We start from the raw sequence: 72,089 nt of genomic DNA on the forward strand, positions 1-72,089 counted from the left end.
TGTTTCACTGAACCCCGCTGCTTTATAGGTGGTGGTGTCAAGGAAATCAACAGAGGTGTAGCTGGTGGTGGATTTCAGCGTGATTGACTTGTTGTGAGTGTTGAGAGTGTCTAGGAAAGATTTGAAATCCTCCTCCGAGTGGGACCAGACACCCCAGATATCATCCAGATACCTGAGGTAGTGGAGGGGTTTCTTTTCACAGGAGGCCAGGGCTGATGTCTCCCACTCAGCCATGAAGATGTTGGCATACGCTGGGGCAGATTTCTTTCCCATGGCTGTGCCTTTAATTTGGAGGAAGAAGTCTGAATTGAAAACAAAATCGTTCAAACTCAGTCAAATTGATTTCTAATAATTGAATTAGTTCCTTATCTGGTCTGTTTTTGTCCCTAAATTTATAAAATGTGTTTTTGACAGCCTGTATGCCCTCCTGTGTGTCAATGTTTGTGTACAGCCTGTCAATGTCTATGGTGAACAGCATGGCATCTTGTGGGATGTGGAGGCTCCTAATAATTTCCACGAAATGATGTCTTTGATGTAGCTGAAGAAATCAATATATTCAGCCGTGTTATAGGTGTCACTGCTGCTGTCTGACACAATAGGTCTGCCTGGAGGGATCTCATGCGGCCTACTCCATTTTGCAGGATCCTTATGTATCACATGTATCCTATGTGTATTTTAGGGAGCATGTAGAAGATCCTGGGCCTGGGTTCAGGTGTGCCCAGCAGGTAACTCTTTTGCTTAAAATTAATAATTTTTTTAATGTACAAATTGTCTATAATTTTTTGTATTAATTTAATTGTGTCCGGATAAATTGTTCTGTCTAATTTAGAATAATATTTCTGATCATTGGGCTGTCTATATCCCTCCCACAGGTACTGTTCCCTGTCCATGATCCCCACTACACTGCCCTTATCAGCTGGTTTGATCACAATGTCTGTATTGTTTTTCAGCTCCTCCAGTGCAGCAAACTCCTCAGGGCTGAGGTTTGGCTCGTTGTGGCTGAGCCTGAAGTGCTGATCAAAGTGAGTGATATCAGCTGTGATGAGGGCAGTGAGCTCTGGTGGTAGTGTGCCAGCAGGGGGAGTCCACGTGGAAGGTGGGGTAAATTAGGGGCTCTGTGTCTCGTTTATTTTGGAAATGTGAAGCCAATTTAAATCGTCTGTGATATAGTTGTATGTCCCATCTGCTTTGCTCCCTGAGGTTTTTATTGCTGCCCTTTTGTGGGGATGAAAGTTAGTCCCCTGTTAAATATAAACTGACATTTTAATGCATTTGCACTTCATGAAATTGTGAAAAATTAACATTGTGTAAGGAGGAGGTCTGGGGGGAGGGAAGTCTGGGTGTCTCTGCTTAGACTGCTGCCCCCGTGACCCGGCCCCGGATAAACAGCAGAAAATGGATGGATGGTTGTCTCTTGCAGAGGATGACTCAGGTGAGTTGTCCTTGTGTTTGAGCTTGTGCCTTGTGACAGATACTTGTCACATCAGCTCAGACTTATTGAATAAGACACTCACACACTGAGCTTTAATCCTTCAAGTGTCCCTCTGTTCCCCACAGATATTACAGGAGTATTAATGATGTTAACGCTCCCCCAGCCTGACAGACAGAGAGAGACAACAGGAGCACACATACATACGGGCAGTGCAGACGTGTGGATCCACCATAGACAGAGAGGTGAGGAGGGAAACCTTCTGTGTTTCTTCTTCTGGATGTTGAACCTTCTTCTCCTCTGCTGATGGACATCTCATGTCTGCACTGTCCACATGTTAGCTTGTTGTGTGAGCTGCTCTGTTAGTGTCTCTGTGTGTGGGCCGTGTAACGGCTCGTCTGATTGGATATACTTCATTAGGACCGGCTGTGACCCCAACGACCCACAGATGACTGGGGGAGGTGATGACTCGAGGCGTAAGTAGGTCAACGACTCAGCTAACGACTCTGATGGGAGTCATCCTTGATCATTGGTATGCTAATGATCCACAGAGGCTTATATTTCTAGCTCCGTCCGTCTATAGAGTTCAACTGTAAAATCAGGTCACATAAGGCCTGCTGCCTTTGAAGAACAAACCCAACAGAAAGTGTTAGCTCTATAGAGTTCAACTGTAAAATCAGGTCACATGAGGCCTGCTGCCTTTGAAGAACAAACCCAACAGAAAACATCTATTTGGCTAACGTATGAAGTACGTGGACTATTTTCAAGCTGCTAATTTATCTCAGACTAGATTTGTTTTCACTTAAATTTCGAACAGTTTAATGTGATGTGTGCTGATGCAGTAGTTAATATTGTGAATAGCAAAGGACATTTAGTGCTGTTACTTACCCTAAAGATGCTGTTAGTTTCTCCTCCCATCTCTTGCTGGTGACACCTCGTGGCAGCAGTGTGTCAAACAAGTCCCATCAAATTCAGGCACCACGTTACTTTGGAAAAGTCGTTCAGTTGAAACTAACTAGACAGACAAGTAGGGTAACTTAGTATTTCTCCAGTTTTTGGACAACGTAGAAATATTTATTAAAAACTGACACATTATTAAGTGAACAACTTGCTCTTAATATTAAGTTGGATCCACTTCTTAAAATAAGTTGTGAACAAACAAAAGCATGTTCATTAGACAAACTGATTTTATGAAGCTAAAACAAGTGTATGTTTTTAAGCTTGAATTACAAACCCCCTGAATCATTTTATAGACAGGTCTACACTCCATCAACCAATGAAAACATCTGATCCAATGTTACAAAATCACCTGTTTGTTCTCCTCAACATGTCATTAAAGAAATCTGACTCCTTCATTTAGTTACCTTGATTTTCCACGTGCTCGTTGTTGAGCAGATAGGGATGACAGGAAGACGTTTCAGGTCTCAGGTTAACAGAGTTTATGAACCCGATGAATCAAGAATACAAGTTACAGAGTCTCTGGGTTCAACACTACGTGTCCCTGACCACAGACAGATACCTGGTCAGTTCATGAAGTCTGAGCCCCGACTATCTTTCCCTGAACCCTTTTATACACTAGACAGAGAATATCTAACCAAATAATGCATTCAAGAATGTGCAGTTTCCTTCCTCTGATTGGGCAGCTTTCCAAATTATGTGTCTCCTAATGTTTGGTTCCCCTTCTCTCATTGGTGCATCAAACTCCTGAATCCTTTCTCCAATCTGTAGAGGAAGACACTTCCTGAAAGACACTTCTTGAAGGGCCACATCAAACACATGTTGGAATGTGTAATCAAGTATTTAAAATAAAAAATAATAAAATGTTGTTGTTGCTAAGTGAATTATAGAATCACCATCTCTCACCTATCTACAATGCTGTTTTGAATTCTCTCCCAAAACAACTGAAGCCCAGTCCCACCTTGGAACATGTGACCCCAACGACCCACAGATGACTGGGGGAGGTGATGACTCGAGGCGTAAGTAGGTCAACGACTCAGCTAACGACTCTGATGGGAGTCATCCTTGTTCATTAGTATGCTAATGATCCACAGAGGCTTATATTTCTAGCTCCGTCCTCCAGATAGTTTAGAAGTGAAGAAGCCTTCTGGAGGAGAAGTGAACTTCATCTTCAACCAGTCCAGTTGTCTTTGGATCAAGCTGTGACTTTTCCTACTGGGAGTCTTGGATGTGGGGTCAGATGTCTGGGTTTCAGGATCTTAAAGAGCTCTTCAGACGGCGGCTGCTCGCTGCGGTTATCACAGATATATCAGAACAAACGACAACAAGTGGATACGAAGAGGAGCTCCACCGACAAAGAAAACTGCTGCAGGTGATGTTAACACCTGAAATCAAGCTGCACAGAGCAGGTAGGTTTTCTTCCCACTGCTGGAAACGTGTTTCAGGGAGCAGAGCCTTTAGCTAACATCCATAGACGACCACAGAGTCACAGTGTTAGCTGCAGCTAGCTCCTGCTAACAACATCATTGACTTTACTGGACTTAAACTCTCTTTAGTCTGGACTTACTGGACCTCAACACTCTTTAGTGTCCTTTACTGCTCGTCTCAGTCTGTAAGACACCACTTTGTAATCCTCCTTTCTTTAAATGTAAAATCAGTGAATTCCAAACATGATTAAAATGTGATCAATTCATATTAACTTTTGATTTTAAGTCATTAAAAACAAAATCAAGCCTTATTAATATTCAAACATCAGTCTAAGTGTGGTTAATGTTTGTTTCCTGTGTCCTACAGATGTCCAGCAACTGTTGGTGAGTAAGGAAGAGTTTCCACCTGAGCAGGAGTGGAGCCACATTCTGGACCAGGAGGATGCTAAGCCCCAACACTTTAAAGAAGAACATGAGGAAGTGTGGATCAGTCAGCTTCAAGGACTGGAGGAGGCTGATACCACCAAGTTCTCCTTCACTCCTAAGAATGAGGTCAAGACTGAAGACTCTGATGAACCTCAGATTGTTGAGAGTTATGATTGGCATGAGACAAGAGAAAATCTGACAGACCTAAATTTAAAAAATAAGAAAATAAAGACTGAAAGGAGACCATATATGTGTTCTGAGTGTGGTAAAACTTTTACCCAGAGAGGAAATCTCAGTCGACACAAGTTGGTTCACACTGGAAAGAAACCCTTTAGCTGCTCTGAGTGTGGTAAAAGTTTTACCCAAAGAGGAAATCTGACACAACACATGTTGGTTCACAGTGGAGAGAAACCCTTCAGCTGCTCTGAGTGTGGTAAAAGGTTTAGATTTAAGAGAAAGCTGACCCAACACATGTTGGTTCACACTGGAAAGAAACCCTTCAGCTGCTCTGAGTGTGGTAAAAGTTTTACCCAAAGAGGAAATCTGACACAACACATGATGAATCACAATGGAGAGAGACCCTTCAGCTGCTCCGAGTGTGGTACAAGTTTTACCCAAAGAGGAGGTCTGACCCAACACATGTTGGTTCACACTGGAGAGAAACCCTTCAACTGCTCTGAGTGTGGTAAAAGTTTTACCCAAAGAGGAAATCTGACCCAACACATGTTGGTTCACACTGGAGAGAAACCCTTCAACTGCTCTGAGTGTGGTAAAAGTTTTACCCAAAGAGGAAATCTGACCAGACACATGTTAGTGCACACTGGAGAGAAACGCCTTCTGCTGCTTTGAGTGTGGGAAAATGTTTAGTTCTAAGGTACATCTGACCCAGCACGTTAGTTCACACTGAAGAGAAACCGTTCAGCTGCTCTGAGTGTGGTAAAAGGTTTAAATTTAAGGGACGTCTCACCAGACACATGATCACTGATGGGTTGAATAATATAACTGTCCCTAAAGCTGAATCTATCAACAGACTGAATAATATTAATGCAGCATAATCACGGCCGTGGTTCTACTCTGACAGACACACTGAGACTCTGTGCAGGCTGAAAGGTAGACAACTTTATTAGTCGTTGCAGAGCCCTTATATACAGCACAACAGATGTCACAAATTCCTTCCCACTTTAGATACTTCTGTACATGGTATGAAGAAACACATCTCCTTGACTCGAAACCAAACCTCTATTTGAGGAACACTTCAACATTGTACTGTCAACTGAGGCCGTACATTATACTTTTGTGGTGCCTCATATATCGTGTGTCTCTTCCCATATGGTCATAGCTTCTCCAAATAGATCGTAGTCTGCTAACAGCAAAGTCTTCTCTACAAGATGTATCCAAACTGAACGTACTAACAGAAATTCGTACTATCAATCACTCACACTGAAGAGAAATGCTAATCCTGATGTGTATTCATCAGTATGTATTGACTAACAGATGTGTAACAGCTGTTATAAAGGGATATAAGATAGTTCTATTAACAGAAATCTGTCTCTACTTTGTTGACATTGATGTGTTGTTGCTGACATATGAAGCAGTAAGTTGGGAGCAGCTATGATGTTTGAATGTAAAGGCTTTATATGAAACAGTTACAGTGTAAGGATCCTTCTTCTCTCCTGATATCTTCTCTTCTTTCTGTCACTCTGTTTCCTTGGAGGCTGCTGTGTTGGGTAGCTCAAGTTCTTCACACAGCTCATGTGTAACCTTGTAATAAATAAACGGATGGAGAGTGAGAAAGATTTTCATCTACTTGTGTTATTTTGTGTCAACAGTCTAAAGTCTCTTTGGTAAAGAAGATCAGCAGATCCTGATGCAGAGTGACCACAGTCAGATCAGGTCCAGGTTGAGTTCACTGAAGACCTTTAACCCTCAATAAGAATCCTGCAGTCAGAATACAAAATCAATAAAATCTCAATGACAGCTGAACATGTTTGAGAAACAAACCCTTCAATTGTGTGAATATTTGTTCTGGTATCATTTCTGTCTTTGGCTTCCTTTTTGCTGCTTCACTGTGTTAGAAAGGCCAGCTCCACTTGGACTGTTCTAAACCTCCCTCCAACAGTGGTAGGTTCAGACTCTGTAGTGTCTGGCAGTGTTTGAATGAGAGAGACCGGAGAGTTAAGAGTTCATTTTTTTAAGAGTGACAACGTTAGAGAAAAGGGTGCTACTTAGTTTGAGTTTATGTTTTGTGTGTGTCCATTGAATTATAAGTACATTTAAAAGTTAGTCAGTGATAAATCATCATTTTAAGAGTTAATTGCTTAGTGTTTGATGTTAATATGGACCTTTAAGACCTTGTGGGTTGATGCAGCGATGGTCTCAAGGTCATGATGAGCCTCTGCTTGATTTGAATGTCTAGTGCACCTTTCTAACATTATTTCTATTGCTAAGCATGTTTTGTTGGACTATATTATTTAGTTTCATGTTCTATAAAGAATTTATGAGTTTAACTCTTTGTATAAGTTTTCTCTTCTTTATTCCTTTCAGAAACCACACACACAGATTTCTTTACACATTCCTTTAAATGTGTGTGTACACCCTTTCAAGGATTTGTCATTAAACCAATATCAGTGGAACCTGCGACTCCTGCATGATTTGAACAGTCACATCAGTGCTAGTTGGATTTTTCTCTGAAGTGTTGAGAGAAGCCTCAGTCAGCTGATCTTTTACACTGCTTTTTACACATTTTCTGCTAAGAGGAGAATGACTCTTCCATTCGTCTAGAGGTCAGAGGTCACCGGCCCAATCAGCCCTGTGGTTAATCTGTGGAAGCACCTCAATACAGTTATGTTACTGTATCAGAGAAAATACCAAGTTATACAGAAGTGAACACCAGAGCTACACACACTGTCAAAGTGTCATTCACTTCTTTTGAATAGTTTGAAGGAAACTATTATAGTAAAAAGAAAAAACATCTGGTTTAGTTCCAGTGTGAACAGTACAGAGTCAGCAAACCTCTAATCCCAGTCAAGTCTCCAGTCCCAAGAACTCAAGTCCCAGTCAGTGAAGATGAATCCAAGTCCAGTCCCCTGTTAATATCAGTTCATATCAACCCTCAGGTTTCTGGCTGAGGGCTTCACGTATACTGGACTAGTTCTCCCAGGTGTGCAGTAATTAACTGTCTTTGTGATGGGGGACTGATGACTAGTACTTCAGATTTTGTGTGGTGAGTTGTAAAAAGTTGTGTGACATCCATGAGTTTCTTTCTGAAAGGCCCCTTTAGACACACATCTGTGTTGCTTTACAGTGAGCCATTCATTTCAAAGCTAAATGTGGTGTGTGAGTGGAGGGTCCATGGAGTCACTGTCTCTGTAACTGTGACACTCATTGATGTTCCTCCACTCATTTGCACCATTGAGTTAGGATTGGCCAGCTTAGACTGCACTGTGTCGACCTCCTGGAAAGAGCATTTAAGACAGCAACTTCAACTTGAAAGCATGTACTGTTGGTGACAGCTTTATCCCATTCAGGTCCAGGAAAAGTTCCTGAAGCAGCTCAAAGGTGTAGCACAGAGCCTGATGCTCTGGTGGCTGTGTTAGAATGATGGTGTCAGATGAGCTAACTGAGGAACTGTCATCCAGGAAAGACAGAGTCATGGAGTCGGGAGTGGAGAATGCAGCAGGTTCATTGATGGGGCTCAATGTGAGAAGAACAGAAGGTTCACTTTGAACCACTTTGACTGTGTCTTTGTCCTGAATAATATCAGTTGATGTTAGAGTGAAGAATTGGTGATCAAAGTCTTTGTCCAGGTCCATAACAGTAAAACTCTGTGATAGATTAAAGCCAAAAGTTCTTCTACTGTAAAAGGAATCCCAGCTGGTAGGGTTCACTTATGAGTTTGAGTCACTTTGATTATAACTACAAGAGACACTTTTAGAAAATCATGCTCCTGCTTCTAATGCCATCTTGCTGCTGTAATAATAGATCTTAGTCTTGTTGATTGTATAATATGTCATGTGTATCTACCTCTGATGGTTTTGTGAGGGTGCTGTGGGTTTATGGGCGGGATATGTCAGCGAGAGCCTTTATGTGTGTACATTGTATGTAACTGTATTCAATTGTACTGATTGTGTTTTTGTATTCTTGAAAACGAGATGGATCATCTCAAGGGGATATCCAACAAATAAACAGAATGTGTATGATTATAAGTCGTAGCTGGGCAGGGCCTGACATCCTCAAAGCCTTGGTCAAGCAGAACTGAAAAAAAAAAGATAAAGAACAAGGATTCAATTCAACGAGACGACAGGGAAAGAGACTGTGACATGTAACAGCAAGCATTTAAAAAAACAGTTCAAATGTGGAATAATTCAACAAATAAGTCAAGAGGAGACGGTTCATAACAATAAGGCACAAACTGGTTTGAAGGGATACTTGACCTACTTTGATAAACAGATATGGTGTTTAAGAGAAACCATTCCTCCAGCGTATAGGCAGCCAGTGGGAACTGATCAGTGAGCTGTGACTGCTCAATGACTTTAACTATGCTTGTTGTATCTAAGCTGAAACATCTAAAATGCTCCTAGTACACCTTTATTTTTACATTCATTCAACATGTTTAGTTTGATCACTTTTTATTCATGTTTCCATCAGCTTCTCTTTCTTCAATGGTCAAATCCATAATGAGACTTCCTCCTTCCACACACTCATTTTCAACACATGAATACATTGTGTACCTGTAATCTGAGCTGACACAATCTAGTTCTGACTACAGTTTTGACTACAGCACCACGTTGATGGAATCAGTGTAATGAGTCCAGTTTGTGTCTTTTTGTAATGTAGTGTATTTTACATGCGACATGATGTAATGTAAATAAGTATTTGAAGTGTAAGAAGTGTTAGTATTGAAATGAGAACAGACATTTAGGCTACATTGGGGGAGATAAGAAGTCACCTCATGGTGACCTATGGTAACCTTTGAAGCCATATGTCCTGAGGAACCACAGGGGGTGCAGGACTGTAGGAGCCTGAATGATCAAAGCCTAAATGAAGTCGTAAATGTACTGATGTTGTTGGAGTGTAGAAACCTCCATATGATTTCAAACCGGTTGCGGGACGTGACCTTGTTGAAGTAGGGCGTGGCCAAAATGTCATCTGTAGACCAGTACATTTCAAGGTCAGGCTTAGGAATGATATGATCAAGAGCAGCAGCATCATTTAGAGGTCCAGGATTCTCAGTGAGCTGCCAGTTCATTTCTTTCCACATCAGATTACCTGGACCAGGACCTGCACCTGGCTGGTTTACAGACCCTCTTGCTTGGTCACCAGGTACTTGACCTCCACCACGCCCATGAGATCCACAGGTCCGACCTCTGCCTCTTTGCTGTGTTCGACCTGTAAATAATTAGAATGACGACTTTTTTATTCAACAGTGTGATGTGCACAAAGAGAGTTAACTCTTCATATCATATCTTACCTCTTTCACCTTGGGTAGTTCTGTATAAAGGACACCTGGGCCTTGAATCCCTGGACTCTGTGTGTGTAAAATGTCATACAAATATTCATTTGGTAAATAGTTTGTGTACTGTAGTTTCTTCAGTCCTCCTCCTTTGATGATGATGTGTAGATGATGAAGAAATATCCGCTGACACTGACTTGCTTGTAATATAAGACATTTATTTACAAAGTCAAGAAACAGCATCAGTCCAGGTTAGTCATGTTACCTGGGAGAGTCACCAGCCAAATGTGATCCTCTCGAACAAAGAGAAAACCTTCTTATTTATACAGTATTGGTCGACAACATCAAGACCTTTACGACTTCATTTAAGCTTTGATCATTCAGGCTCCTACAGTCCTGCACCCCCTGTGGTTCCTCAGGACATATGGCCTCAAAGGTTACCATAGGTCACCATAAGGTGACTTCTTATCTCCCCCAATGTAGCCTAAATGTCTGTTCTCAGTCTTAAGGAATACCCTCATAAATAAACCCCTACATTGTCTTTGATGTTAAATCAACCTCTAACTTTAAGAACACCATTTGTCCCACAAAAGGCTCACATGCTTCAGCAGCACATTTACACTTCATATACTTATTTATATTACATCATGTCGCATGTAAAATACACTTCATATTCCCCCCTTCGAGACTTTAGTCTCGAAAAAGAATAACACACAAAATACTTATGACATAACCCTCTGACCATGACTAACCTTAAAATTTGTAGAGTGTGAGAGCGAAAAACCTATCGAGCAGACATCTTTCAAAGTGCAGTGCTAACCCTAACCCTAACCCAGTGCTCAGTAAAGTGACTATCAATATGCATTAAAGTGTCCAACTGGGGGCTGACTCTGAGGTCAGCAGTGCAGGTGAGGAGTGAGAAAAAAGTGAAAAAAGAGTCCAGGGATCACCGTGCGCTTCTTCCCTGCCGTGACAGTGAAGTGTTATACAGTCTTATTGCCTATAGGGGGACAAAAGAGTTCTTGAGTCTGTCCGTGGAGCACGACTGTGACAGCAGTCTGTCACTGAACATGCTCCTCTGCCCGGTGAAGGTGCTGTGCAGAGGGTGGTGTGTGTTGTCCATGATGGAGAGCATTTTGTCCAGAGACCTCCTCTCTACCACTGTCACCAGTGAGTCCAGCTCTGTACCCACCACAGAGCCGGCCCTCCTCACCAGTCTGTCCAGGCGTGCTGCGTCCCTCTTCTTGCAGCTTCCTCCCCAGCACACCACTGCGTAGAAGAGGACGCTGGACACCACAGACTGGTAGAACATCTGCAGCAGCTTTTTGCAGATGTTGAAGGACCCCAGCCTTCTCAGGAAGTACAGATGGCTCTGTCCCTTCCTGCAGGTAGTGTCCATGTTAGGCGACCAGTCCAGCTTGTCATCCAGCTGCAGCCCCAGGTACCCGTAGGTCCTGACCACCTCCACGTCGACCCCCCCGATGGAAACAGGTTCTAGATGTGGTTTCTTCCTTCGGAAGTCCACCACCATCTCCTTGGTCTTGGAGGTGTTTAGCTGCAGATGGTTGGCACTGCACCACGTCACGAAGTCCTCGATCAGGCTCCTGTACTCCTCCTCTTGTCCGTCCCTGACACAAGCAACTATCGCAGTGTCGTCCGAGTATTTCTGCATGTGGCAGAGCTCAGAGTTATACTGGAAGTCCGAGGTGTACAGGGTGAACAGGACAGGGGAGAGCACAGTCCCCTGTGGTGCTCCGGTGCTGCTGACCACAGTGTCAGATGTGCAGTCCTTCAGTCTGACGTACTGGGGTCTCTCTGTGAGGTAGTCCGTGATCCACCTCACCAGGTGCGAGTCCACCCTCATCTCGGTCAGCTTGTCTCTCAGTAGGAGGGGATGGATGGTGTCGAAAGCGCTTGAGAAATCAAAGAACATGATTCTCATCACGCTGCTCCCTTTGTCCAGATGAGAGTAAGCCCTGTGTAGCAGATAGAGGATGGCATCGTCCACGCCCACCTTTGCCTGGTATGCAAACTGCAGGGGATCCTGTGCGTATTGTACCTGGGGTCTGAGGTGTTGGAGCAGCAGCCGTTCGAAGGTCTTCATAACGTGGGATGTCAGAGCGATTGGTCTGAAGTCGCCTGGCTCACTGGGGTTCTTCTTCTTGGGGACAGGGGTGAGGCACGAGGTCTTCCAGAGCACAGGAACCTTCCCGAGCCGCAGGCTCATGTTGAAGATGTGCTGAAGTGGCTCCCCCAGCTCAGCAGAGCAGGCCTTTAGCATCCTGGGACACACCTTGTCTGGGCCTGCTGCCTTCCTGGGGCGGAGTCTCTTCAGCTCCTTGCTCACCTGGTCTCTGGTGATGGTGGGGGGGAGGGGGGATGGATTGTCACTGGTGGTTGTATCTGTTCTGGTGGAGGTGTTGGGGAGAGTGAGAGGGGGGGAGGGGGTGTGTAGAGGGGTGCTGGGGGGGCGTAGAGGGGTGCTGAGGGGGGGAGGAGTGAGAGGGGGGGAGGGGGTGTGTAGAGGGGTGCTGGGGGGACAGGCACTGGCTGCAGCGACGGGGCTGTCGAACCTGTTAAAAAACAAGTTGAGCTGGTTTGCTCTCTCAGGGTCCCCGTCTTCTGCGTTGTTGTTTTTCTTTTTGCAGCCTGTGATGGTCTTCATGCCCTCCCAGACCTCTCTCATGTTGTTCTGCTGCAGCTTCTGTTCTACCTTCCTTCTGTACTCCTCCTTTGCCTCTCGGAGTCTGACCTTGAGTTCCCCCTGCACCCGCTTCAGCTCTGCCTGGTCTCCCTCCTTGAATGCCCTTTTCTTCCTGTTAAGGATCTCCTTGACATCGCTGGTGATCCAGGGCTTGTTATTCGGGAAGCAGCGCACAGTTTTAGTGGGAACCACAACGTCCATGCAGAAGTTCATGTAGTCAGTTGTGCAGTGTGTGACCCCCTCAATGTCATCACCATGAGTCTCTTGTAGGGCACTCCAGTCAGTGGTCTCAAAACAGTCTCTGAGGGCCTCCTCTGCCTCGGGAGACCACTTTCTGAAGGTGCGTGTGGTTATCGGTTGTCTCTGGATCATAGTTTTGTACTGTGGCTCGAGTAGGACCAGGTTGTGGTCGGACTTACCCAGAGGTGGTAACGGGGTGGCAGTGTAGGCGTCCTTCACGTTTGCATACAGGAGGTCTATTGTCCTGTTCTTCCTGGTGGGACAGCTTACAAATTGGTGAAAGTCCGGTAGTGTGGAGTTCAAAGTAACATGGTTAAAGTCCCCTGAGATGGCGATGAAAGCATCCGGGTGCAGCGTTTGTAATCTTGAGGTGGTCGCGTGGATGACGTCACACGCAGTTTCGGCGTGTGCCCGGGGAGGAATGTAAACACAGAGCACGATCGCGTGAGAGAATTCCCTCGGCATGTAGTAAGGACGGAGACCCACCGCCAGCAGCTCGATGTCTTTGCTGCACGTTGCCTCCTTCACAGTAACATATATATATCCTTCAATCGAATAATTATAATATGGCACAGCTTTAAACTCCTGATCCAGATAATTACAAGTATATTCTCCTTGATCTTCCCAAACAACATTATTTAATATAAGCGAACAATCATTCATAACTCTAAACCACTTTATATCATTGTACAAAATATACTTTCTTTGATCATAAGGCACACTATTCACATCAGATTCTGTTAACACTATTTCCTTACCATCAGTATTTTTCCATATAGGAAAATTATAATTACCATTATTCAGTGTTTTACATTTACATGGAAGGATAACTGGATGTCCCAACGTCGCTCTAATCACCTTGTTCACAGAAATTGGAGTCGTCCTTATCTTAGAAGTTGAAAAAGTTGACATAGTAGCTGCTAATTCTTTTACTTGCTCAACATCCCTGGGCTCAACCCTAGTCCTCATAACGTTTTGGTCTAACCTTTCTTCGTATTGGTCTTGTACTTTTTGGCCCAAGTGGGTCTTTGGATTTCCCTGGAGAGGTATCACAGCCTCCTGTAGTCTTTGATTCAAGCTCTCTGGAAACAGACTCTGTTGTTTCTGGGACGTGTTGTAAATCAATGTCACCAACTCGTCGTTCTTGCTCATGGACTGACAACTCATCCCTGGCATCATCAAAAGCATGCTCAAAATCATCATGCATACCCACAGCATAGTCAAACCCTGCTTCTGGATCCTGACCTTGGAGGTCCTCATGAACCTCTGCTGTTTCTGCATCTTCTGTTGGCTCTCTCTCACTTTCAACATCTTGTTCTTGTAATCGTGATACCTCTTCTTTTGGTGCTTTAACACAATGTGACAAATGATACCAAGTAGGAGACCCTTTAACCTGAACTGCAGTTCCCGTACTACGAACAACTTCAAATGGTCCTTCGCGGCGTTCATTAAACCACTTCCTCCTAAACACCTTTACGAATACCTTATCTCCAGGTTGCACTGTACTCCTCTCTTGCTCATCAAATCTCTCTTGCACCTCCTCTTGTTTTTGCCTGTCAGAGACATATGTGTGTATTCTCTTATGCAATGCAGCCATGTAGTTAACATACATTCGCATTTCATCTTCTAGCAAAGATAAACTTGGACCCTTTCCACTCGTGCGTAAACAAGGTGTTGGCATCCGTCTACCCATAGCCAACTCATGGGGTGTCATACGCAAATCCCGGAGCTCACTTGAGCGACACACCATTAATGCCAATGGAAGTGCTTCTACCCAGTTCAGTCCTGTGTGTTGACAGATTTTAACAATACGATTTTTTAAAACACCATTCATTTTTTCACAAACACCTTGGCTCTGCGGATGATAAACAGCTCCCAAACGTTGTTTAATTCCCAATTTTTGCAGAATTATTCTTACTGTTTTATCCACAAACTCTTTCCCATTATCTGAGGATATGCGATCAGGAAGTCCCCACCTGCTTATGACTTCACGGCACAAAAACTTGGCAACAGACTGAGCATCTTTTCGCTTTGTTGGACAGGCTTCAGGTCATCTTGAAAATCTGTCCACAACAACTAGCATATATCTCTTACCTCCTATTGGTCTTATCATATCAACAAAATCCACAACTAACTCACGCATAGGACCTTTTGGTGTTGGAATGTGACCAGGAGGAACCATCACACCTCTCCGAACATTATTTTTTAGACAGATAGTACACCTGCTAATGACATAGTCAATCTGCTCAAGCAGATACGGTGCCCAAAAACCATATTCTTGTGTAATCTTCCTTTTAACCTCCCCCCTTGCAACATGGGCTAACCCATGTGCTTCCTGGATCATCAGACCCAGCAGGTCTGGGGGCGCTACCATCAATCCTTCATGATTTCTCCACAAGCCAGCAGAATCTGGAGTGGCCCCTCGATCTCTCCACAGTTGTTTGTCAATCACAGAAGCAGCTTCTTGTATTGAGATCACATCTTTGAGTGTAATGTTATCTTCCAAGTCCACCTCATGGGTGACCAGAAAAACTTTACCCAATTTATTAGCTCCTGTAACCACCTTTGCAGCCTCATCAGCTGCTTTGTTACCTTGTGTGACTCTTGACATGTCCATTTTATGTGCTGCACATTTAGCTACTGCTATCTCTTTTGGCTTCATCATTGCCTGCAACAGTTTCATTATCTGAGCATGATGCTGTATCGGCGAACCATCAGTTTTCTTAAAGCCTCGATTCTTCCATAATGATCCAAACAGATGACACACATTGTGTGCATACGCAGAATCTGTATATATTGTCACTCGCTTGCCTTCAGCCAACAAACATGCTTCTGTCAGCCCCACTAGCTCAGCAAGCTGCGCAGATGCAGGTTGTGGTATTTCCTCTGCTTTCTCGACAACAAATTCAGATCCTTGGGCTTTTACCACAGCATAACCAGCACTCAATGTATCTCCTACTCGATAGCAGGATCCATCAGTCCAATACTCCACATCTGACTCATGTAGAGGAAAAGCTTGCAAATCTGACCTCAGCTTCGAATACCTCTCTACTTCCTGAACACAATCATGTGGCTCCCCATCCTCAGGAGTTGGCAAATTCTCAGCTGGATTCACTGTGACACATCTTACCACAGTAATATCTTCCTGTTCTAAAAGCCTATGATAGTCTCTAAGCCTTGGCATAGTCAGTGTATATTTACCAAAGTTCAAAAGATTTCTAAGACTATGGTGTGTCAAAATTGTCACCGGGTAACCCATAGTTACAGATGATGCTTTATCATACATCAGATAAACTCCCACCATTGCTCTGTAACACAGTGGCAGCCCCAACTCTACTTCAGAATAGCCAGTGGAATAATAAGAAACAGGCTGAGGACTTGTACCCATACCTGTAGGTTGACAAAGAACAGCACATGCATATTTACCTCCAACAGAAGTTGCCACATACAGCAAAAAGTTCTTAGAATAATCTGGCAGCGCTAGCGCTGGAGCTTCCTGCAATCTCTGTTTAATTGTCTCAAACGCCACAAGACCTTCCTGAGTCCAGGTAAGATTACAATGGAGTTGAGAAGTCCCCGTTTCTTTAATCATAGCTCTCAAAGGCCCTGTCAGACTAGCATAGTCCTCTACCCATGCTGAAGAATACCCCGCAATACCAAGAAACGTCATCATCTCCCTGACTGTTCTAGGCTTTGGTGCCTTTTGAATAGCTTCCAAATGACTGTCAGAGATGCCTCTGTGTCCATGAGTTATTGTCTGACCCAGATAAACTACCTTCTCCTGACAATATTGCAACTTCTTCTGAGAGGCCTTATGTCCTTTTTCTGCCAATAACTGCAACAATCTAATGGAATCCTTATGGCACGTTTCCTTATCTGGTGAACAGATTACAATATCATCTACATACTGAATAACAGTACTCGTCATAATCTGATCCAAACCTGTCAAATCATCTTTCAACACTTTATTGAAAATATGAGGACTGTGTTTGAAACCTTGAGGGAGCCTCTTGTATTTGAAAGTCTGTCCTTTATATGTAAATCCAAATAACCCTTGACTTTCTTCACTGAGTGGAACACTAAAAAATGCTCCACACAAATCTAACACTGTGAAATGTGTAGCATCTGGGGGTATTTGAGCTAACAAAGTATGAGGATCAGGCACATCAGCTGGAAAATCAGCCACCACTTCATTTACCGCTCTTAAATCATGCACCAAGCGATAAGAATCATCTGGCTTCTTCAAAGGCAATATAGGTGTGTTACTCTGAGGATCTGAACACTTCTCCAACACACCTGCTTGCAACAAACCCTCAATTTGTGGTTCAATCCCCTGGATTGCCTCCCCCCTTAGTGGGTATTGGCTCTTCCAAGGAGGTTTGGTTCCAGGTCGAAGTTCAACCTTCACTGGTTGGGCAGATTTCACAAAGCCAATATCAGTACTATGTCGTGACCACAAACAGTCTGGCACTTGTTTTAACATCTCCTCTCTCATACTATCTGAATCTAAATTAGCACTGAAAATTGTTTCATGACTCATTAGCACCACTTGAGGTTGACCCTGTCCCTGAGCTGAGATCCTTATCTTCATGAACTGCTCATCTTCACTCCTCCAGATAGCCAAATTCTCTTTCAGTGGTGAAAAGCTCTTCTTTTCAGCTTCTGCCATCATTGCTCCTATGTGCTTCTGTTCAAATCCTTCAGCCACCATCAAAGTCACATGTGGCACACTTTCCTCAATGTCATGCTCTTTATTAAGATAATCATCACTGTTTATCTTCATTGCTGCTCCTTGTGGTCCCAAAATTATGCATGATGAGCTAAGCTGAACCTGCTTAGGTTGCCTATTCAACCGCTCTTCTGGGTTTACTTGACCAGTTTTCTTAAAATATTTAAGCGTGCAGTGGGGTGAATACTCAGGGAACTTAGCATTAGGCATGTTTGCTACAATAAACTTCTCCCACAGCTTAGCTGGCTGTAGTAGCTCTGGACTAAGATTTCCAATCCAGTACACTGAAGAAGGCTCAGACACTGGTGTCATAAATAATTGATGACTAGTATCCTTTGGCACATCCACCTGACAGCCGTCGGGTGTAGACCTTATTGTGCAATTCAATTTACATAAAGCATCTCTTCCTAACAGTGCAATAGGTGTATGTTCTGACACCAATATAGGTATCGTTATTTTGTGATGTTTAGAACAGAGCTTTGTGAGAGGAATCAGCTGTTTCACACCCTCAAACCCGATTGTCCGTACCAATCGGTCAGACATGGGGAGATGTGTAACATTTTCAGGTCGAACACATGTAAAAGCCGCTCCACAATCCGCCATTATTTCTAATGGTTGATCATTTACTCTTACTATTATTTTTGGATCTTGTTCTGGCCCTGACACTACCAGCTGACACCCCCCTTTTGAGTCTTCTGGGCACCCCTAAAAACCTGGCTCTGGGCCTCTGTAAGGATTCACAGGTCCCCTAAGTGGCCTTTGTTGCCCTCTGAAGCTTCCTCTAAAATCACCTCTGAAACCTCCTCTGAAGCCTCTTCCTGTCCTGTTACACTCACGTGCAAAATGGCCATACAGTCCACAATAATAGCAGACATCTGAAGGCTGTTGGAAATTTCCTCCTCTACCTCTTTCTAAATTTCCTTAACCTCTTCCTGTCCATATTTGTGGTTGGCCAAAGTCTGGCTGTGAAAAAGAAACATTAGGGATCATAGATGTCGACAGGTCTGGATGAAACTGTATCTGTCCCTGCTGAGGTTGAGGTGATGCTGGACTTGGTTGAGACTGACTCTGCATAACAACAGCTTGTTTCTTCTCTTTCTTCTTATTATCAACCAGCTGTATTTGATTAAGTTTTCTGAGGATCTCCTCATCCTGTTCTTTCTGCTCATGCTCATTTTTCCTATATAATTCAACTTGGTGTGCTATGTGATCTGTATACACACTCTTTGCCATGCTTCCAAGACCAACCACCTCTGCTAATTTACTCCGCACAGACAGAGGAAGCCCCTTCTGTATCTTAGCTCTCAAAATTGACTGCTCCATTAGATTCAAATCTGGATCATTACCTGTGACATTTCTCCACACTTGATGAGCTCTTGACACATAGGCTCTTGGATTTTCCTGTGATCCCAACGACTCAATCAAAATGTTATCAGGATGTACGTTTGTCTGGAATGCATCCCTCAGTGCTTTCCACATCCGACCTCTACTTGCAGCAAACAATTCTGGATCATTCACAGTAGTTGCCACATATCTATTAAGACCTGCCGCCTGCAGGATCACTTCCATCCCTGGGACCCCAATGAGACTAGCCAATAATCTCTTAATGTCTCCCATGGCAGGCTGTGTACCCACCAAAAGTTCTTCCAACTTTGAAATCCAAGGATGTGCTCCATCCTGCAGAGTAGGTAGCTTTTCCATTATGTCTGACATATCTGTATTTTGCCAGGGTTTGTATTCTAGATTTTGTCCTCGTATGATTACTGGACACATTTTATCAAGTCTCTTATCTTTTCTTGAACGCACAGAGTATCCAAATGTATCAAGCTTTTGAGATTTTTTCTTCTGTATTTTTTTCTGTGTCATTCGTAGCTCATGTAGTTGCTCTTCTAGTAATTGCTGTGTTTCTGGATTGCTAGACTCATCTAATTCCTGAAGACATTTACCAATGCTCCTCTCAACCTCTCTTAAAGCCCTGCCTCCGTCATCTTTTACCCCTGAACTGGCTGCTAGCGGGTTAAGATATGAAGAACCCTCTCTACTCGAGTCTTCATCACTGTCTGTCTCATCTGTGTCTTCCTTAGCTAGACTCTTTCTTCTCACTGGCCTATCTCCTTTCTTCTCTGCTTTTGCTAACATCCGTCTAACTGCTGGATCATAGCCACCAACAGCTTGATCTGAATCACTCTCACTTTCACCTTCTATCTCCAATCTCCTATAACGCTCTCTGCTTCCACTTCCTAAACATATCTTTTTCTTTTTAGCGTCGTAGCTCGGGTACATTTTTACAGTTGTTTTAGCCTTTCCTTTCTCTATGATTTGCTCATCCTCATCTGTGATGTGATAATTACCTTCTTGTCTAATCACTGGAAGTTGTGGATAAACATCAGTAAACTTCACTTCCTTCTCGTAAGGCGGTGGCTTTTTGGCTGATACGGTATGTGAAAAAGGTGCATTAATCTGCTCCATTAATTTTCCTGTTTGGTTGTCATTTGTGTTTATTATGTGCATGCTTTTTTCCCTATTCTCTTTCGAAGCTTGTAACAATTTCTGTCCCTCATTTTCAAACAGTTGCAGAATGCCGAGTTCAGTTTGTCTTTTCTCCTGACGCCTTTTCCCTTTCCTTCCTGTCTTCTGATTTACTTTAGAAGTGGACACAAGGACCTGCATTGTTTTAATCACATCTGGGTTCAAAGTCCCTTCTTTCGGCCAGGGTTGGTCAATGTCGGACCAACGTTTGCTCCATTTTCGTGACATTTTTGCAACATTTTTAACAAGTGGATTGTTCTTCTGAACAACATCAACAGAAGTGACTGCTTGTGTAATTTTAGTTCTCATCTTTGACATTAAAATGAGCCTCTTATTTCGTTAAATGGTAAATCAAACAATGTTAATCAAAAACTACATAAATAGACAAATTATTGATCCTGAGCAAAATTTAACGCATCCAGTATCAAATACCAGACGTAAAACACCAAATATAGCACTCTGCTACCACACTTAAAACAACAATTTTGCCAAGTACAAAAAGAGACAAAAAGCTTCCTACTATGAAAGTACAATTGCTTATGTATCACCTAATGTATCTAATCACATCCAATTATCTCCAAACTATGGAAATAGAATCAATCTCAAGACAACTCACATCAAACTAAACCTTACTTAGACAATGAAACCAATATTCACAGCTTTCAACACTTTTGAATCAAATCAACTTTCCTGCACATAACCAAGCCACACCAACACTGCTTCATTAATTAACCAGATGCATCAATTAATCAGTCTGTTGCCAAGAATCCCTTAAAAATTATAATTTAATTTACCATCATCCCATATGCGAAAACAAACCAAACATGTATTATACACTGCCGGTTTACAAATGCATGTTTGCGCTCATAGATAAATGTAGGTGTCTGTTGAAAGAGTTTGTGAACAAAACTGTAGTGGCCTTGATCAAGCTGAATTCAGGATTCCTATGTGCTGTTATCCGCAAAGCTTCAGTGTCCATGAATCACTGCATGCATTCTTCTCCTCTGCCACTGCTTTACTCCAGCTCTCATACCACATAGAGAAATAGAGAAAACAAAACAAATCAATCAATCAATCAATCTTTATTTATATAGCGTCAATTCATAACAGGCGTTATCTCAAGACACTTTACAAAAAGCAGGTAAAGGACCGTACTTATGGCTATGTTACAAGAGCCCAGCTTAATCCGTCATGGCGTGGCAAGAAAAAACTTCCTTTTAACAGGCAGAAATCTTCAGCAGACCCGGGCTCATGACGGAACAGCCATCTGCTAAACTGTGCTGGGCTTGAAAATGGGATGGGGGAGATGGGACAAGATGCAGAAAGAAGAATAGGATGGGATAGGTTGGGGGGGGGGTCTGGGCAGGCCATCCTCAGGGGGAGGGGGGGGGGGGTTGTTTGGGCAGGCCATCCTCACCAACAGTCCCAAGGAACCTAAGAGAGCTCAAGGAACCTAAGAGAGCTCAAAAGGAGAGGTTAGAATACAAAGATAGTGACAAGCTACTGCTTGTCACTATAGACGTATCTTATTACTATAAGATAAGAAAGCTGGGAGAGAAAGAGGGAGATAGAGATAAGAGATCCTGGTGCCAGTTCCCCCGGTAGTCTAGGCCTATAGCAGCATGACTATGAGCTGGTCCTAAGCCAGCCCCAACTATAAGATTTATCAAAAAGAAAAGTTTTAAGTCTATTCTTAAAAGTACCTAGTGTGTCTGCCTCCCGGACCCCGACTGGTAGACGATTCCAAAGGAGCGGTGCCTGATAACTAAAGGCTCTACCTCCCATAGTACTTTTAGAGACTATAGGCACCACGAGCAGGCCTGCATTCTGGGAACGTAATGTTCTTGTCGGATAGTACGGTACAATTAACTCTTTAAGATAGGATGGTGCCTGACCGTTTAGAGCTTTGTAGGTGAGCAGAAGGATTTTAAATTCTATTCTAGATTTTATAGGGAGCCAATGGAGAGAAGCCAATACAGGAGTAATGTGGTCCCTTTTCCTAGTTCTAGTAAGAACACGAGCTGCAGCGTTTTGGACGAGTTGAAGGGTCTTTAGAGATTTACCATAGCACCCTGCTAAAATAGAATTACAGTAATCCAACCTGGAGGTAACAAATGCATGAACTAATTTTTCAGCATCATGTTGTGACAGGATCTGCCTGATCTTAGAGATATTACCAAGGTGAAAATAAGCTGTCCTTGAAATTTGTTTAATATAGGAATCAAAGGACACATCCTGATCAAACAGAACTCCTAGTTTCCTAACAGTGGTACTAGAGGCTACGCTAATACTACTAAGGGCCGTCATATCCGCAGAGAAAGTCTCTCTAAGGTTCTTAGGTCCAATCACTATAACTTCAGTCTTGTCTGAGTTGAGCAGTAAGAAGTTTCTGGTCATCCAGGTCCTGATGTCCTTGAGGCAGGCTCCTAGTTTACGAAGCTGGTTGGTGTCTTCTGGCTTCATTGCTATGTAGAGCTGAGTATCGTCTGCATAGCAATGAAAGTTCATGGAGTGTTTTCTCATAATACTACCTAGAGGAAGCATATATAATGTAAATAAAATCAGACCAAGCACTGATCCTTGAGGCACTCCATGGCTAACTTTGGTGTACAAAGAGGACTCATCATGAACATGCACAAACTGAGATCTATCTGATAAATAGGATCTAAACCAACTTAAAGCAGTCCCTGTAACTCCAAGCAATTGTTCTAGTCTCTGTAACAGAATCTGATGGTCAATTGTATCAAAAGCAGCACTAAGATCTAACAGGACAAGCACAGATAGAAGTCCCCTGTCTGAGGCTAACAGAAGATCATTTGTTACTCTAACTAGTCTCAGTTCTATGGTACGCTCTAAATCCCGACTGGAACTCCTCAAACAAGCTGTTGTTGTGGAGAAAATCACACAACTGATTAGCTACCACTTTCTCTAAGATCTTGGAGATAAAAGGAAGGTTAGATATAGGTCTATAGTTAGCTAGAGTTCCTGAATCAAGAGTAGGCTTTTTAAGGAGCGGTTTAATTACAGCTACTTTAAATGACTGGGGTACATAACCTACCGCTAAAGATATATTGATCATATCTAGTATGGAGCTGCTAACTAGAGGAAAGACTTCCTTAAACAACTTGGTTGGGATTGGATCTAAAAGACAAGTTGACGGTTTAGACGCAGAAATAATCAAATTTAGTTCTGAGAGGTTAATTGGAAAAAAACAGTCAAGGTTAGTATCAGAATTTGGAGCCGTTTCTGCCGAATCAAAAATATAGGAGGAATCTGCACTAAGTAAAGGTAGTAAGTTGCTAATTTTGTCTCTAATGTTTAGAATTTTATCATTAAAAAAGCTGATGAAATCATTACTGCTAAGGGCTAAAGGAATAGATGGCTCAAATGAACTATGACTCTCTGTCAGCCTGGCTACAGTGCTGAAGAGGTATCTAGGGTTGTTTTTATTTTCTTCAATAAGAGACGAGTAATAGGCAGTGCGGGCCTGCCGTAGAGCTTTCATATATCTATTATGACTATCTTGCCAAATTAAACGAGATTCTATCGTTTTGGTGGAGCGCCAAATTCTTTCACATTTACGTGACGTTAGTTTTAGAGTACGGGTTTCTAAATTGTACCATGGAGCTGATCTCTGTCGTTTGATTGGCTTCTGTTTTAGGGGAGCGATTGAATCCAGAGTAACTCTAAGTGAATCCACCGCACTATCTACAAACTGATCTAGCTGAGAGGGACTAAAGTGATTATAGGAGTTTTCAACTAGGTTAGGGGATGGAACAGAAACAAAGGCAGCTGAAATAGCTTCCTTAAATTTAGCTACAGCATTATCATTTAAATTTCTAGAGAGCACTTTTTTATTAAGAGGAGTTAAGGTTGGTAGAAAGAAATCAAAAGTTATTAGGAAATGGTCTGATATCAGAGAATTTTCCAGAAAAACCGACAGACTGTTAATTTCAATACCATAAGCTAAAACAAGATCCAGGGTGTGGTTAAATCGATGAGTAGGTTTGTTTACACCCTGGGTGAAGCCAATAGAGTCCAATAGAGACATGAAAGCCGTGCTAAGACTGTTATTAACAACATCCACATGGATATTGAAATCACCTACAACAATTATTCTATCACTGCTAAGAACTATGTTTGATAGAAATTCTGAATATGGGCCAGGAGGGCGGTAAACTATAACAACTAGAACTGGCTGAAAAGTTCTAGAGACTGGATGTGAAAGACTGAGTGCAAGACTTTCAAAAGAGGTATAATTCAGCTTTGGTCGAGGATTAATTATAAGAGCAGAAATAAAAATAGCTGCTACTCCACCACCTCGACCAGTGTCTCCAGCTATATGAGCATTCAAATGACTGGGAGGGGTGGATTCATTTAAACTAACATATTCATCCTGAGAAAGCCAGGTTTCAGTTAAGCAAAGTAGATCAATATGATTCTCTGATATTAGCTCATTTACCAGGAGAGATTTAGATGCTAGGGATCTAATGTTTAGTAAGCCGCATTTAATTGTTAGATTTTTTTGCCAAATCGTATTTGTAGTTTTGATTTTGACTAAATTGTTATGATTTACGCCTCTTTTATTGAGGCTGCCTATGACAGGTGTGGGGCGGAGAACAGACACAGTATCTATAGTATAAGTAGGGTTACAGCTATAAGAAGATCTAACTGAGTTACAGTTAGATTTACAGTCACATGGACAGCTATAGTGGCAGGTAAACAGATCTAAAGGAAGCGCAGAGAAGTGTGTAAGACTGCAGCTCTGCATCCTGGTCTGAACTCTGATGAGTTGTCAGGGTCTAATAAACTCTGCTACGTTTCTAGATAATAGAGCTGCACCAACCAGAGTAGGATGGATGCCATCTCTAGCTAGCAGACCAGGCTTTCCCCAAAAGGACTGCCAGTTATCTATGAAGCCCACATCGTTTACTGGACACCACCTCGATAGCCAGCGATTGAATGAAGACATGCGGCTATACATGTCATCACTGGTCAAATTAGGGAGAGGACCAGAGAAAACTACGGAGTCCGACATCGTCTTTGCAAAACTACACACCGACTCCACATTAACTTTAGTAATTTCCGACTGGCGAAGTCGGGAGTCATTTGTGCCGACATGAATTACAATTTTATCAAATCTACGTTTAGCCTTTGTCAGCAGCTTTAAGTGAGCCATGATGTCGCCCGCTCTGGCCCCGGGTATACACCTAACTATGCCCGCTGACTTCGCTAACTTCACATTTCTGACTATGGAGTCTCCAATTATCAGAGTTTTTGTCTCAGCGGGTGCGTCGCTGAGTGGGGAAAATGTGTTTGAAACATGAAGTGGTTGGTGGGGAGCTGTGAGCCTCGTTTTCTTACTATGCCTCCCTCTGACAGTAACCCAGCCACTGCCTCCCGGCTGCTCGGGAGCTACCGGGGGAGATTTAACACTATGTCGGCCCGCACCGGCTACAGAAGGCTGCTTAACTGCTGCTGCGTAAGATGACTGTGACTCTGACTCAAAGGTGCGGAGCCTGCTCTCTAACTCAGACACCCTCGCCTCCAAAGCTATAAATAAACTACATTTAATACAGATACCTTTATCAGTAAAGGAGGACGAGGAGTAACTAGACATCTGGCACACAGAACAAGAGAGAGCAGGAGAGGGAGAGGCAGGCAGAGAAGCCATCGTATGAGAAGCTTACTGCTAAGTTAGCCTGAGAGTACGTAGTTTAACGCAAACAAAAGATCTATAGATAGCTTGCAGGGGTGCTTTGGTGATTATTTCGATTACTCAGAGTGTGCAGTAAATGGAGACAAAATGTAAGAAAATACACAGGATAAACAATCTAGCTTTAGCTACCGAGCTATCGATCGGTAGTAGTGATAGAGCGAGACACAACAGGAAGTGATGCAATACGCTCACTGTAGTACGTCAGGACGTCAGACATTAAAAGGTTAATGTCTTAATCACTCTAAAAACACAATGCAATATTTAAACTTCAGATATAAAACAATGTTTGAATATTACAATGACTATCTATTTCCCTAAAATAAAAATAAAAACTAAACTTTTTTTTTTTCTCTAAAGATTTAGTGGGTCATTTTCAGAATGTGGGATAACTGTGTAGATTCTTAAAGTTTAATCTAGGTTTAAATTAATCATTTCTCCATCCTATTTTATATTTAAACCCCTAAAGAACAAATCATTTCCTCTGATCTCTTCTTAACTAACAAAGAGAAAAAAGAAAGGAAGGGGGCTCTCTCTCCTCTCTCAGAAGCAGAAAACTCCCTAACACATTTAAAGCACCTCCCTTTGCTCCACCTCTTAAATTTAGCAACAACTTCCAGTATGAGCTGACTATCAGAGAGTGAACATCTTATCTAAAGATCCTCTTAAATTTAACAACAACTTCCAGTATGAGCTGACTATCAGAGAGTGAACATCTTATCTAAAGATCCTCTTAAATTTAACAACAACTTCCAGTATGAGCTGACTATCAGAGAGTGAACATCTTATCTAAAGATCCTCTTAAATTTAACAACAACTTCCAGTATGAGCTGACTATCAGAGAGTGAACATCTTATCTAAAGATCCTCTTAAATTTAACAACAACTTCCAGTATGAGCTGACTATCACATAGTGAGCATCCTGTCTAGAGATCCTCTTCAAGTCAGTTCAAACCAACGCAACAAAAATCACACACACACACAGACAGACAGAAAAAGAAAAAGAGAGAGACCACACAGCAACCCAAACACTCCTCAACAAAAAATCCTTTCCTCTACTCTACCTAAATATATACATACTAAACAAACTGTCCTTGTTGGTCTCTTCACTTCTCCTCAGACTCAACAAAGAAACAACAATTTATATAATGCATAAATGTCCTTTGAAACAAAGGCTCATATACTTTATCTAATATATAAATGTCCTTTGAAACAAAGGCTCATATATTTTATCTAATATATAAATGTCCTTTGAAACAAAGGCTCATATATTTTATCTAATATATAAATGTCCTTTGAAACAAAGGCTCATATATTTTATCTAATATATAAATGTCCTTTGAAACAAAGGCTCATATATTTTATCTAATATATAAATGTCCTTTGAAACAAAGGCTCATATACTTTATCTAATATATAAATGTCCTTTGAAACAAAGGCTCATATATTTTATCTAATATATAAATGTCCTTTGAAACAAAGGCTCATATACTTTATCTAATATATAAATGTCCTTTGAAACAAAGGCTCATATACTTTATCTAATATATAAATGTCCTTTGAAACAAAGGCTCATATATTTTATCTAATATATAAATGTCCTTTGAAACAAAGGCTCATATATTTTATCTAATATATAAATGTCCTTTGAAACAAAGGCTCATATATTTTATCTACTCCACACTCAGAAACTGCCTCACCGAAATCAAATCATGGATGCAAGCAAACTATCTTCAACTCAACAGCGATAAATCAGACATAATCATCATTGACCCCACATCCCGCACCAAAGCCACTCACAACTTCTCCCTCACCTTTGATAACTGCACTCTATCCCCCTCACCGCACACCCGCAATCTAGGAATCATCTTTGACAATAACCTAAGGTTCGACCTCCACATCAAACACATCACCAGGACCGCCTTCTTCCACCTCAAAAACATTGCCCGCCTCCGCCCCTCACTCACCTTCCCTGCTGCAGAAACCCTCATCCATGCATTCATCACATCCAGACTAGATTACTGCAACAGCATCCTCCATGGTTTATCCAAACTCCTCAATAAACTGCAATACATCCAGAACTCAGCCGCACGCCTGCTCACCCACACCCGCTCCAGAGACCACATCACCCCCGTCCTCCGTGACCTGCACTGGCTCCCCATCACTCACCGCATACAGTTCAAAATCATCCTCCTCACACACAAAGCACTAAATAACCTGGCCCCCCCTTACCTCACTGACCTGCTTCATCACCACACCCCCTCCCGTGACCTCCGCTCATCTAAAGGAAACACCCTCTCCCCACCTACACGGACCAAGCACCGAACCTGGGGAGACAGAGCCTTCTCCATCGCTGCCCCCTCCCTCTGGAACTCACTCCCCAAACCCATCTGTTCCTGCCCACACCCCCCAACTTTCAAATCCATGCTCAAAACCCACCTCTATAAACTAGCTTTTAATACTTGACTTCTTCTTTCCCCTCGTCTCATTCTGTTTCTCTGTCTTTTAATGTTTTTTTTTACTGTTTTTAACTGTATACTGTGATTTCTTTTTTACATGTAAAGTGCCTTTGAGCCCTCGTAAAAGCACTTACAAATTAAATGTATTATTATTATTATTAATATATAAATGTCCTTTGAAACAAAGGCTCATATATTTTATCTAATATATAAATGTCCTTTGAAACAAAGGCTCATATATTTTATCTAATATATAAATGTCCTTTGAAACAAAGGCTCATATATTTTATCTAATATATAAATGTCCTTTGAAACAAAGGCTCATATACTTTATCTAATATATAAATGTCCTTTGAAACAAAGGCTCATATATTTTATCTAATATATAAATGTCCTTTGAAACAAAGGCTCATATACTTTATCTAATATATAAATGTCCTTTGAAACAAAGGCTCATATATTTTATCTAATATATAAATGTCCTTTGAAACAAAGGCTCATATATTTTATCTAATATATAAATGTCCTTTGAAACAAAGGCTCATATATTTTATCTAATATATAAATGTCCCCTTTTTTAGGCTCATATTTTTATCTGGTTAAACAAAGTCCTATAAGGGGCTCATAGGTATTTTAACACTGAAGAAACAAAAATGTCTCTCCTCATGACTTTACCAAATCTTCTTTCATCAAGCTGCTACATACACATACAAATATTCTATTTGTTTCAAATACACAAACACAGGCCTTTACACACAACTAAACAAACAACAAGACTGTCCTGCAGCCTACATTGTCACACACAAACTCCAAGAATGCTTTCTATGTTACTTTACAGTTTTTTGTTTTTTGTTAAAGTCTAAGATTTCTCTCTAATGTATCAACAAAAATTCTTTGTTGCCACACTTTGTCTTTTATTTAGTTATTTATTTTCCTGCATGCTTTTAACTCAAATTTCTTATCTCTCACCATAAGGTGACTTCTTATCTCCCCCAATGTAGCCTAAATGTCTGTTCTCAGTCTTAAGGAATACCCTCATAAATAAAGCCCTACATTGTCTTTGATGTTAAATCAACCTCTAACTTTAAGAACACCATTTGTCCCACAAAAGGCTCACATGCTTCAGCAGCACATTTACACTTCATATACTTATTTATATTACATCATGTCGCATGTAAAATACACTTCAGTACAAAATGAAAGCTAAATTATTTCTTTTGTTTATCTTCTCTCACAAATTAGCAGATGCTCTTGTCTTGTAGTATCTAATAATCATACAATCCAAGTAACATACTATCAAACTAAATAAAATATGTTATCATGACTCACCTCTTGCACCTACGTGTATGTCTGGACCTTGGAGACCTGGACCTTGGAGACCTGGACTCTGTCTGGAAATTACAATAAAAAGTCCGTCAAAAATTCGTTTGGTACATAGTTTATGTACAAAACTGAGGGAAATGTTATTTCGACGTCACGTTATCTCATGAATTAGCAGACGCGTATGCTATTGTAACCAGGTCTTTACAAAACTGTAGAAAATAAACTCAAGGTCTGGGATCATCACAATTAACGAATGATGTCCTGGTTCGAGGATAAAGACTAAATATTAACAGAGAATATCTAATCAGTCTTAGGCCGTAGAAAAGAGTGACTTCACACAGAGAATGATACACAGACACAAATAGAATTCTTTGTTTTAACAGATTATTATTTGAATTTTTCCAAAGCATACAAACACTTTAAATTTCCCCCCTTTAAAAGAAAAGAAATAAAATCTGGCCAGAATAAATGTTTTGCTGCAGCTTTAACCCCTTAGTTCAGTTTAGTTGTCACTCCTAGAAATGGTCCTTGGAGTCACAAACGACAGAACGATCTTACTGATGTAGAAGGCATGAAATCCAAGTCCTGCTGGAGAATTGAGAATCCCAGTCGGTAGTCCACACAGCCACAGCCACGGTCACTCCTGGCGGCAGTAATCGGCTCCAGAGCAGACGAACACAGCCTCTCCTTCACACCGAGACACCTCGCACGCAGTCCGGGCTATTACAACAGATAAATGTTTCAGACATAAAACGCTGGAAAATCCCCAGGTCTGGATCCCGTTTTCCTTTACTAACAGAGAGCTAACTTGACGTCTAACTCCTTCTGCAGTCAGCATGGAAGAGAACGTAAACAGCGCGCTCGCGCGTAGCCGCCATTTTAGTTAAAACAGACTGGACTCAACCCACTACACCTTTACTAAAGTGCCGCTTAGATACGGCGAAATCATTAAACATTGTTCACATAACTTTTTAAACATATTAACAAATTTATATGCAACAGCAGTTAACATATATTACATGTGCTGAAATACCCACACTATGCCTGAGACAGTCAGTGCGGCTAATATGAGCATCCACTACGGCTATACCATAACATTCTCATTTTAAACAAAAATAAAATAAAATGACAGAAGCACAATATATATGAGCTTACCTATTACAACAGATAAATGTTTCAGACATAAAACGCTGGAAAATCCCCAGGTCTGGATCCCGTTTTCCTTAACTAACAGAGAGCTAACTTGACGTCTAACTCCTTCTGCAGTCAGCATGGAAGCGAACGTAAACAGCGCGCTCACGCTGCCACCTAGAGGACGTTACCACCAAGCGTTTGTCAACTGCTGCAAAGTGTCGAAAATAATGCTTCAACTGCATAATAAAAATAAATAAATGACTCAGCCTGACCATTAGTGTGTGATTTCACATTGAAACAGGAACTCATATTATTTTGTCACATATCAAATATTAGTTTTATCTGCTTATGTACTTGTCTGTAAATATACCGGTACACCAATATATTTATTACTCAGCAGATTACACTAATTTATTCAAATGACCCCCTTTTAACCTACACATAAATATATATTTATGCATCTATTTTTAGGTGGGTTACACTATCACGGTGAATCAAAAAATAACGTGATCATATCTTACCTCTGACACGTCCTGAATCCCTCCGCTGCTGTCTTCATCCAGATCAGTTTCACGGAGGTCAAAACATGAATGATCAGAGTCTGTATCGATAATTAACTCTGTAGCTTCCACAGCCGAATATCTCCTTGCTGGCGCCGGCATGTTTGTACTGTTCAAGAGCTTTTATCTCATATCTATACGGCTAATGTTGACTTTTTGACGCGCGTCAAACTCACATACAGACTGATAGAACTCCGACCGCTGGAAAATAAGGACGAAGATGATGTTTGTTTTTTTTCTCTCTACTTTCCCGCGGGTGGTCTTGTTTGTTGGTTTTTGACCCCACAGTCCTGTAACTTTTTCACAACACCCGTCAGAGCGCCCCCTATCGTATTACACTGAAAACACCAAATGACGGAATTTTCCGTCAATGGCGGGGAATGAGTTAAGCTTGATCAAGGCTAGTATAATTTTATTCATAAACTCTTTCAACAGACACCTGCATTTATCTATGAGCGCATACATTTGTAAACTAGTAGTTTATGATATGTGTGGTTTGTTTTTGCATATAGGATTATGGTAAATTAAAGGGTCATTTTTAGGAGGAATCTTGGCAACAGACTGATTAATTGATGCATTTAGTTGATTAATGAAGCAGTGTTGGTTGGGTTGCTTATTGTGTTGGAAAGTTGATTTGATTCAAAAGTGTTGAAAGCTGTGAATGTTGGTTTTGTTGTCTGAGGAAGGTTTAGTTTGATGTGAGTTGTCTTGAGATGGAACATTGATTCTATTTCCATAGTTTGGAGATAATTGGATGTGATTAGATGTGTTAGGTGATACATAAGCAATTGTACTTTCATAGTAGGAAGCTTTTTGTCTCATTTTGGAGTGGTTTTTAAGTGTGGTAGCAGAGTGCTATATTTGGTGTTTTACGTTTGGTATATTGATACTGGATGCTTTAGATTTTGCTTGGGATCAATAATTTGTCTATCTATCTAGTTTTTGATTAATGTTGATTGATTTATATTTTAATGAAATAAGAGGCTCATTTTAATGTCAAAGATGAGTACTAAAATTACACAAGCAGTTACTTCTGTTGATGTTGTGCAGAGTCAGCTTCAACCAAATCAAGTATCACCTCAACCGCAGCAGGGACAGATACAGTTTCAACCAGCCGTGTCGACACCTATGGTCCCTAATGTTTCTTTTTCACAGTCAGATTTTGGCAGATCACAAATATGGACAGGAAGATGTTATGATTATGCTTGAGGGCAGTCTCTTCCGGGGGTCTTTGGCAGTGGGTGTGTTTTGTAGGTGAAAAGGTAGGGTCAGGACTGATATCACACCTGGAGGGGAGGTGTGGTGGTGGCTCAAAAAACCCTTGATAAGGAGCACCTGAAAAGGTGCCTGGGGGAAGGAGTTTCCACGAAAAGGACGCCGAGACGCAAGACGCCTGAAAGGAGAGCACGTTGACCTGATGAACAATTGTTTTGTTTTCTTAATATTGACACCACGGGGGACTTTTGTTTTGAGCACTATACTGAGCGGACATCCAGGAAGAAAGCGTGAGCTGGCGGAGCGAAACACCACCAGATTGCGAGAGGTGGTCAACAGATCGGTGAGTCACCACATGCACCCCCCCCCCTCTTTCCAGACAGGACCAAGTTGCACACACGAGGGAACTTTTAGGAACACCCTCACGTAAACACAACACGCAAGGAGAGGTAGGCTACGAGGTTACGGGCTCACTGGGTTAGGCTTGAGGTAGCCTGTTAGCGGTGAGTGGTGAGCGCGTAACAAGGAAGAGGTCAAGGACATTTAGAAAGAGGTAGAGGAGGAAACTTTCAACAGCCTCCAGATGTCTGCTATAATTGTGGATTGTAGGGACACCTTGCTCATAACTGTTACAGGACAAGAGGAAGCTTCAGAGGAAGCTTCAGAGGAGGTTTCAGCTGATCTCTGTGAGCCCTTACAGAGGCACAGAGAAGGGTTCTAGTGGTGCACAGAAGATTCGAAAGGGGGGTGTCAGCAGGTAGTGTCAGGGTCAGAATAAGATTCAAAAATAGTATTATAAGAAGGCAGATTGTGAAACAGCTGATTCTGCTCACATAACCAATTGAGCTTTGTTATGGACGTTGCAAAAATAAAATACCTATATTGGTGTTAGAACATACATCAATTGCACTTTTAGGAAGAGATTTGTTATATAAGATGAATGCACAATAAGGTGTTGTTATGGAAAATTTTATTCCATGTGTACTACGAAGGTCTCATAGAATCTGTCATATGAAATGTATCTGAAATGTCTTAGAATACTACATGCACAGCATATTGGGTGTTTTGTTTCCCATCATTTTGTTCCCTCTATTCTGTTTCTCACACTCTGTACATGTGGGAAGAGTCACCCAGGCTCTTCCTCACTGGACTCCATCTCCTTCTCAGCCTGGGGAGATGGTAAATAGTCATGTAGTGTCTTCTCTCACACTAGGGGATAGATGGTGCCCTGCCAGGTGGGCAGTGTCTCTATGTGGCGTGATGGGGGAGTGATCTGTGTAATGTGATGGAAATTTATAAGTTTTCATGTTTGCCTTTTCTCGGGGCCTCTTTCTATCCTCACCGTGTGAGAGAGGGGTCTTCCAACGCTTATCTTGCCTTCGAATAAATGTTCATTGAGACCAGATCGATCTTGGGGTTCCTTTTTGAATAGATCTTCTCACTCTTTATTTTCACTCTTTGGTAATGGGAAAAATTCCACAACATGCCCTAGAACAGAGACATGTGAAAAGAAGACCATACTTCTTCAGCTCCTTTCTGGCTTCCTTCACATAAAACGGTCCAAAACAGTCTATGCCACAATATGTGAATGGAGGTGTCGTTTCCATCCTCTCTTCAGGCAAATCAGACATTTTTGGGTCTTGCGTGTTCCTTCTGTACTTTCTGCATGTTGTGCACTTATAGATGTGTGAGGCGACAGCACTGCTGCATCCAATGACCCATATTCCGTTGGAACGCAACTCATTTGCAGTTAGCCCTCTTCCTTGATGATGAACCTTCTCGTGGAAATGCTTTATGAGTAAGGATGACACATGGCTTGACCGTGGCACAACAGCAGGATGCTTGACATGTGGGTGAAGGGCAGATCGTGTCAAACGTCCTCCAACCCTGAGCACCCCGTGCTCATCTACAAATGGACTTAGTTTGTGTAGCTTGTTTGCCTTGTCTTTATGTTTTATTTCTTTGTGTTGCTCTATACTCTTGACTTCTTTGACGAATGCTTCCCTTTGAACCAACTTGATTATGAAAAGCTCCGCTTCCTGCCTTTCATCGATACTTGTAGCCTCGCCTGTTTTAGGTTTGAGACCTTTGATTTGCTTAGCATGGCGTTTGAGACAAGCAATTGCTTTGACAGCTCTTTTCCAATCAGAAAACTTTTCTATACGGTCCAGCAACGTCCTTTCTTCCTTTGCTCTTGTGTTGAGCACTTGAACCTTTCGAAGCTCTGGATCATCGTCGACGACTTCTCCCACCATAACATCTCCAATGGGTAAGTCCTTTTTCCAAAGAAAGTCTGGGCCTTGTTTAAAAGGTAAAGGCATTTCATAATGCCCATCTTCCTTGTGTCTGATTCCTTCTTTCAACTTAGTCAAGAAGTGAAGATCTTCCTGAGAAACAGGTGACTCATCTACAACCTTCTCACAGAAATCAGATTCTAACGCTTTGATTATGTCATCTGGAGCAATCGTTTCTCTAATCTGAGTCTTGCAAACATAATGAACTTCACCTCTGAGCTTCACTGCTGGTTTGAGCTCAGGTGTCACTTGTTTAACAATGATGCGATGACTTACACCAACTGTATCACCATATTGTTCACATGGATGGCCATAACTTACTATGCTCCAACCTAGGTCAGTTTTCTGAGCAAAGGGTTGGCTTTCTTCCCCACACACAACTTCCCGGGGCATTAAAGCCTGTGGGCAATTATACCTGATCAACAGACCAATTTCACACTCCTTTAGTGGAGCAATGTGCTCTGCAAGATGCTCCAAGTGAGGCCATGCTTGAGCAGTCTCTGGGGTTGGGATATGATCTCGATTAGCAGGAATGAATTCCCGAGTGTAAACTGTTGGCACTGTGATCTTCTTAGAGGAAGACAGTCCTCTTATTTGGAGGCCATTGATTCTGTTACAGGCTATGACTGTTCCCTTTGATGACATTGTAGACAGTTTTAGTTTCACTTGTTCTGTGTTTGTGTCTAGTGTATCTGCTACTTCTTCAAGAATGAATGAAGAGTTACTTTGCGAATCTAGCAGAGCATAGACAAGAAACTCTTTGCTTGGCTCACTTGGTGTTGACACATAGACAGGTACAATTGCTGAAGTCTGTGTACCGCTGTCTTCTTGCACAACTCTGTTGGACATGATTTCTTTGATGTCCTCTTGTGGTTGAGCTGACGATGTCTTTTCTTTACTGTGACTTACTTCTTTAGATTTTTCTCTCTTTGGTTCTTGTTTTGAGCGATCTTCGTGTAGACATGTTGGATGACGTTTTGAGCAGGTGTTGCAGACCATCCGGTTTCTACAGCTCTTGGAATGATGACCTGGACTCAAACAACCAAAACACAGCTTCTCAGTTTGAATGAACTTAACTCGGTCAGTAATTGGTCTTTCCATAAATTTCCAACACTTCTGCAAGGCGTGTCCTGTTTTCTTACAGAACACACGTGTCTACACTTCTTTCACTAGTGTTTGTTGTGAAGATCTTGACCCCTGCAGTTTGATTCTTTGAGACTGTTACGTGTTGTTGCTTGCCCTTTGCCTTATCAGGTTCACCTTGTCTTAATGCATTATAAGACGTTATAGGATTGCACGCAATGCTAGCTTCCATTGTTAGGAATGTCACAAAATAACTAAAGCTTGGGAACCTTCGGTGTTCCAGTTGGTACTGTGTGGCTTTTCGATTCCATCTGGTACTTAGCCAATCAGGTAGTTTGGCTGTGAGTCTCTGATTCTCAATCCCATCATTAAGAACATCAAGATCAAGAATTTGAGACATAGCAGATTCACAACGGCGCAAAAAGTCCACAAATCTCCTTAGATCAGAACTTTCTCTGGCAGCTATTTTTGGCCAGGCATGTAGTCTGTCTCTGAGAGCCTTGGCTATCATGAAGGGCTCCCCATATCGTTCATTGAGAAGGTCCCATGCTGCATTGTAGGAGTCTTTTGAACCAATCAGAAAGTAGCCTTCTAAAGCTTCCTTAACTGCTCCTCCAACATATTTCTGTAGGAAGAAGATTTTCTCTGCAGTTGGTATATTTTTCCTCTCAATTAGTGTCTGAAAGGATGACTTCCAATGACTGAACTTCAGTGGATCTCCACTAAATATGGTAGGTTCTGGGATAGGTAACCTATTTGCTGATATAGCCTCAGCCAACACTTTCACAAGCTCTCTTGTATCATCTTGATGCACACTTCTTGGAGTCACAACCGTTTCTGATTGTTGGTAGTGATTTAACGGTTTTACCTGATTGTATGCTTGCACAACTGAATCAGAATTTTGTTGTTTAATTCCTTGTTCTGGATAGAACTCATTATCATCATAGATTTTAAGCCTCGCTCTGGCTGCATTCAGCCTTTTAAGCTCTTCTAAGCGCTCAACTTCTCTTTTCAAGTTTTCCACAGACTCTCTTCTTACAGCATTCTCTTCTTGCTGTTTCCTTGAAAGAGCAGCTTCTCGATTCTCCCTTTCTATCTTACGCTGAGCCGCTTCCTTTTCTTCTTGAAGACGACGAGTTATTGCAGCTACTTCTTGATCTGCAGCTATTAGCCTTTCCTCTGCTTCAAGTTTTTTCAGTTTTTCTCTGCAGCTCTCTTGCTCAGCCATGACTTGCAGTACAGCCCGTGTAGCTGCGTATTCTGCAGCTGCTTCTTGTCTTTGGACTGAGGTCGCATTAGAGCAGATAGAACGAGGTTTAAGGAGATTAGAGACTGTAGGTAAAACACTAGAGCATGAAGATGCAAATACTGAGCTGTTATTAGGCCAAATCAGATTTTCTGCGATCCCTTGAATTTGACATTGAGTGTTCTGTACGACAATCTTTGTGATCGATATAGAACTATCTAGCTTGCATCGCATCTCTTGAGGTGGAATATCAATGCCTCTGTATTCATCGTACACTATATTCAGTTCGGACAGTTCTCTTTCAATAGTATTGATGTGTTCTTGTAGGATGTCGCTAGGATCCTGTCTTATCGCAGACTTTTTAGCTACCTTAGTCAGAGCCTTCCAGCGTTCATAAATGCTGTCAAAGCGCAGCTGTAGTCTCTTCATTTTTTCCATCATGAAAGTCTTTCCCTTTTTCTGTTAATGTGCGAGCTCTTTCACTTCTGCGTAACTCAGGCTGCTCTACCTGTACATTGTAAGGCTCTTCTATCTGTTCTGTAGGTGCTGTCCCTTGACACTCTTCATTAGATTGTGACATTTTACATTACCTATGAACCTTTCACCCTTAAGCACAGTAGTAAACAAAGAACCCTTTTGCAAATGTGAATGAACTAAACTTGTTCACTGAGCTAAACTAGATCAGTTCACTGTGTTTCAAAGTCAAACCTTCAAATACCATTAAACTTGAAAATATTTCTTGAAAATATTTTTACCATTAGTAGTCCTTGTGACAATATCTCAAACTTAGAATGAATGGAATGGATAAACATTTCCAAATACCAAAATGTAAATAAAGTTCTTCTTTTTATGAAGAAATGAATTACCTTCCTTAGAACTTAAATCAATAGAAATAAATCAATGCTTTAACATTTCTTATTAAACCCTGATATTGTTAGGCTTCACACAGTCCCTTAAGGTTTTTTCAATCCTTGTGTCACTCTTCAGAACATGCACTATGATGTCTGACTTATGGACGTCTTCATGAAAAAACTGATGAACACATGTGTCCTTAACACTATACAGTGGCTTATCTGTTTCCCGTCTTGATGCACCGTCGGGCACGTGCAGGGAACGTAGTGTACGGGGTGGCTTGAGATGACTGTCGGGCACGAGCAGGGAACGTAGTGTCCGCGGTGGCTTGAGATGACTGTCGGGCACGTGCAGGGAACGTAGTGTCCGTGGTGGCTTGAGATGACTGTCGGGCACGAGCAGGGAACGTAGTGTCCGTGGTGGCTTGAGATGACTGTCGGGCACGTGCAGGGAACGTAGTGTCCGTGGTGGCTTGAGATGACTGTCGGGCACGTGCAGGGAACGTAGTGTCCGCGGTGGCTTGAGATGACTGTCGGGCACGTGCAGGGAACGTAGTGTCCGTGGTGGCTTGAGATGACTGTCGGGCACGAGCAGGGAACGTAGTGTCCGCGGTGGCTTGAGATGACTGTCGGGCACGAGCAGGGAACGTAGTGTCCGTGGTGGCTTGAGATGACTGTCGGGCACGTGCAGGGAACGTAGTGTCCGTGGTGGCTTGAGATGACTGTCGGGCACGTGCAGGGAACGTAGTGTCCGCGGTGGCTTGAGATGACTGTCGGGCACGAGCAGGGAACGTAGTGTCCGTGGTGGCTTGAGATGACTGTCGGGCACGTGCAGGGAACGTAGTGTCCGCGGTGGCTTGAGATGACTGTCGGGCACGTGCAGGGAACGTAGTGTCCGTGGTGGCTTGAGATGACTGTCGGGCACGAGCAGGGAACGTAGTGTCCGCGGTGGCTTGAGATGACTGTCGGGCACGTGCAGGGAACGTAGTGTCCGCGGTGGCTTGAGATGACTGTCGGGCACGAGCAGGGAACGTAGTGTCCGTGGTGGCTTGAGATGACTGTCGGGCACGAGCAGGGAACGTAGTGTCCGTGGTGGCTTGAGATGACTGTCGGGCACGTGCAGGGAACGTAGTGTCCGTGGTGGCTTGAGATGACTGTCGGGCACGTGCAGGGAACGTAGTGTCCGCGGTGGCTTGAGATGACTGTCGGGCACGAGCAGGGAACGTAGTGTCCGTGGTGGCTTGAGATGACTGTCGGGCACGTGCAGGGAACGTAGTGTCCGCGGTGGCTTGAGATGACTGTCGGGCACGAGCAGGGAACGTAGTGTCCGTGGTGGCTTGAGATGACTGTCGGGCACGTGCAGGGAACGTAGTGTCCGTGGTGGCTTGAGATGACTGTCGGGCACGAGCAGGTGTCCGCGCAGGGTCGAGTTTGACTATCGCTCCCTCCAGGAAATACACCGGACCATTGGTTCACAACTGATGGATTTATTCTTCGTTTGCTTTCACCTTCAATCCACTTGTGTTGACTTAAATCCACCGTCAAACTTACAGACATAAAAGACGCTTAATTAACATAAATTATAAACAGAAACTTTTGATGATAAAACAATACAAGAACTGATAAACACACCTCGTTGGCTGCATACTCCTTGGAGAGAAAGAATCGAACGAAAATGATAACAAAAAATCTTGCTTCTTAAAGAAAGGGTTTAGTTTGCTTAATAAACAAAAAACAGAGACCCATCTCATACTACCGGTACTCTCCTCATGCTTTCAGTGTGTGTCACACACTTTTTGTTCCCCCGCAACAGGTGTAACATACTCATTTCCTACTTACAATAAATTAAATATTTCAAATAACATTTAAATAAAAACAAACAATATGACATAAATTATATTTATGGCAGTTAAAAGGCGGAGATAAATCGAGAGTGAGTCCGCCTGGTGCTCTGCATGATATCAGCGGCTGTGCGCGCGGCCGTTGCCCGCGTCAGGGTGCTCAAATAGCGGTTGAAAATAACGTGGAGGTCCGCTGAAGACACAGGGTTGTTAGGGGGAGTGTGGGCTGCTTACGAGAGCTCAAATCCTGGCTAAGATAAAAAACAAGGCGGCCTCTTGCTTCTGTGCGTGTGTGTGTGTGTGTGTGTGTGTGTGTGTGTGTGTGTGTGTGTGTGTGAGAGAGAGAGAGAGAGAGAGAGCACATCAACACCAGCAGCAGCTTTATTGCAGACACATCAAACACATGCACAGTAAATAGCCTCATTTCAGGCTAAAACACAGGCCTTGGGGGGCTGGTGGTGGCTTTAAAATTTAAAGAATACAGTCCAATGAAAGGGGGCCCGTGCCTGGCTAAAACACAGGCTGTAGCAAGCTGCAGGAATCAAAACAAAGAGTCCGCCGGTCGAGGTTCCATGTCTAGGTCAAACTCAACCAAGTGCAATAATTGCAACAATAATCAATCACTGCCTATTTTTGTATATTTTGCTTCTTCCATGCATATTTCTGGTCTATTCTTTCCAACGGAAGAGTGTTCTATTATTGATGCTTTATTACTCTTTATAGTGTTACTTTCTGTTACCTGCTACATTTTTATCTTTATTTTTTACTCTTATTGTATCTGCTGCTGGAACCTAAATTTCCTGAGGGAGTCATCCCAAAGGATCAATAAAGTTCAGTCTAAGTCTATTAACTGCCCCAGAGCGTGCTCTGACCGAAATTTACCAAATGGCTTAATAGCAAATATATATATATATATATATATATATATATAATCACTATTTGGACTATAGTTTGAGCAATGGCAATGAAAATAACAATGCCAAGATTAGCTAACCAACAGGGGCACCAAAGATAGACCCAAGACAGCCATCCCATCAAGGAATGCACTTACTATTCTCCAAACTGCTCCAGAAGGTATGACACAAGTATGCGCTGCATGGCTCTTCTTTGCTTAAGTGAGAGGCAGCCTCCCTCATCCAAGCTGAGCAGAATCCCTTTTCCCTCCAGGGTCCGCATTAGTATATCCCTTATATTCTGAAATTGAGATAAATAAATGTATCACCAGGGTAGTGTGGGGCAGATGGCTGACAGCCCACCCCATCCCCTTTCACATCAACAACAGAGCATGGGGTGTGCAGTGTTCATTAGTACTAATATTTAAAACATTTAGTTTTAATCAGACTGGTGAAGTCGCTTTTCGGTTATAGGGGGGAAAAGTAAGAAAACACGAGGTAAGTAGGCGAGGATGGGCTGTAAATGGGCTAAAAAAAAAGACAAAATTCCGATTTGATTAACCGCAAATTTAATTGTTAATTTGTGTCTGTAAATGCTGTCATATAAATGTTTAATTCGGGAAAGTTGGAATTCAGGGCAGTCAAATGGAAATTAAGTTGACTAGGCAAGTGATAAAAAAATTCAACAGTTCAAACCTGAATATATGTTTGCAATACACGTAAATTAAAATCCAAGATTACTTAAAACTAGTCAAGAAACTTACAAATGTTGCCACATGTCCAGAGGTCGTAGGCAATTCAGGCATTGGCAGACTGCTTGCCCCCTGAGTTTCCACTCTAGACACTGGCATGGAAAGTTCTTGTGGTGTCAGGGCTTCTCCATGGTCCTCATTCTTGAAAAGAAGAAAAGAAAGTTATTAAGCCCATTTCCAGTGGCAAGCTTATATGTGACTTGACCCTTGAAACGAAGGATCAACCCGGCCCAGCCCGATTTCAAAATAAACTCATTCACAAACTCTTGAATCTTGTCTTTCTTGCACTGAAAATGAACTTGGACAAAATGGCTAAAACGATAATGTGGCCTTTAGAAATGATACAATTTGGAAGAGATGCGAGCGGGAGTGAGGGAAGTGGCCATGTGTAACGTTAGATTCTTACCTTGTAGTAGATGCCTCAAACAGTTGATTTCATAGACTGGCAAAATATTTAACATTAAGTTGTCACCACAAACTTGAGCAAGCCAGATTGTAAACTCACCATGTTTGGGGTGTTAACTTCAATTCCATTCACTTCCATATCCTTTAGCTCTTCCACTATGGGTGTCAAAACTGCATCAATGCCATAGGTCTTCACATCATCTGATTTGTAAACACCTGCCAAAAAGACTGAATTCAAATTTGAAAGGAGATCAGGAGGAAGACACTTGAGAGTGAAGTAAATCAATCCAAGCTTGTGAATCCCCGTCTTGGATCCCAGTGGATTCACAGTTTCACAGTCGTCATTGTAAAGCACAATTGGAATTGCCACATCTTGAAAAAGCAGGCTTTTGGACTTGAACAGGCTGCCATCTCCAAAATCCTGCAATGCATCAGCCTCTCTCTTTTGCCATTCCAACACTTTTTCCAATGTTCCAGGTGTTTCAAGGATTTTCTTTAGTAAGAGGAACTCTTTGAAATGTGTCCCTAACAGGGACTTGTTGGACCGTACCTGACATTGGATCTCTCTGTTGAATATATGAAATGCCAGCAAAAGGTTCATCAATTGGCTTAATCAAGCACCCTGACTCAGTGAAGTAGTTAATTTGCTTGTAATCTGTTTCTAACCCCTGAAATGGGGCAGCTGCACTCTGGAACTGACTGTTCACAACTTGTGTATTTCAGTCGTGTCACTTTGGCCAAGCTGCTCAAGGATGGACATAGTTTTGGTCTGAGGTTTCCTGCACAACATAATTGACAGCCGCAAATGTCTGAGATGGTTTTGCTTTTAGTTTAGCTAAGAAGACAGCAACTCTATCTGTAACACCATTCTCATCAAACTCCTCCCATTCCTCATCATTATGGCCAAAAGAGTTCATTTATAATACATTTTAAACACAGGGATTTGTAAAATAGGTGGAGCTAAAGCACGGGCAGAGTTTTGCCAACAAACAAAATAAATGACGAACTAACGACCACCAGCCACTGGTGTCTGAGGATCGACTTCATGGCAGCTTTAACAGTTTACTCACTACAACATCTGGGTTTAGCAGGGCCTAAACAGTAAACTACTTTTTGGTTATTTTTTCATTTGTTGTTAATGTTATCCCCTGTGTGTGTGTGTGTGTGTGTGTGTGTGTGTGTGTGTGTGTGTGTGTGTGTGTGTGTGTGTTCATTAATGTACTTTTCCCCTTTAAAGCATATGACCACGTTTGTAGTCACATCATACTAGCCTGACTTATTTGTGACATGGAAACAACAGCAGGTCAAACAGGTCAAGCCTGATCCTTTTCACCACCATTTATATAAGTTAAAATGAGATAAAGGGTCCAGAGCCTCCTCATAGGGGTCTAAAAGTGCTAAAACAACATGAAAAAAGTGCTGGATACATTTAGAAATAAATAAATAGACATCATTAAAAAAAGGGGAGGGGGGGAGGGGGGTTAAAACATGCATAAGACATATTAAAAGTAAAACATAAATAAATTAAATATTGATTTTATAGCCCACTCCTCCTCTATGGGATCTTAAAGGATCAAAGCTAAAGTTAAAAGAAGGGGGGTAGCCCGGCTCACAGAGGGTCGGCCTGTTAAAACCTGCAGGAGAGGCCCCGGGAGGTCAGGGGCTCAGCATTTCTAAAAATGACTTCATTTAAGCTTTGATCATTCAGGCTCCTACAGTCCTGCACCCCCTGTGGTTCCTCAGGACATATGGCCTCAAAGGTTACCATAGGTCACCATAAGGTGACTTCTTATCTCCCCCAATGTAGCCTAAATGTCTGTTCTCAGTCTTAAGGAATACCCTCATAAATAAACCCCTACATTGTCTTTGATGTTAAATCAACCTCTAACTTTAAGAACACCATTTGTCCCACAAAAGGCTCACATGCTTCAGCAGCACATTTACACTTCATATACTTATTTATATTACATCATGTCGCATGTAAAATACACTTCATATTCCCCCCTTCGAGACTTTAGTCTCGAAAAAGAATAACACACAAAATACTTATGACATAACCCTCTGACCATGACTAACTATTTGTAGAGTGTGAGAGCGAAAAACCTATCGAGCAGACATCTTTCAAAGTGCAGTGCTAACCCTAACCCTAACCCAGTGCTCAGTAAAGTGACTATCAATATGCATTAAAGTGTCCAACTGGGGGCTGACTCTGAGGTCAGCAGTGCAGGTGAGGAGTGAGAAAAAAGTGAAAAAAGAGTCCAGGGATCACCGTGCGCTTCTTCCCTGCCGTGACAGTGAAGTGTTATACAGTCTTATTGCCTATAGGGGGACAAAAGAGTTCTTGAGTCTGTCCGTGGAGCACGACTGTGACAGCAGTCTGTCACTGAACATGCTCCTCTGCCCGGTGAAGGTGCTGTGCAGAGGGTGGTGTGTGTTGTCCATGATGGAGAGCATTTTGTCCAGAGACCTCCTCTCTACCACTGTCACCAGTGAGTCCAGCTCTGTACCCACCACAGAGCCGGCCCTCCTCACCAGTCTGTCCAGGCGTGCTGCGTCCCTCTTCTTGCAGCTTCCTCCCCAGCACACCACTGCGTAGAAGAGGACGCTGGACACCACAGACTGGTAGAACATCTGCAGCAGCTTTTTGCAGATGTTGAAGGACCCCAGCCTTCTCAGGAAGTACAGATGGCTCTGTCCCTTCCTGCAGGTAGTGTCCATGTTAGGCGACCAGTCCAGCTTGTCATCCAGCTGCAGCCCCAGGTACCCGTAGGTCCTGACCACCTCCACGTCGACCCCCCCGATGGAAACAGGTTCTAGATGTGGTTTCTTCCTTCGGAAGTCCACCACCATCTCCTTGGTCTTGGAGGTGTTTAGCTGCAGATGGTTGGCACTGCACCACGTCACAAAGTCCTCGATCAGGCTCCTGTACTCCTCCTCTTGTCCGTCCCTGACACAAGCAACTATCGCAGTGTCGTCCGAGTATTTCTGCATGTGGCAGAGCTCAGAGTTATACTGGAAGTCCGAGGTGTACAGGGTGAACAGGACGGGGGAGAGCACGGTCCCCTGTGGTGCTCCGGTGCTGCTGACCACAGTGTCAGATGTGCAGTCCTTCTGTCTGACGTACTGTGGTCTCTCTGTGAGGTAGTCCGTGATCCACCTCACCAGGTGCGAGTCCACCCTCATCTCGGTCAGCTTGTCTCTCAGTAGGAGGGGACGGATGGTGTCGAAAGCGCTTGAGAAATCAAAGAACATGATTCTCATCACGCTGCTCCCTTTGTCCAGATGAGAGTAAGCCCTGTGTAGAAGATAGAGGATGGCATCGTCCACGCCCACCTTTGCCTGGTATGCAAACTGCAGGGGATCCTGTGCGTGTTGTACCTGGGGTCTGAGGTGTTGGAGCAGCAGCCGTTCGAAGGTCTTCATAACGTGGGATGTCAGAGCGATTGGTCTGAAGTCGCCTGGCTCACTGGGGTTCTTCTTCTTGGGGACAGGGGTGAGGCACGAGGTCTTCCAGAGCACAGGAACCTTCCCGAGCCGCAGGCTCATGTTGAAGATGTGCTGAAGTGGCTCCCCCAGCTCAGCAGAGCAGGCCTTTAGCATCCTGGGACACACCTTGTCTGGGCCTGCTGCCTTCCTGGGGCGGAGTCTCTTCAGCTCCTTGCTCACCTGGTCTCTGGTGATGGTGGGGGGGAGGGGGGATGGATTGTCACTGGTGGTTGTATCTGTTCTGGTGGAGGTGTTGGGGAGAGTGAGAGGGGGGGAGGGGGTGTGTAGAGGGGTGCTGGGGGGGCGTAGAGGGGTGCTGAGGGGGGGAGGAGTGAGAGGGGGGGAGGGGGTGTGTAGAGGGGTGCTGGGGGGACAGGCACTGGCTGCAGCGACGGGGCTGTCGAACCTGTTAAAAAACAAGTTGAGCTGGTTTGCTCTCTCAGGGTCCCCGTCTTCTGCGTTGTTGTTTTTCTTCCTGCAGCCTGTGATGGTCTTCATGCCCTCCCAGACCTCTCTCATGTTGTTCTGCTGCAGCTTCTGTTCTACCTTCCTTCTGTACTCCTCCTTTGCCTCTCGGAGTCTGACCTTGAGTTCCCCCTGCACCCGCTTCAGCTCTGCCTGGTCTCCCTCCTTGAATGCCCTTTTCTTCCTGTTAAGGATCTCCTTGACATCGCTGGTGATCCAGGGCTTGTTATTCGGGAAGCAGCGCACAGTTTTAGTGGGAACCACAACGTCCATGCAGAAGTTCATGTAGTCAGTTGTGCAGTGTGTGACCCCCTCAATGTCATCACCATGAGTCTCTTGTAGGGCACTCCAGTCAGTGGTCTCAAAACAGTCTCTGAGGGCCTCCTCTGCCTCGGGAGACCACTTTCTGAAGGTGCGTGTGGTTATCGGTTGTCTCTGGATCATAGTTTTGTACTGTGGCTCGAGTAGGACCAGGTTGTGGTCGGACTTACCCAGAGGTGGTAACGGGGTGGCAGTGTAGGCGTCCTTCACGTTTGCATACAGGAGGTCTATTGTCCTGTTCTTCCTGGTGGGACAGCTTACAAACTGGTGAAAGTCCGGTAGTGTGGAGTTCAAAGTAACATGGTTAAAGTCCCCTGAGATGGCGATGAAAGCATCCGGGTGCAGCGTTTGTAATCTTGAGGTGGTCGCGTGGATGACGTCACACGCAGTTTCGGCGTGTGCCCGGGGAGGAATGTAAACACAGAGCACGATCGCGTGAGAGAATTCCCTCGGCATGTAGTAAGGACGGAGACCCACCGCCAGCAGCTCGATGTCTTTGCTGCACGTTGCCTCCTTCACAGTAACATATATATATCCTTCAATCGAATAATTATAATATGGCACAGCTTTAAACTCCTGATCCAGATAATTACAAGTATATTCTCCTTGATCTTCCCAAACAACATTATTTAATATAAGCGAACAATCATTCATAACTCTAAACCACTTTATATCATTGTACAAAATATACTTTCTTTGATCATAAGGCACACTATTCACATCAGATTCTGTTAACACTATTTCCTTACCATCAGTATTTTTCCATATAGGAAAATTATAATTACCATTATTCAGTGTTTTACATTTACATGGAAGGATAACTGGATGTCCCAACGTCGCTCTAATCACCTTGTTCACAGAAATTGGAGTCGTCCTTATCTTAGAAGTTGAAAAAGTTGACATAGTAGCTGCTAATTCTTTTACTTGCTCAACATCCCTGGGCTCAACCCTAGTCCTCATAACGTTTTGGTCTAACCTTTCTTCGTATTGGTCTTGTACTTTTTGGCCCAAGTGGGTCTTTGGATTTCCCTGGAGAGGTATCACAGCCTCCTGTAGTCTTTGATTCAAGCTCTCTGGAAACAGACTCTGTTGTTTCTGGGACGTGTTGTAAATCAATGTCACCAACTCGTCGTTCTTGCTCATGGACTGACAACTCATCCCTGGCATCATCAAAAGCATGCTCAAAATCATCATGCATACCCACAGCATAGTCAAACCCTGCTTCTGGATCCTGACCTTGGAGGTCCTCATGAACCTCTGCTGTTTCTGCATCTTCTGTTGGCTCTCTCTCACTTTCAACATCTTGTTCTTGTAATCGTGATACCTCTTCTTTTGGTGCTTTAACACAATGTGACAAATGATACCAAGTAGGAGACCCTTTAACCTGAACTGCAGTTCCCGTACTACGAACAACTTCAAATGGTCCTTCGCGGCGTTCATTAAACCACTTCCTCCTAAACACCTTTACGAATACCTTATCTCCAGGTTGCACTGTACTCCTCTCTTGCTCATCAAATCTCTCTTGCACCTCCTCTTGTTTTTGCCTGTCAGAGACATATGTGTGTATTCTCTTATGCAATGCAGCCATGTAGTTAACATACATTCGCATTTCATCTTCTAGCAAAGATAAACTTGGACCCTTTCCACTCGTGCGTAAACAAGGTGTTGGCATCCGTCTACCCATAGCCAACTCATGGGGTGTCATATGCAAATCCCGGAGCTCACTTGAGCGACACACCATTAATGCCAATGGAAGTGCTTCTACCCAGTTCAGTCCTGTGTGTTGACAGATTTTAACAATACGATTTTTTAAAACACCATTCATTTTTTCACAAACACCTTGGCTCTGCGGATGATAAACAGCTCCCAAACGTTGTTTAATTCCCAATTTTTGCAGAATTATTCTTACTGTTTTATCCACAAACTCTTTCCCATTATCTGAGGATATGCGATCAGGAAGTCCCCACCTGCTTATGACTTCACGGCACAAAAACTTGGCAACAGACTGAGCATCTTTTCGCTTTGTTGGACAGGCTTCAGGCCATCTTGAAAATCTGTCCACAACAACTAGCATATATCTCTTACCTCCTATTGGTCTTATCATATCAACAAAATCCACAACTAACTCACGCATAGGACCTTTTGGTGTTGGAATGTGACCAGGAGGAACCATCACACCTCTCCGAACATTATTTTTTAGACAGATAGTACACCTGCTAATGACATAGTCAATCTGCTCAAGCAGATACGGTGCCCAAAAACCATATTCTTGTGTAATCTTCCTTTTAACCTCCCCCCTTGCAACATGGGCTAACCCATGTGCTTCCTGGATCATCAGACCCAGCAGGTCTGGGGGCGCTACCATCAATCCTTCATGATTTCTCCACAAGCCAGCAGAATCTGGAGTGGCCCCTCGATCTCTCCACAGTTGTTTGTCAATCACAGAAGCAGCTTCTTGTATTGAGATCACATCTTTGAGTGTAATGTTATCTTCCAAGTCCACCTCATGGGTGACCAGAAAAACTTTACCCAATTTATTAGCTCCTGTAACCACCTTTGCAGCCTCATCAGCTGCTTTGTTACCTTGTGTGACTCTTGACATGTCCATTTTATGTGCTGCACATTTAGCTACTGCTATCTCTTTTGGCTTCATCATTGCCTGCAACAGTTTCATTATCTGAGCATGATGCTGTATCGGCGAACCATCAGTTTTCTTAAAGCCTCGATTCTTCCATAATGATCCAAACAGATGACACACATTGTGTGCATACGCAGAATCTGTATATATTGTCACTCGCTTGCCTTCAGCCAACAAACATGCTTCTGTCAGCCCCACTAGCTCAGCAAGCTGCGCAGATGCAGGTTGTGGTATTTCCTCTGCTTTCTCGACAACAAATTCAGATCCTTGGGCTTTTACCACAGCATAACCAGCACTCAATGTATCTCCTACTCGATAGCAGGATCCATCAGTCCAATACTCCACATCTGACTCATGTAGAGGAAAAGCTTGCAAATCTGACCTCAGCTTCGAATACCTCTCTACTTCCTGAACACAATCATGTGGCTCCCCATCCTCAGGAGTTGGCAAATTCTCAGCTGGATTCACTGTGACACATCTTACCACAGTAATATCTTCCTGTTCTAAAAGCCTATGATAGTCTCTAAGCCTTGGCATAGTCAGTGTATATTTACCAAAGTTCAAAAGATTTCTAAGACTATGGTGTGTCAAAATTGTCACCGGGTAACCCATAGTTACAGATGATGCTTTATCATACATCAGATAAACTCCCACCATTGCTCTGTAACACAGTGGCAGCCCCAACTCTACTTCAGAATAGCCAGTGGAATAATAAGAAACAGGCTGAGGACTTGTACCCATACCTGTAGGTTGACAAAGAACAGCACATGCATATTTACCTCCAACAGAAGTTGCCACATACAGCAAAAAGTTCTTAGAATAATCTGGCAGCGCTAGCGCTGGAGCTTCCTGCAATCTCTGTTTAATTGTCTCAAACGCCACAAGACCTTCCTGAGTCCAGGTAAGATTACAATGGAGTTGAGAAGTCCCCGTTTCTTTAATCATAGCTCTCAAAGGCCCTGTCAGACTAGCATAGTCCTCTACCCATGCTGAAGAATACCCCGCAATACCAAGAAACGTCATCATCTCCCTGACTGTTCTAGGCTTTGGTGCCTTTTGAATAGCTTCCAAATGACTGTCAGAGATGCCTCTGTGTCCATGAGTTATTGTCTGACCCAGATAAACTACCTTCTCCTGACAATATTGCAACTTCTTCTGAGAGGCCTTATGTCCTTTTTCTGCCAATAACTGCAACAATCTAATGGAATCCTTATGGCACGTTTCCTTATCTGGTGAACAGATTACAATATCATCTACATACTGAATAACAGTACTCGTCATAATCTGATCCAAACCTGTCAAATCATCTTTCAACACTTTATTGAAAATATGAGGACTGTGTTTGAAACCTTGAGGGAGCCTCTTGTATTTGAAAGTCTGTCCTTTATATGTAAATCCAAATAACCCTTGACTTTCTTCACTGAGTGGAACACTAAAAAATGCTCCACACAAATCTAACACTGTGAAATGTGTAGCATCTGGGGGTATTTGAGCTAACAAAGTATGAGGATCAGGCACATCAGCTGGAAAATCAGCCACCACTTCATTTACCGCTCTTAAATCATGCACCAAGCGATAAGAATCATCTGGCTTCTTCAAAGGCAATATAGGTGTGTTACTCTGAGGATCTGAACACTTCTCCAACACACCTGCTTGCAACAAACCCTCAATTTGTGGTTCAATCCCCTGGATTGCCTCCCCCCTTAGTGGGTATTGGCTCTTCCAAGGAGGTTTGGTTCCAGGTCGAAGTTCAACCTTCACTGGTTGGGCAGATTTCACAAAGCCAATATCAGTACTATGTCGTGACCACAAACAGTCTGGCACTTGTTTTAACATCTCCTCTCTCATACTATCTGAATCTAAATTAGCACTGAAAATTGTTTCATGACTCATTAGCACCACTTGAGGTTGACCCTGTCCCTGAGCTGAGATCCTTATCTTCATGAACTGCTCATCTTCACTCCTCCAGATAGCCAAATTCTCTTTCAGTGGTGAAAAGCTCTTCTTTTCAGCTTCTGCCATCATTGCTCCTATGTGCTTCTGTTCAAATCCTTCAGCCACCATCAAAGTCACATGTGGGACACTTTCCTCAATGTCATGCTCTTTATTAAGATAATCATCACTGTTTATCTTCATTGCTGCTCCTTGTGGTCCCAAAATTATGCATGATGAGCTAAGCTGAACCTGCTTAGGTTGCCTATTCAACCGCTCTTCTGGGTTTACTTGACCAGTTTTCTTAAAATATTTAAGCGTGCAGTGGGGTGAATACTCAGGGAACTTAGCATTAGGCATGTTTGCTACAATAAACTTCTCCCACAGCTTAGCTGGCTGTAGTAGCTCTGGACTAAGATTTCCAATCCAGTACACTGAAGAAGGCTCAGACACTGGTGTCATAAATAATTGATGACTAGTATCCTTTGGCACATCCACCTGACAGCCGTCGGGTGTAGACCTTATTGTGCAATTCAATTTACATAAAGCATCTCTTCCTAACAGTGCAATAGGTGTATGTTCTGACACCAATATAGGTATCGTTATTTTGTGATGTTTAGAACAGAGCTTTGTGAGAGGAATCAGCTGTTTCACACCCTCAAACCCGATTGTCCGTACCAATCGGTCAGACATGGGGAGATGTGTAACATTTTCAGGTCGAACACATGTAAAAGCCGCTCCACAATCCGCCATTATTTCTAATGGTTGATCATTTACTCTTACTATTATTTTTGGATCTTGTTCTGGCCCTGACACTACCAGCTGACACCCCCCTTTTGAGTCTTCTGGGCACCCCTAAAAACCTGGCTCTGGGCCTCTGTAAGGATTCACAGGTCCCCTAAGTGGCCTTTGTTGCCCTCTGAAGCTTCCTCTAAAATCACCTCTGAAACCTCCTCTGAAGCCTCTTCCTGTCCTGTTACACTCACGTGCAAAATGGCCATACAGTCCACAATAATAGCAGACATCTGAAGGCTGTTGGAAATTTCCTCCTCTACCTCTTTCTAAATTTCCTTAACCTCTTCCTGTCCATATTTGTGGTTGGCCAAAGTCTGGCTGTGAAAAAGAAACATTAGGGATCATAGATGTCGACAGGTCTGGATGAAACTGTATCTGTCCCTGCTGAGGTTGAGGTGATGCTGGACTTGGTTGAGACTGACTCTGCATAACAACAGCTTGTTTCTTCTCTTTCTTCTTATTATCAACCAGCTGTATTTGATTAAGTTTTCTGAGGATCTCCTCATCCTGTTCTTTCTGCTCATGCTCATTTTTCCTATATAATTCAACTTGGTGTGCTATGTGATCTGTATACACACTCTTTGCCATGCTTCCAAGACCAACCACCTCTGCTAATTTACTCCGCACAGACAGAGGAAGCCCCTTCTGTATCTTAGCTCTCAAAATTGACTGCTCCATTAGATTCAAATCTGGATCATTACCTGTGACATTTCTCCACACTTGATGAGCTCTTGACACATAGGCTCTTGGATTTTCCTGTGATCCCAACGACTCAATCAAAATGTTATCAGGATGTACGTTTGTCTGGAATGCATCCCTCAGTGCTTTCCACATCCGACCTCTACTTGCAGCAAACAATTCTGGATCATTCACAGTAGTTGCCACATATCTATTAAGACCTGCCGCCTGCAGGATCACTTCCATCCCTGGGACCCCAATGAGACTAGCCAATAATCTCTTAATGTCTCCCATGGCAGGCTGTGTACCCACCAAAAGTTCTTCCAACTTTGAAATCCAAGGATGTGCTCCATCCTGCAGAGTAGGTAGCTTTTCCATTATGTCTGACATATCTGTATTTTGCCAGGGTTTGTATTCTAGATTTTGTCCTCGTATGATTACTGGACACATTTTATCAAGTCTCTTATCTTTTCTTGAACGCACAGAGTATCCAAATGTATCAAGCTTTTGAGATTTTTTCTTCTGTATTTTTTTCTGTGTCATTCGTAGCTCATGTAGTTGCTCTTCTAGTAATTGCTGTGTTTCTGGATTGCTAGACTCATCTAATTCCTGAAGACATTTACCAATGCTCCTCTCAACCTCTCTTAAAGCCCTGCCTCCGTCATCTTTTACCCCTGAACTGGCTGCTAGCGGGTTAAGATATGAAGAACCCTCTCTACTCGAGTCTTCATCACTGTCTGTCTCATCTGTGTCTTCCTTAGCTAGACTCTTTCTTCTCACTGGCCTATCTCCTTTCTTCTCTGCTTTTGCTAACATCCGTCTAACTGCTGGATCATAGCCACCAACAGCTTGATCTGAATCACTCTCACTTTCACCTTCTATCTCCAATCTCCTATAACGCTCTCTGCTTCCACTTCCTAAACATATCTTTTTCTTTTTAGCGTCGTAGCTCGGGTACATTTTTACAGTTGTTTTAGCCTTTCCTTTCTCTATGATTTGCTCATCCTCATCTGTGATGTGATAATTACCTTCTTGTCTAATCACTGGAAGTTGTGGATAAACATCAGTAAACTTCACTTCCTTCTCGTAAGGCGGTGGCTTTTTGGCTGATACGGTATGTGAAAAAGGTGCATTAATCTGCTCCATTAATTTTCCTGTTTGGTTGTCATTTGTGTTTATTATGTGCATGCTTTTTTCCCTATTCTCTTTCGAAGCTTGTAACAATTTCTGTCCCTCATTTTCAAACAGTTGCAGAATGCCGAGTTCAGTTTGTCTTTTCTCCTGACGCCTTTTCCCTTTCCTTCCTGTCTTCTGATTTACTTTAGAAGTGGACACAAGGACCTGCATTGTTTTAATCACATCTGGGTTCAAAGTCCCTTCTTTCGGCCAGGGTTGGTCAATGTCGGACCAACGTTTGCTCCATTTTCGTGACATTTTTGCAACATTTTTAACAAGTGGATTGTTCTTCTGAACAACATCAACAGAAGTGACTGCTTGTGTAATTTTAGTTCTCATCTTTGACATTAAAATGAGCCTCTTATTTCGTTAAATGGTAAATCAAACAATGTTAATCAAAAACTACATAAATAGACAAATTATTGATCCTGAGCAAAATTTAACGCATCCAGTATCAAATACCAGACGTAAAACACCAAATATAGCACTCTGCTACCACACTTAAAACAACAATTTTGCCAAGTACAAAAAGAGACAAAAAGCTTCCTACTATGAAAGTACAATTGCTTATGTATCACCTAATGTATCTAATCACATCCAATTATCTCCAAACTATGGAAATAGAATCAATCTCAAGACAACTCACATCAAACTAAACCTTACTTAGACAATGAAACCAATATTCACAGCTTTCAACACTTTTGAATCAAATCAACTTTCCTGCACATAACCAAGCCACACCAACACTGCTTCATTAATTAACCAGATGCATCAATTAATCAGTCTGTTGCCAAGAATCCCTTAAAAATTATAATTTAATTTACCATCATCCCATATGCGAAAACAAACCAAACATGTATTATACACTGCCGGTTTACAAATGCATGTTTGCGCTCATAGATAAATGTAGGTGTCTGTTGAAAGAGTTTGTGAACAAAACTGTAGTGGCCTTGATCAAGCTGAATTCAGGATTCCTATGTGCTGTTATCCGCAAAGCTTCAGTGTCCATGAATCACTGCATGCATTCTTCTCCTCTGCCACTGCTTTACTCCAGCTCTCATACCACATAGAGAAATAGAGAAAACAAAACAAATCAATCAATCAATCAATCTTTATTTATATAGCGTCAATTCATAACAGGCGTTATCTCAAGACACTTTACAAAAAGCAGGTAAAGGACCGTACTTATGGCTATGTTACAAGAGCCCAGCTTAATCCGTCATGGCGTGGCAAGAAAAAACTTCCTTTTAACAGGCAGAAATCTTCAGCAGACCCGGGCTCATGACGGAACAGCCATCTGCTAAACTGTGCTGGGCTTGAAAATGGGATGGGGGAGATGGGACAAGATGCAGAAAGAAGAATAGGATGGGATAGGTTGGGGGGGGGTCTGGGCAGGCCATCCTCAGGGGGAGGGGGGGGGGGGGTTGTTTGGGCAGGCCATCCTCACCAACAGTCCCAAGGAACCTAAGAGAGCTCAAGGAACCTAAGAGAGCTCAAAAGGAGAGGTTAGAATACAAAGATAGTGACAAGCTACTGCTTGTCACTATAGACATATCTTATTACTATAAGATAAGAAAGCTGGGAGAGAAAGAGGGAGATAGAGATAAGAGATCCTGGTGCCAGTTCCCCCGGTAGTCTAGGCCTATAGCAGCATAACTATGAGCTGGTCCTAAGCCAGCCCCAACTATAAGATTTATCAAAAAGAAAAGTTTTAAGTCTATTCTTAAAAGTACCTAGTGTGTCTGCCTCCCGGACCCCGACTGGTAGACGATTCCAAAGGAGCGGTGCCTGATAACTAAAGGCTCTACCTCCCATAGTACTTTTAGAGACTATAGGCACCACGAGCAGGCCTGCATTCTGGGAACGTAATGTTCTTGTTGGATAGTACGGTACAATTAACTCTTTAAGATAGGATGGTGCCTGACCGTTTAGAGCTTTGTAAGTGAGCAGAAGGATTTTAAATTCTATTCTAGATTTTATAGGGAGCCAATGGAGAGAAGCCAATACAGGAGTCATGTGGTCCCTTTTCCTAGTTCTAGTCAGAACACAAGCTGCAGCGTTTTGGACGAGTTGAAGGGTCTTTAGAGATTTACCATAGCACCCTGCTAAAATAGAATTACAGTAATCCAACCTGGAGGTAACAAACGCATGAACTAATTTTTCAGCATCATGTTGTGACAGGATCTGCCTGATCTTAGAGATATTACCAAGGTGAAAATAAGCTGTCCTTGAAATTTGTTTAATATAGGAATCAAAGGACATATCCTGATCAAACAGAACTCCTAGTTTCCTAACAGTGGTACTAGAGGCTACGCTAATACTACTAAGGGCCGTCATATCGGCAGAGAAAGTCTCTCTAAGGTTCTTAGGACCAATCACTATAACTTCAGTCTTGTCTGAGTTGAGCAGTAAGAAGTTTCTGGTCATCCAGGTCCTGATGTCCTTGAGGCAGGCTCCTAGTTTACGAAGCTGGTTGGTGTCTTCTGGCTTCATTGATATGTAGAGCTGAGTATCGTCTGCATAGCAATGAAAGTTCATGGAGTGTTTTCTCATAATACTACCTAGAGGAAGCATATATAATGTAAATAAAATCGGACCAAGCACTGATCCTTGAGGCACTCCATGGCTAACTTTGGTGTACAAAGAGGACTCATCATGAACATGCACAAACTGAGATCTATCTGATAAATAGGATCTAAACCAACTTAAAGCAGTCCCTGTAACTCCAAGCAATTGTTCTAGTCTCTGTAACAGAATCTGATGGTCAATTGTATCAAAAGCAGCACTAAGATCTAACAGGACAAGCACAGATAGAAGTCCCCTGTCTGAGGCTAACAGAAGATCATGTGTTACTCTAACTAGTCTAGTTCTATGGTAAACTCTAAATCCCGACTGGAACTCCTCAAACAAGCTGTTGTTGTGGAGAAAATCACACAACTGATTAGCTACCACTTTCTCTAAGATCTTGGAGATAAAAGGAAGGTTAGATATAGGTCTATAGTTAGCTAGAGTTCCTGAATCAAGAGTAGGCTTTTTAAGGAGCGGTTTAATTACAGCTACTTTAAATGACTGGGGTACATAACCTAACGCTAAAGATATATTGATCATATCTAGTATGGAGCTGCTAACTAGAGGAAAGACTTCCTTAAACAACTTGGTTGGGATTGGATCTAAAAGACAAGTTGACGGTTTAGACGCAGAAATAATCAAATTTAGTTCTGCGAGGTTAATTGGAAAAAAACAATCGAGGTTAGTATCAGAATTTGGAGCCGTTTCTGCCGAATCAAAAATATAGGAGGAATCTGCACTAAGTAAAGGTAGTAAGTTGCTAATTTTGTCTCTAATGTTTAGAATTTTATCATTAAAAAAGCTGATGAAATCATTACTGCTAAGGGCTAAAGGAATAGATGGCTCAAATGAACTATGACTCTCTGTCAGCCTGGCTACAGTGCTGAAGAGGTATCTAGGGTTGTTTTTATTTTCTTCAATAAGAGACGAGTAATAGGCAGTGCGGGCCTGCCGTAGAGCTTTCATATATCTATTATGACTATCTGGACAAATTAAACGAGATTCTATCGTTTTGGTGGAGCGCCAAATTCTTTCACATTTACGTGACGTTAGTTTTAGAGTACGGGTTTCTAAATTGTACCATGGAGCTGATCTCTGTCGTTTGATTGGCTTCTGTTTTAGGGGGGCGATTGAATCCAGAGTAACTCTAAGTGAATCCACCGCACTATCTACAAACTGATCTAGCTGAGAGGGACTAAAGTGATTATAGGAGTTTTCAACTGGGTTAGAGGATGGTACTGAAACAAAGGCAGCTGAAATAGCTTCCTTAAATTTAGCTACAGCATTATCATTTAAATTTCTAGAGAGCACTTTTTTATTAAGAGGAGTTAAGGTTGGTAGAAAGAAATCAAAAGTTATTAGGAAATGGTCTGATATCAGAGAATTTTCCAGAAAAACCGACAGACTGTTAATTTCAATACCATAAGCTAAAACAAGATCCAGGGTGTGGTGAAATCGATGAGTAGGTTTGTTTACACCCTGGGTGAAGCCAATAGAGTCCAATAGAGACATGAAAGCCGTGCTAAGACTGTTATTAACAACATCCACATGGATATTGAAATCACCTACAACAATTATTCTATCACTGCTAAGAACTATGTTTGATAGAAATTCTGAATATGGGCCAGGAGGGCGGTAAACTATAACAACTAGAACTGGCTGAAAAGTTCTAGAGACTGGATGTGAAAGACTGAGTGCAAGACTTTCAAAAGAGGTATAATTCAGCTTTGGTCGAGGATTAATTATAAGAGCAGAAATAAAAATAGCTGCTACTCCACCACCTCGACCAGTGTCTCGAGCTATATGAGCATTCAAATGACTGGGAGGGGTGGATTCATTTAAACTAACATATTCATCCTGAGAAAGGTTTCAGTTAAACAAAGTAGATCAATATGATTCTCTGATATTAGCTCATTTACCAGGAGAGATTTAGATGCTAGGGATCTAATGTTTAGTAAGCCGCATTTAATTGTTAGATTTTTTTGCCAAATCGTATTTGTAGTTTTGATTTTGACTAAATTGTTATGATTTACGTCTCTTTTATTGAGGCTGGAATTGCCTATGACAGGTGTGGGGCGGAGAACAGACACAGTATCTATAGTATAAGTAGGGTTACATCTATAAGAAGATCTAACTGAGTTACAGTTAGATTTACAGTCACAAGGACAGCTATAGTGGCAGGTAAACAGATCTAAAGGAAGCACAGAGAAGTGTGTAAGACTGCAGCTCTGCATCCTGGTCTGAACTCTGATGAGTTGTCAGGGTCTAATAAACTCTGCTACGTTTCTAGATAATAGAGCTGCACCAACCAGAGTAGGATGGATGCCATCTCTAGCTAGCAGACCAGGCTTTCCCCAAAAGGACTGCCAGTTATCTATGAAGCCCACATCGTTTACTGGACACCACCTCGATAGCCAGCGATTGAATGAAGACATGCGGCTATACATGTCATCACTGGTCAAATTAGGGAGAGGACCAGAGAAAACTACAGAGTCCGACATCGTCTTTGCAAAACTACACACCGACTCCACATTAACTTTAGTAATTTCCGACTGGCGAAGTCGGGAGTCATTTGTGCCGACATGAATTACAATTTTATCAAATCTACGTTTAGCCTTTGTCAGCAGCTTTAAGTGAGCCATGATGTCGCCCGCTCTGGCCCCGGGTATACACCTAACTATGCCCGCTGACTTCACTAACTTCACATTTCTGACTATGGAGTCTCCAATTATCAGAGTTTTTGTCTCAGCGGGTGCGTCGCTGAGTGGGGAAAATGTGTTTGAAACATGAAGTGGTTGGTGGGGAGCTGTGAGCCTCGTTTTCTTACTATGCCTCCCTCTGACAGTAACCCAGCCACTGCCTCCCGGCTGCTCGGGAGCTACCGGGGGAGATTTAACACTATGTCGGCCCGCACTGGCTACAGAAGGCTGGCTAACTGCTGCTGCGTAAGATGACTCTGACTCAAAGGTGCGGAGCCTGCTCTCTAACTCAGACACCCTCGCCTCCAAAGCTATAAATAAACTACATTTAATACAGATACCTTTATCAGTAAAGGAGGACGAGGAGTAACTAGACATCTGGCACACAGAACAAGAGAGAGCAGGAGAGGGAGAGGCAGGCAGAGAAGCCATCGTAGGAGAAGCTAACTGCTAAGTTAGCCTGAGAGTACGTAGTTTAACGCAAACAGAAGATCTATAGATAGCTTGCAGGGGTGCTTTGGTGATTATTTCGATTACTCAGAGTGTGCAGTAAATGGAGACAAAATGTAAGAAAATACACAGGATAAACAATCTAGCTTTAACTACCGAGCTATCGATCGGTAGTAGCGATAGAGCGAGACACAACAGGAAGTGATGCAATACGCTCACTGTAGTACGTCAGGACGTCAGACATTAAAAGGTTAATGTCTTAATCACTCTAAAAACACAATGCAATATTTAAACTTCAGATATAAAACAATGTTTGAATATTACAATGACTATCTATTTCCCTAAAATAAAAATAAAAACTAAACTTTTTTTTTTTCTCTAAAGATTTAGTGGGTCATTTTCAGAATGTGGGATAACTGTGTAGATTCTTAAAGTTTAATCTAGGTTTAAATTAATCATTTCTCCATCCTATTTTATATTTAAACCCCTAAAGAACAAATCATTTCCTCTGATCTCTTCTTAACTAACAAAGAGAAAAAAGAAAGGAAGGGGGCTCTCTCTCCTCTCTCAGAAGCAGAAAACTCCCTAACACATTTAAAGCACCTCCCTTTGCTCCACCTCTTAAATTTAGCAACAACTTCCAGTATGAGCTGACTATCAGAGAGTGAACATCTTATCTAAAGATCCTCTTAAATTTAACAACAACTTCCAGTATGAGCTGACTATCAGAGAGTGAACATCTTATCTAAAGATCCTCTTAAATTTAACAACAACTTCCAGTATGAGCTGACTATCACATAGTGAGCATCCTGTCTAGAGATCCTCTTCAAGTCAGTTCAAACCAACGCAACAAAAATCACACACACACACAGACAGACAGAAAAAGAAAAAGAGAGAGACCACACAGCAACCCAAACACTCCTCAACAAAAAATCCTTTCCTCTACTCTACCTAAATATATACATACTAAACAAACTGTCCTTGTTGGTCTCTTCACTTCTCCTCAGACTCAACAAAGAAACAACAATTTATATAATGCATAAATGTCCTTTGAAACAAAGGCTCATATATTTTATCTAATATATAAATGTCCTTTGAAACAAAGGCTCATATATTTTATCTAATATATAAATGTCCTTTGAAACAAAGGCTCATATACTTTATCTAATATATAAATGTCCTTTGAAACAAAGGCTCATATACTTTATCTAATATATAAATGTCCTTTGAAACAAAGGCTCATATATTTTATCTAATATATAAATGTCCTTTGAAACAAAGGCTCATATATTTTATCTAATATATAAATGTCCTTTGAAACAAAGGCTCATATACTTTATCTAATATATAAATGTCCTTTGAAACAAAGGCTCATATACTTTATCTAATATATAAATGTCCTTTGAAACAAAGGCTCATATATTTTATCTACTCCACACTCAGAAACTGCCTCACCGAAATCAAATCATGGATGCAAGCAAACTATCTTCAACTCAACAGCGATAAATCAGACATAATCATCATTGACCCCACATCCCGCACCAAAGCCACTCACAACTTTTCCCTCACCTTTGATAACTGCACTCTATCCCCCTCACCGCACACCCGCAATCTAGGAATCATCTTTGACAATAACCTAAGGTTCGACCTCCACATCAAACACATCACCAGGACCGCCTTCTTCCACCTCAAAAACATTGCCCGCCTCCGCCCCTCACTCACCTTCCCTGCTGCAGAAACCCTCATCCATGCATTCATCACATCCAGACTACATTACTGCAACAGCATCCTCCATGGTTTATCCAAACTCCTCAATAAACTGCAATACATCCAGAACTCAGCCGCACGCCTGCTCACCCACACCCGCTCCAGAGACCACATCACCCCCGTCCTCAGTGACCTGCACTGGCTCCCCATCACTCACCGCATACAGTTCAAAATCATCCTCCTCACACACAAAGCACTAAATAACCTGGCCCCCCCTTACCTCACTGACCTGCTTCATCACCACACCCCCTCCCGTGACCTCCGCTCATCTAAAGGAAACACCCTCTCCCCACCTACACGGACCAAGTACCGAACCTGGGGAGACAGAGCCTTCTCCATCGCTGCCCCCTCCCTCTGGAACTCACTCCCCAAACCCATCTGTTCCTGCACACACCCCCCAACTTTCAAATCCATGCTCAAAACTCACCTTCTTAAACTAGCTTTTAATACTTGACTTCTTCTTTCCCCTCGTCTCATTCTGTTTCTCTGTCCTTTAATGTTCTTCTACTGTTTTTAACTGTTTACTGTGATTTCTTTTTTACATGTAAAGTGCCTTTGAGCCCTCGTAAAAGCACTTACAAATTAAATGTATTATTATTATTATTAATATATAAATGTCCTTTGAAACAAAGGCTCATATATTTTATCTAATATATAAATGTCCTTTGAAACAAAGGCTCATATATTTTATCTAATATATAAATGTCCTTTGAAACAAAGGCTCATATATTTTATCTAATATATAAATGTCCTTTGAAACAAAGGCTCATATATTTTATCTAATATATAAATGTCCTTTGAAACAAAGGCTCATATACTTTATCTAATATATAAATGTCCTTTGAAACAAAGGCTCATATATTTTATCTAATATATAAATGTCCCCTTTTTTAGGCTCATATTTTTATCTGGTTAAACAAAGTCCTATAAGGGGCTCATAGGTATTTTAACACTGAAGAAACAAAAATGTCTCTCCTCATGACTTTACCAAATCTTCTTTCATCAAGCTGCTACATACACATACAAATATTCTATTTGTTTCAAATACACAAACACAGGCCTTTACACACAACTAAACAAACAACAAGACTGTCCTGCAGCCTACATTGTCACACACAAACTCCAAGAATGCTTTCTATGTTACTTTACAGTTTTTTGTTTTTTGTTAAAGTCTAAGATTTCTCTCTGATGTATCAACAAAAATTCTTTGTTGCCACACTTTGTCTTTTATTTAGTTATTTATTTTCCTGCATGCTTTTAACTCAAATTTCTTATCTCTCACCATAAGGTGACTTCTTATCTCCCCCAATGTAGCCTAAATGTCTGTTCTCAGTCTTAAGGAATACCCTCATAAATAAAGCCCTACATTGTCTTTGATGTTAAATCAACCTCTAACTTTAAGAACACCATTTGTCCCACAAAAGGCTCACATGCTTCAGCAGCACATTTACACTTCATATACTTATTTATATTACATCATGTCGCATGTAAAATACACTTCAGTACAAAATGAAAGCTAAATTATTTCTTTTGTTTATCTCCTCTCACAAATTAGCAGATGCTCTTGTCTTGTAGTATCTAATAATCATACAATCCAAGTAACATACTATCAAACTAAATAAAATATGTTATCATGACTCACCTCTTGCACCTACGTGTATGTCTGGACCTTGGAGACCTGGACCTTGGAGACCTGGACCTTGGAGACCTGGACTCTGTGTCTGGAAATTACAATAAAAAGTCCGTCAAAAATTCGTTTGGTACATAGTTTATGTACAAAACTGAGGGAAATGTTATTTCGACGTCACGTTATCTCATGAATTAGCAGACGCGTATGCTATTGTAACCAGGTCTTTACAAAACTGTAGAAAATAAACTCAAGGTCTGGGATCATCACAATTAACGAATGATGTCCTGGTTCGAGGATAAAGACTAAATATTAACAGAGAATATCTAATCAGTCTTAGGCCGTAGAAAAGAGTGACTTCACACAGAGAATGATACACAGACACAAATAGAATTCTTTGTTTTAACAGATTATTATTTGAATTTTTCCAAAGCATACAAACACTTTAAATTTCCCCCCTTTAAAAGAAAAGAAATAAAATCTGGCCAGAATAAATGTTTTGCTGCAGCTTTAACCCCTTAGTTCAGTTTAGTTGTCACTCCTAGAAATGGTCCTTGGAGTCACAAACGACAGAACGATCTTACTGATGTAGAAGGCATGAAATCCAAGTCCTGCTGGAGAATTGAGAATCCCAGTCGGTAGTCCACACAGCCACAGCCACGGTCACTCCTGGCGGCAGTAATCGGCTCCAGAGCAGACGAACACAGCCTCTCCTTCACACCGAGACACCTCGCACGCAGTCCGGGCTATTACAACAGATAAATGTTTCAGACATAAAACGCTGGAAAATCCCCAGGTCTGGATCCCGTTTTCCTTTACTAACAGAGAGCTAACTTGACGTCTAACTCCTTCTGCAGTCAGCATGGAAGAGAACGTAAACAGCGCGCTCGCGCGTAGCCGCCATTTTAGTTAAAACAGACTGGACTCAACCCACTACACCTTTACTAAAGTGCCGCTTAGATACGGCGAAATCATTAAACATTGTTCACATAACTTTTTAAACATATTAACAAATTTATATGCAACAGCAGTTAACATATATTACATGTGCTGAAATACCCACACTATGCCTGAGACAGTCAGTGCGGCTAATATGAGCATCCACTACGGCTATACCATAACATTCTCATTTTAAACAAAAATAAAATAAAATGACAGAAGCACAATATATATGAGCTTACCTATTACAACAGATAAATGTTTCAGACATAAAACGCTGGAAAATCCCCAGGTCTGGATCCCGTTTTCCTTAACTAACAGAGAGCTAACTTGACGTCTAACTCCTTCTGCAGTCAGCATGGAAGCGAACGTAAACAGCGCGCTCACGCTGCCACCTAGAGGACGTTACCACCAAGCGTTTGTCAACTGCTGCAAAGTGTCGAAAATAATGCTTCAACTGCATAATAAAAATAAATAAATGACTCAGCCTGACCATTAGTGTGTGATTTCACATTGAAACAGGAACTCATATTATTTTGTCACATATCAAATATTAGTTTTATCTGCTTATGTACTTGTCTGTAAATATACCGGTACACCAATATATTTATTACTCAGCAGATTACACTAATTTATTCAAATGACCCCCTTTTAACCTACACATAAATATATATTTATGCATCTATTTTTAGGTGGGTTACACTATCACGGTGAATCAAAAAATAACGTGATCATATCTTACCTCTGACACGTCCTGAATCCCTCCGCTGCTGTCTTCATCCAGATCAGTTTCACGGAGGTCAAAACATGAATGATCAGAGTCTGTATCGATAATTAACTCTGTAGCTTCCACAGCCGAATATCTCCTTGCTGGCGCCGGCATGTTTGTACTGTTCAAGAGCTTTTATCTCATATCTATACGGCTAATGTTGACTTTTTGACGCGCGTCAAACTCACATACAGACTGATAGAACTCCGACCGCTGGAAAATAAGGACAAAGATGATGTTTGTGTTTTTTCTCTCTACTTTCCCGCGGGTGGTCTTGTTTGTTGGTTTTTGACCCCACAGTCCTGTAACTTTTTCACAACACCCGTCAGAGCGCCCCCTATCGTATTACACTGAAAACACCAAATGACGGAATTTTCCGTCAATGGCGGGGAATGAGTTAAGCTTGATCAAGGCTAGTATAATTTTATTCATAAACTCTTTCAACAGACACCTGCATTTATCTATGAGCGCATACATTTGTAAACTAGTAGTTTATGATATGTGTGGTTTGTTTTTGCATATAGGATTATGGTAAATTAAAGGGTCATTTTGAGGAGGAATCTTGGCAACAGACTGATTAATTGATGCATTTAGTTGATTAATGAAGCAGTGTTGGTTGGGTTGCTTATTGTGTTGGAAAGTTGATTTGATTCAAAAGTGTTGAAAGCTGTGAATGTTGGTTTTGTTGTCTGAGGAAGGTTTAGTTTAATGTGAGTTGTCTTGAGATGGAACATTGATTCTATTTCCATAGTTTGGAGATAATTGGATGTGATTAGATGTGTTAGGTGATACATAAGCAATTGTACTTTCATAGTAGGAAGCTTTTTGTCTCTTTTTGGAGTGGTTTTTAAGTGTGGTAGCAGAGTGCTATATTTGGTGTTTTACGTTTGGTATATTGATACTGGATGCTTTAGATTTTGCTTGGGATCAATAATTTGTCTATCTATCTAGTTTTTGATTAATGTTGATTGATTTATATTTTAATGAAATAAGAGGCTCATTTTAATGTCAAAGATGAGTACTAAAATTACACAAGCAGTTACTTCTGTTGATGTTGTGCAGAGTCAGCTTCAACCAAATCAAGTATCACCTCAACCGCAGCAGGGACAGATACAGTTTCAACCAGCCGTGTCGACACCTATGGTCCCTAATGTTTCTTTTTCACAGTCAGATTTTGGCAGATCACAAATATGGACAGGAAGATGTTATGATTATGCTTGAGGGCAGTCTCTTCCGGGGGTCTTTGGCAGTGGGTGTGTTTTGTAGGTGAAAAGGTAGGGTCAGGACTGATATCACACCTGGAGGGGAGGTGTGGTGGTGGCTCAAAAAACCCTTGATAAGGAGCACCTGAAAAGGTGCCTGGGGGAAGGAGTTTCCACGAAAAGGACGCCGAGACGCAAGACGCCTGAAAGGAGAGCACGTTGACCTGATGAACAATTGTTTTGTTTTCTTAATATTGACACCACGGGGGACTTTTGTTTTGAGCACTATACTGAGCGGACATCCAGGAAGAAAGCGTGAGCTGGCGGAGCGAAACACCACCAGATTGCGAGAGGTGGTCAACAGATCGGTGAGTCACCACATGCACCCCCCCCCCCCTCTTTCCAGACAGGACCAAGTTGCACACACGAGGGAACTTTTAGGAACACCCTCACGTAAACACAACACGCAAGGAGAGGTAGGCTACGAGGTTACGGGCTCACTGGGTTAGGCTTGAGGTAGCCTGTTAGCGGTGAGTGGTGAGCGCGTAACAAGGAAGAGGTCAAGGACATTTAGAAAGAGGTAGAGGAGGAAACTTTCAACAGCCTCCAGATGTCTGCTATAATTGTGGATTGTAGGGACACCTTGCTCATAACTGTTACAGGACAAGAGGAAGCTTCAGAGGAAGCTTCAGAGGAGGTTTCAGCTGATCTCTGTGAGCCCTTACAGAGGCACAGAGAAGGGTTCTAGTGGTGCACAGAAGATTCGAAAGGGGGGTGTCAGCAGGTAGTGTCAGGGTCAGAATAAGATTCAAAAATAGTATTATAAGAAGGCAGATTGTGAAACAGCTGATTCTGCTCACATAACCAATTGAGCTTTGTTATGGACGTTGCAAAAATAAAATACCTATATTGGTGTTAGAACATACATCAATTGCACTTTTAGGAAGAGATTTGTTATATAAGATGAATGCACAATAAGGTGTTGTTATGGAAAATTTTATTCCATGTGTACTACGAAGGTCTCATAGAATCTGTCATATGAAATGTATCTGAAATGTCTTAGAATACTACATGCACAGCATATTGGGTGTTTTGTTTCCCATCATTTTGTTCCCTCTATTCTGTTTCTCACACTCTGTACATGTGGGAAGAGTCACCCAGGCTCTTCCTCACTGGACTCCATCTCCTTCTCAGCCTGGGGAGATGGTAAATAGTCATGTAGTGTCTTCTCTCACACTAGGGGATAGATGGTGCCCTGCCAGGTGGGCAGTGTCTCTATGTGGCGTGATGGGGGAGTGATCTGTGTAATGTGATGGAAATTTATAAGTTTTCATGTTTGCCTTTTCTCGGGGCCTCTTTCTATCCTCACCGTGTGAGAGAGGGGTCTTCCAACGCTTATCTTGCCTTCGAATAAATGTTCATTGAGACCAGATCGATCTTGGGGTTCCTTTTTGAATAGATCTTCTCACTCTTTATTTTCACTCTTTGGTAATGGGAAAAATTCCACAACATGCCCTAGAACAGAGACATGTGAAAAGAAGACCATACTTCTTCAGCTCCTTTCTGGCTTCCTTCACATAAAACGGTCCAAAACAGTCTATGCCACAATATGTGAATGGAGGTGTCGTTTCCATCCTCTCTTCAGGCAAATCAGACATTTTTGGGTCTTGCGTGTTCCTTCTGTACTTTCTGCATGTTGTGCACTTATAGATGTGTGAGGCGACAGCACTGCTGCATCCAATGACCCATATTCCGTTGGAACGCAACTCATTTGCAGTTAGCCCTCTTCCTTGATGATGAACCTTCTCGTGGAAATGCTTTATGAGTAAGGATGACACATGGCTTGACCGTGGCACAACAGCAGGATGCTTGACATGTGGGTGAAGGGCAGATCGTGTCAAACGTCCTCCAACCCTGAGCACCCCGTGCTCATCTACAAATGGACTTAGTTTGTGTAGCTTGTTTGCCTTGTCTTTATGTTTTATTTCTTTGTGTTGCTCTATACTCTTGACTTCTTTGACGAATGCTTCCCTTTGAACCAACTTGATTATGAAAAGCTCCGCTTCCTGCCTTTCATCGATACTTGTAGCCTCGCCTGTTTTAGGTTTGAGACCTTTGATTTGCTTAGCATGGCGTTTGAGACAAGCAATTGCTTTGACAGCTCTTTTCCAATCAGAAAACTTTTCTATACGGTCCAGCAACGTCCTTTCTTCCTTTGCTCTTGTGTTGAGCACTTGAACCTTTCGAAGCTCTGGATCATCGTCGACGACTTCTCCCACCATAACATCTCCAATGGGTAAGTCCTTTTTCCAAAGAAAGTCTGGGCCTTGTTTAAAAGGTAAAGGCATTTCATAATGCCCATCTTCCTTGTGTCTGATTCCTTCTTTCAACTTAGTCAAGAAGTGAAGATCTTCCTGAGAAACAGGTGACTCATCTACAACCTTCTCACAGAAATCAGATTCTAACGCTTTGATTATGTCATCTGGAGCAATCGTTTCTCTAATCTGAGTCTTGCAAACATAATGAACTTCACCTCTGAGCTTCACTGCTGGTTTGAGCTCAGGTGTCACTTGTTTAACAATGATGCGATGACTTACACCAACTGTATCACCATATTGTTCACATGGATGGCCATAACTTACTATGCTCCAACCTAGGTCAGTTTTCTGAGCAAAGGGTTGGCTTTCTTCCCCACACACAACTTCCCGGGGCATTAAAGCCTGTGGGCAATTATACCTGATCAACAGACCAATTTCACACTCCTTTAGTGGAGCAATGTGCTCTGCAAGATGCTCCAAGTGAGGCCATGCTTGAGCAGTCTCTGGGGTTGGGATATGATCTCGATTAGCAGGAATGAATTCCCGAGTGTAAACTGTTGGCACTGTGATCTTCTTAGAGGAAGACAGTCCTCTTATTTGGAGGCCATTGATTCTGTTACAGGCTATGACTGTTCCCTTTGATGACATTGTAGACAGTTTTAGTTTCACTTGTTCTGTGTTTGTGTCTAGTGTATCTGCTACTTCTTCAAGAATGAATGAAGAGTTACTTTGCGAATCTAGCAGAGCATAGACAAGAAACTCTTTGCTTGGCTCACTTGGTGTTGACACATAGACAGGTACAATTGCTGAAGTCTGTGTACCGCTGTCTTCTTGCACAACTCTGTTGGACATGATTTCTTTGATGTCCTCTTGTGGTTGAGCTGACGATGTCTTTTCTTTACTGTGACTTACTTCTTTAGATTTTTCTCTCTTTGGTTCTTGTTTTGAGCGATCTTCGTGTAGACATGTTGGATGACGTTTTGAGCAGGTGTTGCAGACCATCCGGTTTCTACAGCTCTTGGAATGATGACCTGGACTCAAACAACCAAAACACAGCTTCTCAGTTTGAATGAACTTAACTCGGTCAGTAATTGGTCTTTCCATAAATTTCCAACACTTCTGCAAGGCGTGTCCTGTTTTCTTACAGAACACACGTGTCTACACTTCTTTCACTAGTGTTTGTTGTGAAGATCTTGACCCCTGCAGTTTGATTCTTTGAGACTGTTACGTGTTGTTGCTTGCCCTTTGCCTTATCAGGTTCACCTTGTCTTAATGCATTATAAGACGTTATAGGATTGCACGCAATGCTAGCTTCCATTGTTAGGAATGTCACAAAATAACTAAAGCTTGGGAACCTTCGGTGTTCCAGTTGGTACTGTGTGGCTTTTCGATTCCATCTGGTACTTAGCCAATCAGGTAGTTTGGCTGTGAGTCTCTGATTCTCAATCCCATCATTAAGAACATCAAGATCAAGAATTTGAGACATATCAGATTCACAACGGCGCAAAAAGTCCACAAATCTCCTTAGATCAGAACTTTCTCTGGCAGCTATTTTTGGCCAGGCATGTAGTCTGTCTCTGAGAGCCTTGGCTATCATGAAGGGCTCCCCATATCGTTCATTGAGAAGGTCCCATGCTGCATTGTAGGAGTCTTTTGAACCAATCAGAAAGTAGCCTTCTAAAGCTTCCTTAACTGCTCCTCCAACATATTTCTGTAGGAAGAAGATTTTCTCTGCAGTTGGTATATTTTTCCTCTCAATTAGTGTCTGAAAGGATGACTTCCAATGACTGAACTTCAGTGGATCTCCACTAAATATGGTAGGTTCTGGGATAGGTAACCTATTTGCTGATATAGCCTCAGCCAACACTTTCACAAGCTCTCTTGTATCATCTTGATGCACACTTCTTGGAGTCACAACCGTTTCTGATTGTTGGTAGTGATTTAACGGTTTTACCTGATTGTATGCTTGCACAACTGAATCAGAATTTTGTTGTTTAATTCCTTGTTCTGGATAGAACTCATTATCATCATAGATTTTAAGCCTCGCTCTGGCTGCATTCAGCCTTTTAAGCTCTTCTAAGCGCTCAACTTCTCTTTTCAAGTTTTCCACAGACTCTCTTCTTACAGCATTCTCTTCTTGCTGTTTCCTTGAAAGAGCAGCTTCTCGATTCTCCCTTTCTATCTTACGCTGAGCCGCTTCCTTTTCTTCTTGAAGACGACGAGTTATTGCAGCTACTTCTTGATCTGCAGCTATTAGCCTTTCCTCTGCTTCAAGTTTTTTCAGTTTTTCTCTGCAGCTCTCTTGCTCAGCCATGACTTGCAGTACAGCCCGTGTAGCTGCGTATTCTGCAGCTGCTTCTTGTCTTTGGACTGAGGTCGCATTAGAGCAGATAGAACGAGGTTTAAGGAGATTAGAGACTGTAGGTAAAACACTAGAGCATGAAGATGCAAATACTGAGCTGTTATTAGGCCAAATCAGATTTTCTGCGATCCCTTGAATTTGACATTGAGTGTTCTGTACGACAATCTTTGTGATCGATATAGAACTATCTAGCTTGCATCGCATCTCTTGAGGTGGAATATCAATGCCTCTGTATTCATCGTACACTATATTCAGTTCGGACAGTTCTCTTTCAATAGTATTGATGTGTTCTTGTAGGATGTCGCTAGGATCCTGTCTTATCGCAGACTTTTTAGCTACCTTAGTCAGAGCCTTCCAGCGTTCATAAATGCTGTCAAAGCGCAGCTGTAGTCTCTTCATTTTTTCCATCATGAAAGTCTTTCCCTTTTTCTGTTAATGTGCGAGCTCTTTCACTTCTGCGTAACTCAGGCTGCTCTACCTGTACATTGTAAGGCTCTTCTATCTGTTCTGTAGGTGCTGTCCCTTGACACTCTTCATTAGATTGTGACATTTTACATTACCTATGAACCTTTCACCCTTAAGCACAGTAGTAAACAAAGAACCCTTTTGCAAATGTGAATGAACTAAACTTGTTCACTGAGCTAAACTAGATCAGTTCACTGTGTTTCAAAGTCAAACCTTCAAATACCATTAAACTTGAAAATATTTCTTGAAAATATTTTTACCATTAGTAGTCCTTGTGACAATATCTCAAACTTAGAATGAATGGAATGGATAAACATTTCCAAATACCAAAATGTAAATAAAGTTCTTCTTTTTATGAAGAAATGAATTACCTTCCTTAGAACTTAAATCAATAGAAATAAATCAATGCTTTAACATTTCTTATTAAACCCTGATATTGTTAGGCTTCACACAGTCCCTTAAGGTTTTTTCAATCCTTGTGTCACTCTTCAGAACATGCACTATGATGTCTGACTTATGGACGTCTTCATGAAAAAACTGATGAACACATGTGTCCTTAACACTATACAGTGGCTTATCTGTTTCCCGTCTTGATGCGCCGTCGGGCACGTGCAGGGAACGTAGTGTCCGCGGTGGCTTGAGATGACTGTCGGGCACGTGCAGGGAACGTAGTGTCCGCGGTGGCTTGAGATGACTGTCGGGCACGTGCAGGGAACGTAGTGTCCGCGGTGGCTTGAGATGACTGTCGGGCACGAGCAGGGAACGTAGTGTCCGCGGTGGCTTGAGATGACTGTCGGGCACGAGCAGGGAACGTAGTGTCCGCGGTGGCTTGAGATGACTGTCGGGCACGTGCAGGGAACGTAGTGTCCGTGGTGGCTTGAGATGACTGTCGGGCACGTGCAGGGAACGTAGTGTCCGTGGTGGCTTGAGATGACTGTCGGGCACGTGCAGGGAACGTAGTGTCCGTGGTGGCTTGAGATGACTGTCGGGCACGTGCAGGGAACGTAGTGTCCGCGGTGGCTTGAGATGACTGTCGGGCACGAGCAGGGAACGTAGTGTCCGCGGTGGCTTGAGATGACTGTCGGGCACGTGCAGGGAACGTAGTGTCCGCGGTGGCTTGAGATGACTGTCGGGCACGAGCAGGGAACGTAGTGTCCGCGGTGGCTTGAGATGACTGTCGGGCACGAGCAGGGAACGTAGTGTCCGTGGTGGCTTGAGATGACTGTCGGGCACGTGCAGGGAACGTAGTGTCCGCGGTGGCTTGAGATGACTGTCGGGCACGTGCAGGGAACGTAGTGTCCGCGGTGGCTTGAGATGACTGTCGGGCACGAGCAGGGAACGTAGTGTCCGTGGTGGCTTGAGATGACTGTCGGGCACGAGCAGGGAACGTAGTGTCCGCGGTGGCTTGAGATGACTGTCGGGCACGAGCAGGGAACGTAGTGTCCGCGGTGGCTTGAGATGACTGTCGGGCACGAGCAGGGAACGTAGTGTCCGCGGTGGCTTGAGATGACTGTCGGGCACGTGCAGGGAACGTAGTGTCCGTGGTGGCTTGAGATGACTGTCGGGCACGAGCAGGTGTCCGCGCAGGGTCGAGTTTGACTATCGCTCCCTCCAGGAAATACACCGGACCATTGGTTCACAACTGATGGATTTATTCTTCGTTTGCTTTCACCTTCAATCCACTTGTGTTGACTTAAATCCACCGTCAAACTTACAGACATAAAAGACGCTTAATTAACATAAATTATAAACAGAAACTTTTGATGAT

The 72,089-nt window shown here is 42.4% G+C and overlaps 1 long non-coding RNA gene across 1 annotated transcript; it reads right to left on the reverse strand.

Moving 5' to 3' along the window:
- Positions 1-9,349: 9,349 nt before the first annotated feature.
- Positions 9,350-29,450, reverse strand: LOC306818926. Its single transcript, XR_013778405.1, has 3 exons — positions 29,397-29,450; positions 9,710-9,766; positions 9,350-9,627 (listed from the first exon to the last, which is right to left on the reverse strand). It is a non-coding gene; the product is annotated as an uncharacterized lncRNA (long non-coding RNA).
- Positions 29,451-72,089: the final 42,639 nt, after the last annotated feature.

Source organism: Symphodus melops, assembly GCF_947650265.1.
Source record: "Symphodus melops genome assembly, chromosome: 23".
Classification (NCBI taxonomy): domain Eukaryota; kingdom Metazoa; phylum Chordata; class Actinopteri; order Labriformes; family Labridae; genus Symphodus; species Symphodus melops.